This window comes from Conger conger, chromosome 18 (assembly GCF_963514075.1).
Source record: "Conger conger chromosome 18, fConCon1.1, whole genome shotgun sequence".
Classification (NCBI taxonomy): Eukaryota; Metazoa; Chordata; class Actinopteri; order Anguilliformes; family Congridae; genus Conger; species Conger conger.
The window spans coordinates 14,916,780-14,988,197 of record NC_083777.1 but is presented as its reverse complement, the minus strand read 5'-3'; the positions used below and the strand labels follow the sequence as shown (position 1 = coordinate 14,988,197).

Below are 71,418 nucleotides of genomic sequence, written 5' to 3'. Positions count from 1 at the left end.
ATGTCACTGCTGTTCAGTTTATCTATACTTTCTATGACTTACTTTTATTTTTCATTTGATGTCTATCATATAATTTCTATGATTTTGATTTGACTGATGCTCAGTACATCTGTGTACTCTTTTATGACTTTTTACTGATGAATATTGTTGTTAGAAATGCATAGGTGACCCACATGTAATCCAAAGTTAAGTGAAATGATTAATATGAGGTGGAAATCACCAAAACTGATCTATAGGTCGTAGAAAGTTCTGGAAAACACTATATAGTGAATAGCACCGTGTTTCATATGTTTTTCATGTTAAAGATTTAAGTTTATTAGATGACACAGCCTATAGCACAAAATGTATGGAAAATGATCTTTCTTTGTTTTGGGAATCAAGGGGAAAATTCGCCACAGTTGTTTCAGGACTGAAAAGTAAACATCTGCAACATAGCCAAGTCATATGATGGTTTTTAAGAAAGCTATTGGTTGTACTGAGATAAGGATTGTGCATAAAAAGAAGGTTTTGTCTATTATTCAAGGTTGGAAATCTGAGGATTTGAACTGGCTTTTGTGCACGTGTGCTACAATAAAATCAAATTTTCTGCAGACTTTGCTGTCGTGGGATCTTTTCACTTCCTGGACTTGTTTTACAACTGATTGGAGATTGGACCTTGAGAGCTTCTGTTTCCTAGCAACGACAGTAGCATAAACACTTAAACATCATCCATCCATCCATCCATTATCCAAACCCGCTTATCCTGAACAGGGTCGCAGGGGGCTGGAGCCTATCCCAGCATACATTGGGCGAAAGGCAGGAATACACCCTGGACAGGTCGCCAGTCCATCGCAGGGCACACACACCATTCACTCACACACTCATACCTATGGGCAATTTAGACTCTCCAATCAGCCTAACCTGCATGTCTTTGGACTGTGGGAGGAAACCGGAGTACCCGGAGGAAACCCACGCAGACATGGGGAGAACATGCAAACTCCGCACAGAGAGGCCCCGGCCGATGGGGATTCGAACCCAGGACCTCCTTGCCTTAAACATCATGCTGAATGAATTTGGTATGCATTTGATGAATCGTCCAGGAGGAGATTCAAAAACTATTATATAACCCTCACTTCCTGCTGCCAACTGGCGGCACTATGACAGTAAGCCTCTATTGCATGTGAATGTGATTACACTCCAACAATAAACATATGAGTAAAGTTTTCACCACATCAAACAGTACTGCCCACTTCCTGTTTGTGCAAGGTGTTATGTAAATGCAATGCCTTGCCATGACCACACCATTCAAGATGAAAAAAACTTTATTTCAACTTACTATCATGAATATTTGACATCATCCATCCATCCATCCATTATCTGAACCCGCTTATCCTGATCAGGGTCGCAGGGGGGCTGGAGCCTATCCCAGCATACATTGGGCGAAAGGCAGGAATACACCCTGGACAGGTCGCCAGTCCATCGCAGGGCACACACACCATTCACTCACACACTCATACCTATGGGCAATTTAGACTCTCCAATCAGCCTAACCTGCATGTCTTTGGACTGTGGGAGGAAACCAGAGTACCCGGAGGAAACCCATGCAGACATGGGGAGAACATGCAAACTCCACACAGAGAGGCCCCGGCCGACGGGGATTCGAACCCAGGACCTCCTTGCTGTGAGGCGGCAGTGCTACCCACTGCACCATCCGTGCCGCCCTATTTGACATCATGCTGTCCAAATTTGTTATAAATTTCATGCATCCTCTAGGAGAATCCATAAGACTATTATATAAGCCTCACTTCCTGTTGCCAGCTGGTGTTTTTTTCCACGTTTATTATGTTTATTATGTGTATTTCCATAGGACTTTAATGGGTAATGGCATTTTCTCAAATGAAGTCAAAGAGAAATCTGAGGTGGTCGGTACACATCCTCCCAGTAGGTGGTCGATAGCAGGTGCTCAATGGCTATGTTAACATGACATGTTCAGCAACGTTATCGTGTGCAGGTGGTCGAGAAATATATGTACTCCCCTCATTTCAATGTTTGAGACAAATGAACATAATGTCAAATAAAAGAGTCATGCTTTGTATTTGCTTGCATATCCTTTGCATGCCATGAGTTGATGATGTCTGTGACCTATCAACATCATCAGAGTATGGATATCTTAATTTTGGGTTGTCCTGCAAGCAATACAAAAACTCTTTTGTTTTTGTATTGAATGGATTTCTGTGGGAATTGGGGGGTGGTATTCAGATGTAAATTATGCTGATATAGTATGAAACACTGATCACAGACATCAGGAAGTCATGGCATGCGATAGATTTATCTGTAGTTTTGACATTGCATGGGAAGTCTCAGAAATAACTCTTCCTGGTTTTGGCTGTTGTAATGCAGCCTGGTGTCAGGTGTCAGGTGTGTGAGTCCTGAGAAATGTGAGCACGTGGTGACAAGCATTAGGTGGATGAATAATAATTTATAACTGTTCCAAGTTACCATATTCTTATCTCATATTGAACATAATTATTAGATTGGCCATTCATTCAAATCACTTTTACACATAAAACTCATTCATCATGCTTTGACTTTATTAAATAATGAATAATGAGAATATTTAACCCCGTAAGTATAACACAAGCTTGAAAATGACATACCCAAGATTTGTTTCTCACTGAAAATATTCTGTTTTTGAGTGGATACAGATTATTGTGGTGGTGCCTGGCACACTTTCAAACACAATGGAGCCGTAGTCAAAACATTGGACAAATCCTCTTTAAAATTTGATGACAATATCATAAAGAAATGTCTATACAGTTTTCCAAAAAGGACATTTGGAAATTAAATTATATTATGGGCCTTATGATGTGTAAAATACTCTATTTTTCCTCCTAAAGTATGCAACACTTTTTATTTATTTTGCACTTCCCCCACCAGTCACCCTCCCCCTACCTCTCCCTCTCCTTGTGCTCTCCTCAGATAGCAACAGGTCGAGAAGACTGTAAAAAAATAAGTACAATAATAATATACTACTGTATACTAATATATTCATTGAGGTCCATTGATCAATGTTTTTGTCAAATACCCAGCCCCCATCAACAATTCCATTCCACTATTTCACTTGCTATTTATTATTCAAAAGCAGGCTTGCTCCTTATTCATAAGCATACTGAATAATAATGGAATATTTTGAGAATGTCTTTAGATGATCTCTGATATAAAATGGAGTCACAATGATGGAAATACCGTCTTCTTCAGAAATATTCACTCGAGAATACTCGAGAGGCTCGAGAGACGAGAGATTCCTTGGATTTCGGACAAACAGCAGACGGGACAACAGTGATAATTCCTCCAGAGAAATCTAAGTCAATTTTATCAGTGTTTCTCGAAGTTAGCACATGCATTTGGTTTGCTGGACCCTTGTCATGAAAAGGACACTAGCATTACCTTATTTCGTGTAGTATATGGATTTCCAAAATGCAGAGAAGATGAGGTCCCCCCACACTTATTTTGCCACCCACATTTCACAAAATAAATGTAAAAAATATTGTTGCAAAAGCAATAGCATCTAAAACCAGTTAAATGTTTTATTTCATCTAATTGACATATTATTGAAACATCAGCAATAACATGGAAGTCGTAGTAGCATATATTGTCAGTAGTGTTCCAGGAAATGTGTCTGAATTCTGTTTGAGTAAATTGGCTGATACCCAACAGAATAATGTGGATAGTATTTCCCAGAGATAAGCTGAATGAGCTGTGGACTTATACCCGGGTCAGCTGAGTTGGTTTAGTTGGCACACAATCCGGTTTCACCATCAATATAGTATTGTGTTACAGTGGAAAAGTACAGAGAGGACGTTAAGAAGGAAGACGCTGTAATGTTATTCACAAAATGAATGACGGAATGATCACATTTGCCTTTGGCGATAACGTACAGCACTGGAAAGGTACTTTTTTGAAACCAGGGTTTTTTTTTCCCCTCTCAGCTACAACTTATCCACGGATCAAAATTCTGTTCATGACCCAAAACCAATTTAATTAATAGTGAAAGGCTCTTATTTTATTTGAACCTGTCTGCGGGGTTTGGTGAAAATGACTGGAGAGGCCAAACAGGGTATTGGGTGGGAACAGTCTACCCAAGAGAGCAACCTGGAGGAGAAAGGGGACTTGGTCGCTGAACGTGGCCAGTGGGAGAACAAGCTGGAGTTCTTGCTTGCTGTGGCAGGAACCTTGGTAGGACTGGGGAATCTATGGCGGTTCCCCTACCTGTGTTACAAAAACGGCGGCGGTGAGCATTACTTCATTGACATCAGCGGTTTGATTTCATTTTCAGTTTTATTCATATTTAGCATAGCTTATAGAATGCACTTCCAAGCACAATTGATTATTTCAGCGTGAAAATTATTATCTTGCACCAGTACTAGACCAGTGGTTTCTATTCTCACTCCTGGGAGCCCTTTGTGTATGCTTCTTTTCCTTCCAAACACATTTTAAATCCAAGAATATTAACAAGACAATATAAATAAGGTGCTTTTCATATTTAGAGGGCTCATTTCCCCTCTTAAACCACAGAAACATGCAATGTTCCATTAAATGAAATGACTAATTTTATGTGACATAATCTACAGTATATCCCCTTATTTTAATGCGATTACTCATAGGCCACATATACAGTGCCCTCCATAATGTTTTGGACAAAGGCTCATTATTTCTTAATTTGCCTCTGTACTGCAGGATTAATTTTTTTTTAATCAAGTGGTTAAAGTGCACATTTTCAGATTTTATAAAGGGCATTTCTATGGAGGAATTACAGCAGTGTTTATACATAGTCCCCCCATTTCAGGGCACCGTAATATTTGGGACACAGCAATGTTATGTAAGTCACAGGAATGTTATGTTTAGTATTTTGTTGCATATCCTTTGCATGTAATGTATCCTTTGCACTGCTTGAAGTCTGCGATTCATGGATATCACCAGTTGCTGGGTGTCTTCTCTGGTGATACTCTGCCAGGCCTGTATTGCAGCCATCTTAGCTCACGATTTCTTCTGCGACTTGTCGCCTTAATTTCTTCTCTTCAGCATATGAAAGGCATGCTTAATTAGGTTCAGATCAGGTGATTGACTTGGCCACTAAAGAATTGACCATTTTTTGCTTTGAAAAACTCCTTTGCTCCTTTAGCAGTATGTTTCAGATGTTTGTCTTGCTGTAGAATGAAGGCATTCACTTGAACTTGAGCATACGATGTGTCTATACACTTTCAAATTAATTTTGCAACTGCCAGTTATGAAATCGATGAAGATCAGTAAGCCGGTATCTTTGGCTGCCATACACGCCTAGGTCATAACATCCGCACCAATTAGATGGTATGCTTTGGATTTTGGGCAGTTCCTTCATACTTTGCCCTTGCCATTACTGATATAAGTTCATCTTTATCTAATTTATCCAGAAGACCGTTTCCCCGAACTGTGGTTGCTTTTTTAACTACTTCATCTTGTTTTTGCAGCTAACCAGTGGTTTGCATCTTGCAGTGTAGCCTCTTAATTTCTGTTAATGAAGTCTTCTGCGGAAAGTGGTCACTGACAAATCTAAACCTGACTCCGAAAGAGTGTTGGATCTGTCTGTTTTCTTTATAATGGAGAGGATTATTCTGTCAACAGCTGTGGAGGTCTTCCTTGGCCAGTCCCTTTGTGATTACTACGTTCAGCAATGTTCTCTTCTTATTATGTTCCAAAAAGTTGATTTTGGTAAGCCTACGATTTTGGCCAATGTTCGCAACCATTTTATTTTGTTTCTCCATCTCATAATAGCTACTTTGACTTTCATTGGCTCAACTTTGGTCCTCATGTTGATAAACAGCAATAATAGCTTCAAAGACTAGAGGAAAGACTAGCTGCTGAGACCTCTTTTATACCTGCATTAATGAGGCAATTAAACACACCTGAGCAATTACAAACACCTGTGTGTCCCAGCCATGGGCCCCAAACATTATGGTGCCCTAGGAGACTAGGTTTAAACACTGCTGTAATTCCTCATGGTGAAACAAAAATATAAAATAATATCCTTTAATAAAATCTGAGAATGTGCACTTTAACCACATGTTAATTGTGTGATTCCAAATCTAAAATTTTGGCAAATCAGAGGCAAATAAGACATAATAGTTATTTGTCCCAAACATTATGGAGGGCACTGTATACAGTGGCTTCACTTGTTGCACACTTTATTGTGACATAAAACAACAGCGAGTCTGAAATGTAAGGATGAGCTGAACCATTAAGAGCTTTGGAGACAAGTCAAGTATTTTACCATGCTGAAAGGTGGCTATGTTGAACTAATTCCAAGTTGTCCAATAGATTAAATTCCATAGCCTTGGAGTCAGCACGATTATTAATATAAATATTAATGTTCCCATTTAAAATGATTCGGTCATATGTAGCTTTATAGCCTTTCTGTCTGAGCAGTCTGTACCTCCCTGCCCATTACACTCTCTATCCTCCCTGCCCCCCAAAGTCCCTAGTTTAAAAAATCCTGTGCTACCCTAAGCATATGCTGACCCAGTGAAAAGGTTCCCCTTCTGTTCAAGTGCAGCCTGTCATACTTGTACAGCTCACTCCTGTCCCAAAAGGAGTTCCAATGCCCCATGAACCTGTACCCCTCTCTCTTACAAAAATGTCATAGCCACGTGTTAAACTGTGGAGGTTCTGCTCCTAGTCTTTTCTGCTAATTCCACAAATGTCCTGCAGAACCTCAAACCAGCCCTTACCTATTTCATTGGTCCCAACATGGACCATGACAACTGGATCCCTCCCTGCTCTGGCCAGGAGCTGGTCTGTGCATTCCAGGATATCTCCTACCTGGGCACCAGGCAGGCAACACACCGTGCGAGATTCCTTTTCACGAGCACAGACTATGCTGTCTACAACTCTAATAATTGAGTCCCCCACTATCACTAACTTTTCCTGGAGGATGTGGCCATCGGGGTGCCCTGAGGCTCATCAATCCTCCCACTCTCAGAGACAGGGGCTGGGTCCAATTCCTGCAAATCACCACCACCACCTCTGGAGATACCACCCCTGTGTAGTGTGCATGCCCTTTCCTTCGCTGTGCCCTACTGTCACCCAACTCACTCTGAATCAGAAACTTACCGCCCAAATGGAAACACAGAAAGCACAGCTTAAGAAAAGTGTGGGGTGGCTCCGAACAGCAGCAGCAGAAAACCGGAGAGATAAAAACAATTACTATATAACTATTAGCTTAGCTCGCTAACTTACTGTACTGCACAAAGAAAACTATCAGGTGCTAATGTTAAATCAACAATATAATCCAGTAATTTAGTGTTGCTGCTTGACCTTAGAAAGAAGAAAGAGAAAATAACCCTTGTAATGGGTAGCAAGCTAACTAGCTGGTATTTTATTTATCTCCAGACAGAAATACACCGGAATTATCCGGAATCTGTCTATACTTCACTACAGTTAACGGTAACCTTTATGCTGGAGGCAAATTAACTACCAACAGGATTTGCTTCCAAGAGAACGAAAGGAAAAAAAGCAAATTCCCTATCTGTCCCCTAATGGCAACAATGGTTTTCACCTTAAAAGAAAATCCAATTACCACGTTTATAATAGCAGTTTTTAAAACATAAAGTAATTTTAGCCTCCAAAAAAAACAAGTCCACTCAATCTCCTTCGTCCCATGCAAACACACTTGGTGGGCTCACCAACACCACAAACAGGAAGTGCGTAGGCACATAGGTGCATATCAGGCAGGAAACCAGCAGTGTATCAGAAAACCAACCAGAAGCCAGAAGACCAACCTGATATGTACTTAATGGACATATCAGAGCTGCTATTTTATTATGTGTTTACTTTGATTTATTTTCCTTTTATTTTGTTAAGGATGAGCTAGAAACTAACGTGACCAAACTCCTCAGGCCTGGTTTTATACATCAATAATCCTAATTATTTAGCAAAAGGTTAAGGATTGCCTGACTAATGCCTACCTTTATATTGAGAGTTTTAGCCATTAGCACATTCCAAATTATTTTGCAAGAGGCTAACTCTAGATTGCCTGATTAACACTTACCTTTATTGTGGTTTGTTTCGTTAGCCCATAGGGAGCCGTGCTCTCAGTGGATAGAATAGCCTATCAGTTCTAGATCAGGCTAGTGAGAGTGGATGCACCTGTGGTCTTTTACTGTATACCTGCAGCTATCTTTGATTGGGAAAGAAATCTAGGATGGGATTGTCTGTGTTTTTGTCTTTTGTCTTCACTGTGGGTTTATTGGTTGCACATTTTTTCTACTGCCTCTATGCTAGCCTATTCAATTCCAATCTAAAGAATGACTTCTGTACGCATTATGCTCTGGTGGTATGAGGAACAGTCAGCCAGACTAATCTCATGGAATGTTAAATCCGTGAATGGTCTTGTCAAACGCCCCAGGATTTTTACTCACCTTAAAAACTTTAATGCAGATATTATGTTCCTACAGGAAACCCATTTAAAAACAGCAGATCAGGTTAGACTACATAGACCTTGAATCAGTCAGGTGTTTTATTCTAAATTTGGCGCAAGAGCCAGAAGGGTAGCAATATTGGTAAACAAAAGGGTCCAGTTCAAACATTATTGCTGACCAAAGCAGCAGATATATATAAAAGTCCCCTTAAAAGGTATTGGAACAGCAAGGCCAATTCCTTTGTTTTTGCATTACACTGAATACATTTGGGGTTGAGATAAAGACAAGAGTTCAGAATTTCAGCTTTTATTTACACCTAGATGTGTTAAACTACTTAGAATATAGCACCTTTGGTATCAGACCACACAATGTTTAGTTGAACAAAAGTATTGGAACAGTGAGTATTTAAGTGAATGAAAGTAAATAACACTTAATATTTGGTAGCATATCCCTTAACTGCATCAAGATTGCAACCCATTGATATCACCAAACTGTTGCATTCTTCTTTTGTGATGCTTTTCCAGCATCTTGTTCCACTGCTTGTTCAATTGAGTAAATGTTTGGTGGTTGACTTGGCCAGTCTAAAACCTTTCACTTTTTGTCCTTTGTTGTGTTGGCAGTGTGTGTTGGGTCATGATGAAGTTCTTCCCAATTAGTTTGGATGCATTTCTCCATAAGTTGCCAGACAGAATGTTTTTGTAGACTTCTGGATTCATCCTGCTGCTACCATCATGAGTTACATCATAATAGAGATAAGTGAGCCCACTCCAGAAGCAGCCATGCAAGCCCAAGCCATGACACTTCCTCCACCGTGCTTCACAGATGAGCTTTTACGTTTTGTGGTACATGTGTATTGTGTTATGTAACAGGTGTGGTACATGTGTGTTGTGTAACAGATGCATTACCTGGTTGTTGTGTAGTATAACAGGTGTTGTACCTGTGTGTTCTGTAACAGGCGCATTCCTGATTCCATATGTGTTCTTCCTGCTTACCTGTGGGATCCCCATGTTCCTCCTGGAGACCGCAATGGGACAGTACACTGCACAAGGCTGCATCACCTGCTGGAGATACTTCTGCCCCCTTTTCGAAGGTCAGTGCCTCCATCGCTCCACCAGGTGCCTCTGATTGGCAGTCCAGCAGGCTCACAGAAGGTCAGGTATTTTATTATGTTTGTTTTTTCATTTACATGTTTACTGTTACATTGTTATGGCTGTGTGAATAGTATATGACAATTGTTATGAATCCCTGTGCTGGATGTATTGATCAAATTAAGCCTTTAAGGTGCTGGCCTGCCAAAAGGGTACGGAACACATCCACCTTTTCCACAGGTGACTCACCTCTGTTGGAAGACGGCCCTCTTTTTCTTGCCAGGGCCAGCCCAATCATCCTGCCTTCTGCAACAAGAACAGAAAAAGCGAGCAGAACTAAATCCTGGGGCGCGGATGATGACCGTGGGATCCTATGTGCAGACATCTTGCCTCTAAGTCGCTGATGATGTGCGGCAACAATAAAATGTTTCCCCCTAAGCAGTATCAAACTGTCTTCACCAAAACCAAGACTTTTGGATTTCGATGTTAAGCTGCTTTCCCAGGAGAGGAAATAAGCTGGTAGAATTTCCCAACAATATTAGCAGTAGTACTGTGCAGTGGGACCCAGCTATCATGGCCAGCCAGCTGATGCACATTTTTTAATTACTAATAACAGCTACGTACTGTTAACGCTGGCCAGCCACTTGCTTAATGCTTAGCCACCAAGGCTAATCTCTTGCAAACCCTAGCTGCCAATCCACACTCATCTTTTCTTGCCCTCCTCCTACTATTGGACCATAGAGCGTAAGGGTTCAGTGAATTGGATGCAAGAAATACAAATACACAGGTAGAGCACAGAAATAAAAAGGGTTCACACCCAGAACTGGTCCAAGAAGTTTTTATAATGCAAGTAGACAGCAAGGGATTGGGCAGAAACGAACACAGACACATGTTGCCAGCAATGAATGAACATGTTTTTTTTTTTATATATATATTTTCATTTATAAAGTGAAAATCCTGCATAGTATGCCTGTAAATCTGGGATCAGTTTCATTAGCTTAAAGGTCGGTATTGAATGTTGTGGCTGATAAGACCCTGTGTTGGCAGGGATTGGCTATGGAACTCAGGTGGTCATCATCTATGCTGCAGTGTCTTACATCATCATTCAGGCCTGGGCCTTCTTCTACCTCTACTTCTCCTTCTCCGCCGAGGTGCCGTGGGACAGCTGTGGAAACACCTGGAACACAGGTAACCCGCATCCTGCTGCAGTACGTCACACTGTTGAGTACCCTGATACCGCTTTCACACAACGCTTACACCTGACTGGCCCAGGCGTACACAGGGGAATCTCCTCAGTTTTACATTGACTTTATAATATAGGCATTTGATGAAGAGGCAATGTGTATTAACCACGGAACTCTTATATAGGTCTGTAGTATTGACAATTTTAGAGACAATGCCACAACAACACATCCATAAAAGGTAGATTTAACTTTGGCTACCATGAGCTACGAGATCATGAAACGATGGTACACTATAACAGAAGCGGAATTAGCGGGGGTGGCTTGTGTGCCCTGAGTACCCGAACATAGACACTATTGCTAAACTCCTGAAACACATTGTTGAATGAATGTTGACAAGTAACATTGTCTGTTTAGGCTATTGGTTATTTTAATTTGACTTGCTTTTTATCCTTTTTTTTATTGTGCGATAAAGTACAATACAAATGTTAGACAATACAAAACATGGTGTTAAAAGACAGATGACAGAGTCACAAAAGAATCAGACCTATTATAATATACAATCACCGAATACTTTATTAGGAGGATATTTTTTTCTTTATTTCACCTACTTATTCATGCGATTGTCTAATCAGCCTATTGTGTGGCAGCAGTGCAATGCAAACAATCATGTAGATACAGGTCAGGAGCTACAGTTAATGTTCACATCAACCATCGGAATGTGGAAAAATTATGATCTAAGTGACTTTGACTGTGGAATGATTGTTGGTGGCAAATAGAGTGTGTTATGTTTGCATGTGTAAAGACTGAACTAAAGTTACTGTAGATACATTAACTAATGAATAAACAGACACGGTTAATTCACAAGGGTAATTCATTCTTCATTTAATCTCTTCTCCAACTCTCACTCTTCTTCTGCACATTACATATTTTCTATGCATATTGCGTTCTCGCCACCTACTGGCGAGTATTCAAAACACAACAGAGTGGTTTGAGTATCTCAGAAACTACTTATCTCCTGGCATTTTCAGGCACACTACTCCTTTATCAACTGTTCCGGGTTTTCATCCTGAGATCGCTCTAGGAGGCCGGAGAAAACGAGCTTGTCTCTCATGCTGCGTGATTGTAGATGTATAGTTTCTTTCATTTCCTTATTTTCTTTAGCAATGGAGGCGAGCTGGGTTGTGATGAGGGTAACCGAGTGTTGGAGGGATTGGTTTTCTTTAGCTATTGTATTTAATTTTTCCTGGCTGAACTCTAGGCTTTGACATAGCTGCTGCAATTCCTTGTGAAACTCCCAGAGAGTTTATTGACGATGGAAAGTAAAATGTCACTGACCTCAGTACAGCATGATTTGTCCAGGGAGATGTGAATGGAGTTGGATTGTTGGCATCTCTTGCTGGTTGGTGTGAAGGCGAAGTTGTCCTTTTTGTCTCTGCCTTTTTTTGTGTCGCTCATGGTGCAGTCGGTTAAAACATTCATCAATGTAGTCCTCAAGGTCTGCCAGATCGAACAGTTATGCTATTCCAGATGATAAGGTAAAAGTAGTAATTGTGTTAGCAATCTAGCAGCTGGAGGCTGCCATCTTCCATCAGCCATCAGGATTGCTTAGAACAATGCTAAGATCCCCTGGGGCTCTCACGTCTAATACGGATCTGTCTTTTGACAGCCATGTGTTCAAGATCTCACCCTGAAATTCTCAGTGTTGTCAACTCAGCATAGAGAACAATTTCGATATTATAGTAATTAAAGTAATCATACAGTGGTGTGAAAAAGTGTTTGCCCCCTTCCTGATTTCTTATTTTTTTGCATGTTTGTCACACTTAAATGTTTCAGATCATCAAACAAATTTAAATATTATTCAAAGACAACACAAGTGAACACAAAATGCAGTTTTTAAATGAAGGTTTTTATTATTAAGGGAGAAAAAAATCCAAACCTACATGGCCCTGTGTGAAAAAGTGATTGCCCCCCCTGTTAAAACATAACTGTGGTTTATCAAACCTGAGTTCAATTTCTGTAGCCACACCCAGGCCTGATTACTGCCACACCTGTTCTCAATCAAGAAATCACTTAAATAGGACCTGCCTGACAAAGTGAAGTAGACCAAATGATCCTCAAAAGCTAGACATCATGCCGAGATCGAAAGAAATTCAGGAACAAATGAGAAAGAAAGTAATTGAGATCTATCAGTCTGGAAAAGGTTATAAAGCCATTTCTAAAGCTTTGGGCCTCCAGCGAACCACAGTGAGAGCCATTATCCACAAATGGCGAAAACATGGAACAGTGGTGAACCAGCCGACCAAAATTACCCCAAGAGCGCAGCGACGACTCATCCAAGAGGTCACAAAAGACCCCACAACAACATCCAAAGAACTGCAGGCCTCACTTGCCTCAGTTAAGGTCAGTGTTCATGACTCCACCATAAGAAAGAGGCTGGGCAAAAATGGCCTGCATGGCAGAGTTCCAAGACGAAAACCACTGCTGAGCAAAAAGAACATTAAGACTCGTCTCAATTTTGCCGGACACATCTTGATGATCCCCAAGACTTTTGGGAAAATACTCTGTGGTCTGACGAGACAAAAGTTGAACTTTTTGGAAGGTGTGTGTCCCATTACATCTGGCGTAAAAGTAACACCGCATTTCAGAAAAAGAACATCATACCAACAATAAAATATGGTGGTGGTAGTGTGGTGGTGTTGCTGCTTCAGGACCTGGAAGACTTGCTGTGATAAATGGAACCATGAATTCTGCTGTCTACCAAAAAATCCTGAAGGAGAATGTCCGGCCATCTGTTCGTGACCTCAAGCTGAAACGAACTTGGTTTCTGCAGCAGGACAATGATCCAAAACCCACCAGCAAGTCCACCTCTGAGTGGCCTAGTCAAAGTCCTGACCTGAATCCTATTGAGATGCTGTGGCATGACCTCAAAAAGGCGGTTCATGCTCGAAAACCCTCCAATGTGGCTGAATTACAACAATTCTGCAAAGATGAGTGGGCCAAAATTACTCCACAGCGCTGTAAGAGACTCATTGCAAGTTATCGCAAACGCTTGATTGCAGTTGTTGCTGCTAAGGGTGGCCCAACCAGTTATTATGTTCAGGGGGCAATCACTTTTTCACACAGGGCCATGTAGGTTTGGATTTTTTTTCTCCCTTAATAATAAAAACCTTAATTTAAAAACTGCATTTTGTGTTTACTTGTGTTGTCTTTGACTAATATTTAAATTAGTTTGATCTGAAACATTTAAGTGTGACAAACATGCAAAAAAAAAGGAAAGAAATCAGGAAGGGGGCAAACACTTTTTCACACCACTGTAGATTTATGACTGAACCTGACACTGGGTCTTCTCCAAAACCCCTCTGTAAAGTGAACGACATGGGTTTCCACTCCAGTTAAACTAACGCATCAAACGGTGCGTAAACTCCATTCAGGTGAGAGACCTAAATGGAGAAGGCCCAAAATTTTCTCCCATGGTGTACATTTTCACATACTTTTCTTCTCATGGTGTAGTAAATGAGGTCAGTTATTTTCCTGTTTCACAGATCTGTGTGTGGACTTTAATAAGCGAAACATCTCATCTAACTGGACAGTTCCTGAAAATGCCACAACTCCTGCTACTGAATTCTGGGAGTAAGTATGACAAAATTAACTTTTTATGGTTAGGAGAATGGGCCAAAAATGAAGGGGACTGCCAACTTCATTGCAGAACACTATGCAGAACTATGGGAAGATCTGAAAATAAATTCTGTGAATAGCTCGAAATGGGATTCTAATTTATTGTAATTGAAGTGTTTGTTTGTGTCCTCTAAGAAACAGACTACAAAGCTCTATTGTTTTTACCATTTTACTGTGCTTGAACCAGAGTTCAAGTTGTCTGGGCTCATTGAAGGGTGTGGGAAGAGCAGTTCCTAAGGCAATGGTATATGATTAGACTTGGTTAGTTAAGATTATTTAACATTTACTTATTTAAACATTGTATTCATTACCCCCATTCAGTACAGCTTCAGGAAGCCAACTTATTTTATGCTTATCAGCACAGCTTCAGAAAGCAAGCTTAATTCATCCTCATCAGCACAGCTTCAGAAAGCAAGCTTAATTCATCCTCATCAACACAGCTTCAGAAAGCAAGCTTAATTTATCCTCATCAGCACAGCTTCAGAAAGCAAGCTTAATTAATCCTCATCAGCCCAGATTTGCCACAAAATATTGAGACCCTTTTGAAACTCAAAACTCAAAAACTTTTTCCCAAACTCTGATCTTTTCTGTTAAATTGTTTGACGTGATCTACTGTTCATTAGATAATCTAAGGATTGTACTTTTGAGAAATGAGCCATTTTTCCATATCCTGAGCCAGCTTATCAAAATCAGACCTGATTAGAGATGTGTATTCTTACTTGAAGGAGGCGGGTGTTGAATATCTCCGGAGGGATTGAGCAGATCGGGGCTCTTCGATGGGAGCTGGTAGTGGGCCTAGTGCTGGCCTGGATCCTGTGCTACTTCTGTGTATGGAAGGGAGTAAAGAGCACTGGAAAGGTTTGCAACAGTCTGAAATGTATGATGTAATGCAAGCATTAAAAAGCCCTATTGTTATAATTTAATTACTAGAATCAAAGTGGTGATGTCGACATCCCTGACCCTGGAGAGCTTTGCTGACGTGAGGGCTCTCAACTGCAGATCAGATCAGTCATGAACAATACCTACAGTAACTCAATGTTCAAAGGGTGAATGATTTCTGAAGGCACTGTATGCAATGTGCAAAAAACCGGAAAGTAAGGACAAAAACCTTGCAGGAATCAAGAACAGTTTAGCTCAAACCTCTGATAATAATTGAAAAGGCTAAATATGTTATGACACATTGTATAGTATGCTTTGTTAAAACACAAAAATGTATCAGACCATTTACTATCTACAAATCATAACTGCCAGAAAATTATGATATGAAAACGGTGATATTGCATCATTGCATTTGGTTGCATCTGGGCCATCAATATCTAAGCAGTGCTGTGAAAAAGTATTTGCTACCTTCTTGAGTTCCTCTGTGAGTGCATATTTGTCACACTGAATGCTTTCTGATTTTGAAACAAATTGCCATCTTAGACAAGGGAACCTGAGTAAATACAAAATGCATTTTGCTTATTTAAAGAAAAAAGTTATCAAACACCCATATCACCCCCGTGAAAAAGTAATTACCCCCTTAAACTGGTGGTACCATTTTTAGGAAAAATAATTGCAACCAAATGCTTCCTATAATTTGATATCACTTTAATTTGACATTGGCAATTGTCTGTCTTCAAAAAGAAATCATGTTGAACTTTCCGCCCAGCAGATTAATTCATAAAATTAATTAATAATGATAAAACTAAATTAAACTAAACTACTTGTCACATGGGCGCACGTTGTTTGTTTTTTTCTTTTTTAATCATAAATGCAACAATATTGTCACACTATACAGTGTGAAATAGCTTCAGATGGTAGATTTTGAGTTTAATCTCCAACGTATTGTTTGTGTGATACAGCTATAATGCAATGTTGTACGCATGCACTCTGGTGATTTTACTACATCTGTAAATTCCACCGGTGGTGTACTTCCTCCCAGGTGGTGTACTTCACCGCGACTTTCCCCTACGTGATGCTGGTGGCACTGCTGGTCCGAGGGCTCACCCTGCCTGGAGCCATCAACGGCATCAGATTTTACCTGTACCCAGACCCGACCCGGCTCATTGACCCTCAGGTAACTCAACCTGCTCATTGACCCTCAGGTAACTCAACCTGCCCATTTACCCCAGACCCAACCAGGCTCACTGACCCTCAGCTAACTTTTTATTTTAGATTTATTTTCTGATTTTTCCCTTTTTCTCCTAATTTGGTAGCCAATTGTACCCCGTCTGATTCAATTAGAGCTAGCATTAGATACACCTCTCACACCTCGTCCCTCAGCGCCCCGAAGGAGAGCGACATGCCTTCTTCAAGCCGTCTTGTATCATGCTTGTGCCCATGATTCCGAGGTGCCCAAGGTGCTTTATTGTGCGACGATCTACTAACCCTGCTCCACATGAGCCGGCCAAACTTGGCTTTTGGCAGGACCGGCAATTGAACCCCAGTCCCCAATGCGCAACTGCAGCGAATTGCAACCGTAAGTCCGCTGCATCTTAGCCAGTTGCACCACTGCGGCCCTGACCCTCAGCTAACTTAACCTTCCCCATGTACCCCAGACCACCCCGGCTCACTGACCCTCAGGGAACTCATTACATTAATGGCATTTGGCAGACGCCAAATTTATCCAGAGCGACATACAACAAAGTGCATACCCATAACCAGGGATAAGTGCGCTGAAAGACCCTAGAGGGAAGAACAATTTCAACTGCTACCTGCACAAGAAAGATAAGATTTTAAAAAAAAAATTTTCAACAAACAAACAAACAAACAAACAAACAAACAAACAAACAAAGCAAAAGTATGACCAAACCCCTTAACTAGCCAAACACTGCTTACCTAGCCAAACTAAAAATACTGATACACAAAAATGTAAATCACAGAAAGACAACTAAGGTTCACAGGGAGGTAGGGAGGGACGGGGAGAGGTGCTGCTTGAAGAGGTGCGTCTTCAGTTTGCACTTAAAGGTGGGAAGAGATTCTACAGTTCTGACCTCAACGGGGAGTTTGTTCCACCACCATGGAGCCAGAACAGACAGTAGTCGTGAGCGTGAGGTGGAAGTTCGGAGAGGTGCCAAGCGGCCTGTGGAGGTTGAACGAAGAGGTTTGGCAGGGGTGTAGGGTTTGATGATTTTTTGTAGGTAAGCTGGGGAAGACCCCTTAACTGCTTGGAAGGCTAGCACCAATGTTTTGAATTTGATGCGAGCCATGACAGGCAGCCAGTGGAGGGAAGTAAGCAGGGGGGTGACATATGAGTATTTGGGAAGGTGGAAGACCAGACGAGCTGCTGCATTCTGGATAAGTTGGAGGGGTCTGATGGCGGACGCTGGGAGGCCAGCCAAGAGGGAATTACAGTAGTCCAGGCCGGACAGAATCATCGCTTAGACCAGGAGCTGGGTCGAGTAGGGGGTGAGAAAGGGGCGGATTCCCCTTATGTTGTATGGGAAGAACCGGGTCACCGCCGCAATGTTCTCGGAGAGGGACAGTCTGCAGTCCATCACCAGTCCGAGGTTCCTTGCACTGGGTGATGGCGTAAGTGTGGTATCCCCGAGGCAAATGGAGAGCTCCAGATGGGGAGAGGTAATGGCAGGAATGAATATCATTTCAGTCTTGCCTGGGTTGAGCTTTAGATGGTGGTTGTCCATCCAGCTCTGGATGTCACTCAGGCAAGCAGAGATACGGGCTGAAACCTGCGTATCAGATGGTGGAAATGAGATGAAGAGTTGGGTATTGTCCGCATAGCAGTGGTAGGATAGACCATGTGCAGTGATAACAGGGCCAAGGGAACGAGTGTAAAGAGAAAAAAGAAGCGGGCCTAGGACTGAGCCCTGGGGAACTCCTGTGGCAGGGCTGTGCCACAGATGCCCGTTGCTGACAGGGTGGACAGGAGAATGGAGTGATCCACAGTGTCAAAGCCAGCAGAGAGATCTAGAAGAATGAGGACAGAGGAGAGGGAGGCTGCTCGTGCGGCATGGAGTGATTCACTGACAGAGAGGAGCGCGGTCGTCTCTGTCGAGACTAATGGGGGTCTAGCAGGTACTAACTCAACCTTCCCCATTTACCCCAGACCACCCCGGCTCACTGATCCTTTGGTAGCTGAATGAATTACTATCGGGCGATGTATTTGTTTCCACCCCCTATAGGTGTGAGTGGATGTGTTTCTGTCCCCTTCAGGTTTGGATGGATGCAGGGGCACAGGTGTTGTTTTCCTTTGGCATCTGTCAGGGGACCCTGACTGCATTAGGCAGTTACAATCAATTCAAAAATGACTGCTACAGGTGAGTTGAGTTTCTCCCGAGAATTTATATTCGGTAAGAGGTAAGATTTTTGTGCCGAAGATATTTTGCCCCAAAGCAAATTTGGACACAACAGTGCCTGCTGTAGAAAATAATAAGTATAGCTGCAAGCAGCAATCCTGGGGACCAAGCAGCAACATTTGAGCTGCCTTCACGGGACCCCTTCAAAGCTTGGGGCTCCAAGCAATTGCCTGCCTTGCCTGTTCTGTAGTGCTGCCTCTGTTGACATCAGCTATTCATGCACTGTAGTTTGAATATCTCCATAGAGAGCATCTCTGTTTGAAACTTGTCGATAAATAAATGATTTTTTTATTGTAGAAATGCTTTCCTTGATGTGTTAACTTAAGATATTTTTACTGCAACATTGGAGCGAGATTCCGCTTTAAACAAACCGAAAAAACAAGTGACAGCTTGTACTTTATTTCTTTGATGGCTCAAGCATCTTATAAGTTCTCGTTCATGGATCTAGTCTCTTAATTTTTCTATTAAAGTCCAGCAGTTTGAAAAAGTTTCACATCACTTTGACTTTCATCCCCATGAAAATGTGTTTCATTTGTTTCCCTGCAGGGACACGTTCTTGCTCTGTCTGGTGAATGGTGCATCCAGTTTCATTGCTGGATTTGCCACATTCTCAGTGCTGGGCTTCATGTCATTTCAGCAGGGGCTGCCCATATCTGAAGTTGCTGCATCCGGTAAGAAATTCTGTTTTCATTCATAATGAAAAAAATAATACAGTCTTATAACCATTAAGGTTCGGAGGAGGACTATGGATCGAGCTCCATCCATTTGTCCCACTGTAGTATTATGTCTGCCACAAGCCATAATTTGCCTCGGTATGTGAAATGAACTGTGCAGTAAACTACAATCCTAGGTAGGCAGATGAGATGTTGCTTTTTTAGTGAGTGGACTGTCGCACCCAATATGCTGCAAGATGATGCTAGGTTCTGCAATCCTCTACGTGGCATTCATCAAGAGCAAATGCTGCTGTTCCACCTTTTCAGTACAGTGTCATGCAATTTCAGCAAACTACTTCAAATTAGTCTCCCATTTGTCCATTACAAGCATAGCTTCTTTACTATGAGCAACTTCAGGTCTCAAGCAATTGTCCCCCACCCAATGACATTAGAGGTGGTGACAATGGGGGTGGGGGACAACATGTTTAGCATTTACTCGTTTTGAATGGTGTGCTGTCATGAGGTATGCTGTTTGTATAAAAACAGGATAATCCAAGTGTAAGAGGTAAGTATGCTTAAAATTCCAAGTAACACACATGATTTAATTTAACTGTCACTAAAGCACATTAACTGAAGCTGAAGATTTAATGGCTTTCATCACATACCCTCGAACTGAAACTAAAGCACATAATTTAATGCAGGGCCTGGCCTGGCCTTCATCACATACCCTCGTGCTGTGGCCATGATGCCCCTCCCCCAGCTGTGGGCGGTCTGTTTCTTCATCATGGTCATCCTATTGGGTGCTGACACACAGGTAAGAGATCTACGCTCCACTTTCCCCGATTACCTCATCAAGACTTAATCCTGGTGTAGCTTATATATGAACATACACGTTCCCTCGTCGGTACTGGGTTCTAGGTGTTTGTTGGCAGTGTATAGAGAGGTGAAGAGGGACAGTGCCCTCGCCTGAAGTTCACTGACCTGTTTCTCCTCCTCAGTTTGTGTGTCTGGAGTGCCTGATGACCTCTGTGACTGACATGTTTCCTGATGTCTTCCGGCGGGGTCACCAGCGCGAGCTGCTGCTGCTGGGCATGTGTATTACCTGCTTCCTTTTGGGGCTCTTCATGGTCACTGAGGTGGGTGTGACTACTGCACAGAGTTATATGAGAACTGGAGAGGCTGGAGGAGTCAGAAACCAATATGGCGTCCAGTGCACAGCAGCTCTCAATTTACCAATATCATATAATGGAGAAAATCCTGCCCTTTTCTGCCAAACTTATTTGTGATTTTACTTGACACTGTTCGATAACGAACAGAATTGCAATGGATCGAGCTAACACAAAAGACTATGCAAAAGCTCCCCTTCTAAACTCTACTACCGGTCAGTGTTGAGCGCAGACCACCACGCTGTCGTGTTGGGAATGAGTGGAATGAGTGGACAGCTACACAAATTCTGTCGCAGTGTAAATTCATTCCAAAGGTGCTGAAAAGTACATTCAGAAAACAGTCTCCACAGTGGATGAATACAGCTACACATAAGAGTTTGCAAAAAAAGAATAAACTGTATAAGATATACACCCAGGTAGCACTTTATTAGGTATTTTCAAGACTTCTTTTTTTGACATATCAAGTGTTCTGCTGCTGTTGCCTATCCACTTAGAGGTTTGAACTGTTGTGTGTTCAGAGATGTTCTTCTGCATACCACTGTTGTAATGTGTGATTATTTGTATTGCTGTCACCTTCCTGTCAGCTTTGACCAGTCTGACCATTCTCCTCTGACCTCTCTCATTAACAACGCATTTCCGCCCGCAAAACTGCTGCTCACTGGATGTTTTTTGTTTTTGATACCATTCTCTGCAATGGCTAGAGACTGATGTGCATGAAAGTCCCAGGAGATCAGTTTTTTTTGATATACTCAAATCACCCTGTCTGGCACCAACAATCATCCCACGGTCAAACTAATTTAGATCACTTTTTTTTTCTCCCCCATTCAGATGGTTGATGTGAACATTACCTGAAGCTCCTGACCTGTATCTGCCTGATTTTAAACATTGCACTGCTTACCACGCAATTGGCTGATTAGATAATCGCATATCTAATTCCTAATAAAGTGCTCAGTGAGTGTATATTAAAGACAGCACTGAGATTAATAAAGCTGAATATTGTAATATGCGTGCTAAGGTTAAAAAAAACTAAGATTAGCCAAAAGGCTATTTGAAAGGCGAATTTCACAAGCTGCAAAATGCAATCCCAAGTGTTTCTTTCAGTACTGTAGTAGGAAAAAGAAAGTTAAGGAGGAGGTTATGTTGAGAGTTTTACCAGGCAGGAGGTTATTAATAGGCCGGAAGGTATACGCAATACCCAGAATGTCTTGGACAATATTGAGATTGAGAAATACTAGATAAATTACATAGACTAAAGACACATAAAGCAGCATATGGCATATTCCCAAAGTTCAGAGTTAAGTGAGATCATTTTTAAACCACTGGTAAGTATTGACAGTCTTTAGAAACCGGAGGAATACCGAATATATAAAATACAAATACACTCACCAATCACATTATTAGGAACATTCCAGTAATTAATGCTCTGAATAAGAAGAAAAAATATCACTGTCACATTCAATCTATGACATAGAAAATAATAGTCATAGAGGAATATCAATATCCATTTGTTTCAGTCAGTATATTTCTCCATATCTTCATTTGAAATATAGACATGTATTTCTAAATGTTAAACTGTTCAATTTAATCTTATCTTGAGTAACACATATGTAGGCTTTATTGATAAAGTGAAGTCGTTACTCTATCATTATGGGTACTCATTAAATAAGGTAAATTCATATTTCACCCCAAAATGAAAATGTCTCTGAAGCTGTTCTCTTATCTTGACAATTGCCTAATGGCTATCCATATCGCATAGTAGATTCTGTACTGATCTAAATATAAAAATCAATGGAAAAAATTTGAACCAGCTAATTTCAGCCGAAACGCTTTCCTATCTTTACCATGCATTTGTGATTAAGCAAGGTAATGTATGTACGAAAAAGATCCTTTTGAATGTGAATTCATTTTGCCGTTAGACTATTATCAAGATAAGAAATCAGCAGATAATTGTTTGGTCTACTATTGCTTTAAGGCTCGATCTTAAAAATATAAATGCTTGTGCAGTTCTGGGTGCATTTATTTCATAACCGATTTAGAGTATATGTGTTATGTTTATGTGAGCCCACACTAAATATTAATGTGGATTGCACTGCCAAATCATGCCATCCTCATATAATAATGTTAAAATGAAGATAGACATAACAATAATAATAATAATGATCAAGAAAATTGTATTTACAATTGTATAAAGCACTTTCCAAGAGGGGGGGGGGGGGGGGGGGGGGGGGGGGAGGACAATTACAATTACTATGGTGACTAACAAAACAATTCTGATTATTTTTATTTATTCTTTATTTACACAGGGAGGACTCATTGAGACGTGGCTATCCCGGGCCGCCCCTTGGCTCCGCCCCTGTTCACACTAGTTAACATTAGTGAATAAGGCAAATGTTCAATAGTAGATTTGATTAGACAATTCTCAGAGATGCCATTACACCAAACACATTGAGTTAAATTTCCATGCAACCCTGTCAGGATCGGCTCAGGGCTCGACTTGAAATAAACCCACTTGGTGAGGAGCTTGTACTGAAAGGCTACAAGTTGCGACCATAGTGATAGCCTAGCTACTGTACATAATTCTGTACATTCAAAAATAAACTAAAGTACAAGAGGGAGCCAGCTGGTACAAGAAGTACAGAACATACAATTGTAAGCACTTGCCGGGTTAAATAAAGGCGAAATAAGATGTGTGTAATTTTATGTTGGTAATTTGGTGTATTTCTGTGGGCAGGGAGGCCTGTATGTTCTACAGCTGTTTGACCACTATGTGTGCAGTGGCAGCAACCTCCTCCTCCTGGCAGTGTGTCAATCCATTGGGATGGGATGGATCTACAGTGAGCACTCCTTTCGCTTGCCTCTTCATTTGGGCTGGATGGTTTATAAATGCTGATGAGTTATTTAAGGCTCACTCTCATACTTACTATAGGTAAAGCTGCAGTACTCAGCTTTCTTAATTGCTACAATGGTCACAAGTCATAGAATCAGGTGCATTAGTGCTGGGCTACACCAAAAGCCCGCACCAACACCTGCCCTTTTCAGATGAGATTGGACAGCTGTAAGGCTTTTGAACTCCTTTGACAGTAACATTATTGTTAATGATGTAACCTGTTGAATGTTTCTCCTGTAGGTGCCGATCGCCTGTATGACAACATCGAGGACATGATTGGCTATCGGCCCCTGCCTCTGATTAAATACTGCTGGCTCTATGTGACCCCAGTGGTCTGCGCGGTGAGTGGCTGCTAACCACGGTGGTACATGCACATCAACACACTGCCTGTAAGGTATCCACACTGTAAAGGAGGCACGACTCGCCCCAACTACCACCAGTGCAGAAAGCACAGGATGAGCTAAATGCACTAAAGGTAAAGGAGGAACTTGCACTGGCAAGTTTTTAAATCCGATTGAATGATATTTTTGTCAAAGATTGCATATAAACATGCAAAAGTATGTTCTTCAACGACAGCAACAGCAACAACAATAACCTATTCATTGAGTCATATTTTTAATTGGAAGGGCATGTCAAGCTTAAAAGCTATAGGAATTTTACTGGACATAAATTTAAGTGGAAAGAAAATAAGAAGTTTGCAGTCAACAAATTGCTGACCTCACAGCAATGCTGTGAAAACACTCGGTGGCCTTAGCCACAGAGAGACACTCCCACCCCCTGCTGCTCCACATAATACCATCCCTCTGCTCCACACACTCCCACCCCCTGCTTTTTGTAGGCTTATGAATTCATCCATCACGAGTTACACCATCAATAAAGATTAGTGAGCCTCCTCCAGAAGCAGCCATAGAAGCCCAAGCCATGACACTTCCTCCACCGTGTTTCACAGATGAGCTTTTATGTTTTGGATCATGAGCAGATCCCTTCTTTCTCCACATGTTGGCCTTTCCATCACTTTGGTGAAGATTAATCTTGGTCTCATCAGACTTTGTTCCCGAACCTTTGCAGCTCATAGCTGTACTTCTTTGCTAATTGTAATCTTGCCTTCCGATTCTTACTACTGATGAGCGGTTTGCATCTTGTGGTATAGCCTCTATACTGCTGCTCTCTAAGTCGTCTTCAAATGGTTAATTGAGATACCTTCACCCCTGCCCTGTGGAGATTGTTTGTGATGTCACGGACTGATTTTTGGGGGGTTTTTTCACAGTGCTCACAATGTTTCTGTCATCAACGTGTTGTTTTCCTTGGTCGACCTGTTCAATGTCTGTTGCTCAGTACACCAGCGGTTTCTTTATTTTTCAGGACATTCAACAGGCTATCCCTAATGCTTGTGCAATGGCAATCGATTTCCCCTCTTCAAAATGGCTAGCTTTCCTCCCAAAGACAGCTCTCTGATCGTCAAACTTGAACTTTTCTAACACAAATGCCAATGTACCAACCTTCTGTATCCCAGTTTTGTACCTTAGCCACCAAATTTGAAAATGTCCAGCAGTGGTGATGTGGATTCCTTCTGTTTTTATTTCCCCACAGGGCACTTTTATCTTATCTTTGGTGAGATACCAACCCCTGAAATTCAACCTGACATACGTATACCCAGACTGGGCGTATGTGCTGGGATGGTCCCTGGGTCTCTTCTCCGTATTGCTGGTACCCTTTTGGATCATCTTTAAAATCGCTCAGTCCAAAGAGACTGTGTGGCAGGTATGTTGGAGCTTTTGACAAAGTGATTCTTACTCCAGGCACTAGAGAGTTGCAGGGTGCGATGAGGTCCCCACTCCTGGTCCTGGAGAGCTGCAGGGTGTGCTGTTTTTCTTTGGCACTTAATTGATAAATTCAAGCTGTTAATTAGTTAACTCACCTCCCCTGGTTTCTTGGATCTGAATTGGTTGGTGAATATGAAGGCAAAAACAAAAACCAGCACACCCTGTGGCTCTCCAGGACCAGAAGTGAGGACCACTGCTTTAATATATCTAGTGTACACTCAGTGAGCACTTTATTAGGTATTTATGACTTATTTTTTAGACTTATTGGTCTTCTGCTGCTGTAGCCTATCAACTTGCAGATTTGGCCCGTTGTGCACTCAGAGATGCTCTTCTACATACCAGTTGTAATGCTTGGCTATTTGCGTCGACCAGTCTAGCCCTTCTCCTCTGACCTCGCCAGCAGAATTGCTGCTCACCGGATATTTTTAGTTTTTCACTCGATTCTCTGCAAACTCTTGTGGGTGAAAATCCCAGGAGATCAGCAGTTTCTGAAATATTCAAGCCACCCTGTCTGGCACCAACAATCATTCCACTGTCAAAGTCACTTCGATCACATTTCTTCCCCATTCTGACATTTGATGAGAAGATGCAGAGCCACATATACAGAGAGTTCAGAAAGTATTAAGACCCTTTCACTTTTTGCACACTTTATTGTGTTGTAGGTTTAATTTAAAATAGATAGAATTGCCATTTTTGCCCTTAAATCTCCATTCAATAACCCATAATGACAAGGAGAAAACATGTTTTTAGAAATTTTGCTATTTCTCCTCAAGCCAAAAACTGAAATCTCTCATTTACATACTGTGCATCCGGAAAGTATTCACAGCGCTTCACTTTTCCCACATTTTGTTATGTCACAGCCTTATTTCAAAATGGAATGAATTCATTTTTTTCCTCAAATTTCTACACACAACACCCCATAATGACAACATGAAAGAATTTTTTTTTTGAAAGTTTTGCAAATTTATTAAAAATAAAAAACTGAGAAATCACATCAAAGTATTCACAGCCTTTGCTCAATACTTTGTTGATGCACCGTTGGCAGCAATTACAGCCTCAAGTCTTTTTGAATATGATGCCACAAGCTTGGCACACCTATCTTTGGGCACTTTCGCCCATTCCTCTTTGCAGCACCTCTCAAGCTCCATCAGGTTGGATGGGGAGCGTCGGTGCACAGCCATTTTCAGATCTCTCCAGAGATTTCCAATCGGATTCAAGTCTGGGCTCTGGCTGGGCCACTCTAGGACATTCACACAGTTGTCCTGAAGCCACTCCTTTGATATCTTGGCTGTGTGCTTAGGGTCGTTGTCCTGCTGAAAGATGAACCGTCACCCCAGTCTGAGGTCAAGAGCACTCTGGAGCAGGTTTTCATCCAGGATGTCTCTGTACATTGCTGCATTCATCTTTCCCTCAATCCTGACTAGTCTCCCAGTTCCTGCCGCTGAAAAACATCCCCACAGCATGATGCTGCCACCACCATGCTTCACTGTAGGGATGGTATTGGCCAGGTGATGAGCGGTGCCTGGTTTCCTCCAAACATGACGCCTAGCATTCACGCCAAAGAGTTCAATCTTTGTCTCATCAGACCAGAGAATTTTGTTTCTCATGGTCTGAGAGTCCTTCAGGTGCTTTTTGGCAAACAAGGCGGGCTGCCATGTGCCTTTTACTAAGGAGTGGCTTCCGTCTAACCACTCTACCATACAGGCCTGATTGGTGGATTGCTGCAGAGATTGTTGTCCTCCTGGAAGGTTCTCCTCTCTCCACAGAGGAATGCTGGAGCTCTGACAGAGTGACCATCGGGTTCTTGGTCACCTCCCTGACTAAGGCCCTTCTCCCCCGATTGCTCAGTTTAGACGGGCGGCCAGCTCTAGGAAGAGTCCTGGTGGTTCCGAACTTCTTCCATTTACGGATAATGGAGGCCACTGTGCTCATTGGGACCTTCAAAGCAGCAGAAATGTTTCTGTACCCTTCCCCTGATTTGTGCCTGGAGACAATCCTGTCTCGGCGGTCTACAGACAATTCCTTTGACTTCATGTTTGTGCTCCGACATGCACTGTCAACTGTGGGACCTTATATAGACAGGTGTGTGCCTTTCCAAATCATGTCCAATCAACTGAATTTACCACAGGCTGTAGAAACATCTCAAAGTTGATCAGTGGAAACAGGATGCACCTGAGCTCAATTTTGAGCTTCATGGCAAAGGCTGTGAATACTTATGTACATGTGATTTCTTAGTTTTTTATTTTTTTTAAATTTGCAAAAATCTAAAAAAACTTTTTTCACGTTGTCATTATGGGGTATTGTGTGTAGAATTTGGAGGAAAAAAAAGAATTTAATCAATTTTGTAATAAGGCTGTAACATAACAAAATGTGGAAAAAGTGAAGCTCTGTGAATACTTTCCGGATGCACTGTAAGTATTCAGACCAGCGGTGGCTGGTATAAATGGGCCCTCCCAATCTTTTGAAGATAAAAAACAGAAAATCAGTTTTAAAAAATGTTGTCTCATTTCATGTCAATAAATAAATTGAAGCGGTTTAGTTTGAATTATGGTGAACCCAAGAACAACAGCACCATCTAATGGTGATAAGAAAAACATAGGGTATGACTAAGGCTCATCATTTTCAGAGTATATTTTTCTGGAATTTTTCATGCAGAATTTTTTAAAACGGGGGAATATCGGATGGAAAACATGAAATGTTTTAAAAACTGGTGAAAATTGGATTATAATAATTAAAAGTTAAATCTTTTGCACACAAAGGGCCTAATTTATCAATATTTTTGGAAATCTGTGTGCAAATGTATGCATGATCGGAACCAAGCGAACAAATTCTGCCGGATTTATCAAACACGCGTAGACATAGCTTTTTTCGTATCCACGTGTATATATTGATAGATAAGGAGTAATCTTACATCAAAGGTGCATTCACAAAATTTGTGATTATCATAAATTGACGCACCTAAAATACCATATGGAATTTTGGCTATTTAAAGAGATAGCCAAAAAAAGAAAAAACTTCTCTGAAGCGAAGATTGAAGATTGAGATTGAAGTACAAGCCAAAAACATATTTTATTCTGTTGTGTAAGCAGTGAATTGTCAGAGCTGGCAAAGGCTAAATGCGGCAATATAACCTAGCTGTTGTACACTCTTTCGCAAGTAACACGCACTATGCAACGGGTAAATGGGACATCAAACGAGAGGTAAAAAGGGTGGCAACTGGCAGACGCTCTTTTCCAGAGTGACGTACAGTTGATTAGACTAAGCAGGAGACAATCCTCCCCTGGAGCAATGCAGGGTCAAGGGCCCAACGGCTGTGCGCATCTTATTAGAACCACCGACCTTGCGTGTACCAGTCATTTACCTTAACCACCATTTACCTTAACCTTACCTTAGGCCACCCCCTGTAGCCCACTGGAGGGTGATGGCAATAGCCTCCCTGACTTTGCAGAGCACCAAACAGAGGTGTCACAAGCCTCAAACAAAGTGGTTATGTAGTCATGCTTCAAATCTTCTAATACAGCAGTAAATGTAATGTAAAGAGAGGTCAGCCATAGCAATGAAGCCTAATGCTACGTTTACGTTATATCGGAATGACGGTAGTGAAGGTAGTAATGAAGTTACTACCTTCCGACTGGGAAAAAGAGCTCACCTCTGGCAAAAAACAAAACTCGTAAACAAATTAAGCACATCTGCCACATGCCATGTCACTTCTATGCTGTGATCTTTGCAGGTGTAAACTTGAACTTGCCATTATTGTTTGTTGTTTGAGGTCAGGATGATGCAAACAAGCTATCTGCTGGTGTGTAAATTATTCCTGAATTTGTTCTGCATTCCCTTTAGTGCCTCAGACAGTTGTGTCAGCCTGACAACCACCTGAATTTGAACCAGAAGCACACTGCTGAGGGACGCCCTTTGAACCCTGACCCCACTGGGACAACTTCCTCAAAGGAGTACGACAGACGTGGACCAGTTGAGCTCGAGTTGCAGGCATGAATGCAACTAAACAAAATACATACTTGTTTGTTACGCTAATCAAGACACACTATATTGGCCATCTCACATGTAATCTCAGCAGCATTATTTTATTAGCCCTGGTATAGCTGTTCATTATTTAATATTATTTACAGTTTAGATGTTGGTTAACACCATTTCTACATTAATTTGTCAAGATTTTGCATTTTCTATGCTGAAAACCAGTGATTTTTGCTTGAATAAAAATACATCTTTTGATATTCCAGTTTTTGGAACAGCTAGCTTATGTACCTCATACTTTTCTCAATTAATTATTTAAAATGGGGCTTAGGTGGTGAAGTTACTGGACGGCAACTGCAATTTGTCCAGCTTTACTGTCAGGGTCAATTAGACAATCCAAACTACTGGATCACCTTCCCAAGAAGACAACGAAATAGACCTGATAAACAAATAAACAAAATAAACCTGAACAGAGATGAATATAAAGGAATATTCACACATCCATCCATCCATCCATCCTCCTTGCTGTGAGGCGGCAGTGCTACCCACTGCACCATCCGTGCCGCCAATATTCACACAGTAAAAAATAAAATAAAATTGACAAAGCATCCCCGCCATGGACATGCCCATCTTTTGCTGCGTTCCTTTCAGAGTTGGAAGTCATAATTTCCCGGTTGAAATGTCCTCCAAACCTTCAAGGTACACGACGCCAAACGTGCTTCTCGGAGATGGTGGGTGTTTGTGGGGTGAGGCGGTTGAAATGTTATCGGGACGGTAAAGAAGAAGGTGGATCGGTGTTATAATTTGTCGGGGAAATAGGATAATGCTAAAGGAAGAATGTGGCATGAGGAGGGAGAGAGATTATTATTATTTTTCCAAAAAGAGAAACACTGTACATAATAATACAGAAGGTGACGATAATGCACTCTTGCAAGCTTGCAAACCGCAATAAAACACCAAAAGAAGATGAAGATGAAATTTGAAACTAACATGAAACTGGTGCCGATTGTTACCGATCAGAACAAGCTATCCAGCTTTTTCCCTTAAATTAAATGCAAACTTGCAGGTGGCAATTCAGGCTGTTGTACTAAAATTTGAAAGGAGGGACTCAAATCAGAATTCAAATCTGACTGCTTCCTGCAAGGCGGGGTGGTGCCGCCAGAGGCTTGGAGATAAACTTTCCCAGCTTTCGAGCCGCTTCAATGGATAGCTCCAAGTGGCGAGCTATTCAAACATGCTTTGCAGGGGCACACTACCGTCAGTCAAAATATGCATGGATTGCCCACAAGCGGGCGTTTGAGGGACACGGGTGCAGTGCCAGGTGGCTCAGCTGTGAACAATGTGTCTCCACCGTAACGGTAGAGACATACTGTTCACGCCTTCACCAGGCAGTAGCACCACCTTCATTCACTTTCAACAGGGGTCAATGTTTTGTTGTCATTGTCCAATTTTAATAAAATCAAAAAATCACAAAAATATAAGATTGTATTTTCTATATGGTTTGAGCTAGCTATATTATTATGTTTGTGTGTTCTGTGAGACAGTGGAAAGGGGTACTTTATGCATTTTTATATCAACTAGGTTCCATTCTTGCTTTTTTTCAATCATAGGGACACCACGTAGCATTGTTTTTATTATTGACTGTTAAAGAAGCTTGTGTCAACTGGTGCAGTGTAGCAACATTACCGTTCGTAGCCTATCGATCCGAACAGGTCATCCAGCCAGCTTTAGGGGTATCCTTACATGGAACAAGCAACTCTCTCTTGACTGGCCTTCCAGCATCTGCCATCAGACCCCTTCAACTTATGCAGAATGCAGCAGCTTGTCTGGTGCCTTCTCAGACACTCCCCTGCTCACATCTAGCTGCCTTTCATGGCTTGCATCAAATTCAAAACAAAATTCAAATCCTTCCAAGCAGTTAAGGTGTCAGCCCCAGCTGATCTCCAAAAGATCATCAGACCCTACACCCCTGCCTGATGTCTTTGTTCAGCCACCACAGGACGCGTGGTGCCTCCCCCTCTCCGCACTTCCACCTCCCGGTCACGACGACTGTCTGTTCTGGCTCCATGGTGGTGGAACGACCTCCCCGTAGAGGTCAGAACAGCAGAGACCACCTTCAAGCGCAGACCAAAGACACACCTCTCCTCCATGATAGACATGATCATGAGCACCAATACATACCAAGATATTTAAATAACAAAATAATGCACCCCCCCCGTCCCCTCCCAATGACCTTACAAGATTTTTATTTTAAAATTAAACTTTTGAATGTAATTCACTTATGATTATCTGCTCATATAAGTACACATATCATCACATATAGTTTAAAGCATTTTTAATCATGGTTTTAATGTTGTGACTGATCTGTGTATGCGTGTCGTTCTGCTCCAGCTGCCGGTGAGCGTTTGGATGGAAGGGGGCACTGTGCTCTGAGAAGGTCTCCGTGTGCAATGCCCAACACAGCCCCCATCCCCTCTGCGGCTGTGGGCCCACCTGCATTCCTCTCCCCCAGAGATACTCCTGCCAGTGTCCCCAGGGCATCGCCTGACAGTACTGGCAAGAAGGTCTGTACCCAGCCCCCCCTTCCTGTCTCTCACTCCCTCCATCTCCCTCCCTTTCCTCTCTGTGATGTTTTTTGCTAGCTTCGTCAGAGGGAGGAAATATTGAGTCATTGAGGGAGTAAAAATTCTCCCTCCACTCACTTAATTTAATTTAATGCACTCATTTGGGGCAGCCATCTTACATTTTGGGGATTCCCCGCAACAATCAATGAAGAAGCAAGCATTTTTACGGTTTGGAACAGGGCTTACTCTTCACACTCTCTGTCCAGCTGTCTGTTCTTCATATCCTAGTTGTGGAAATACACGGACTGCAAACATACATACTATAATACGCATTAAATACAGTCCACCTGTGTGGCTGTTTGACCATTAATGTTGGCAAATATTTCATGTGGAACCACACAGCTTCACTCTTTTATTGGTTGTTTGGGTAACCCTCCAGGGAATCTGTGAAATCTAGTTCCCTAGGCAGAGGAACATTGTAAGCCAAGAGGGTCAGAAGAAACAAGCATCAGTCCAAGCATGACCTTGCTGTTGGCTTTGGTGACATTTTAAAAAAGAGGCTTGGAAACACATCAAGAGGTCTGGCACCAGGTTTTTCAAAGGCAACTAAGTCTCAGTCTGCCTGGACAGCAGTTTTTTTCTTTTTAGTTTGAGAGGTCAAAAGCTGCCGGGCAGACATGGACAAGTGTGAATGGAGCAGATGGGCCCAAATGGTGCTTAGCTGTCATTCACCCGACCCCCCCGACCCCAAGCCTTAGTCAGCAGCCCTGCAGATCCCTCCCTCCCAGGGCCAGACGGTCACATTCCACGCCCACAGAGCTGACTGTGAATCAGCTGTACAGACACACAAACCACAGCTATGATTGGTGGAGTGCCTGACTGCATCCACCCACTGCCTGTGAATGTGACACTGCACAGTAGGACTCGGCCAGTACCAGGGTTCCCAGTTCTATCTGGGGGTTGTTATGTATAGCTCAGGGGTGCACTACAAGGGCCCGATCCATTTCAGGATTCTGTGCCAACCTCTGTTCATAATGACTTAATTAGCTCAATCATATCTTGATTTGACATTTGTAAAAGCACCAGCTACAGTCGCAGACTGCAAATTCATCCTAAAGATCCATACACGACGGAACCAGCGTAGTTTACAGTATAGAGCTGTCAGAAAACTAAGTTAACTAGTTGGAACGAATACCAGCATACAGACTAGCCCTCCAGGACCGGAGTTGTATACCCCTGGTATAGCTGTTCTGGGGGGGGGGGGGGGGTATTTGACAAAGCATGATTACAGAGTTAGTGGGATTACTGCACTGAAAGATGCCAGGAACCCTCACAAATCTTGAACACGGACTGACATAAAAGACCTGTTCCGGATTTTACTCAGGGCAGTCATCCAGTTAATTCAGTTTTCCTGCTTTGTGAACTACCCCCACTGGCCTCTGTTCAAGTCTCTGCATGTCAGCAAGACTTTTGACTGACAGCAACCTGCCAGGCTAGCAAAAAAACAAAAAACAAAAAAACACAGTGGAAGCATCTGGAACAAGTGTAGCCGTGCGAAGGTCTGCAAGAGCTAAAGATCCCCACTGCGTCTACATTGTCGCCATGGGGGGAATATTCAGTTTGAAAATATTTGTTGAATAAAAACCATCAGATAAAAAAGATCCCCACATAGTGCGTTTTGCTGCATAGCTATATACTGAGCCTGCACGTGCTACAAGCAAGTATGCATGCACTCAGAGTGTTATGATGAATTACATACCGACACTACATAATTACACACTGAAACGCTATGATATGAACAATGAAGCTACTGATACTCCATGTTTTCTGACTAATTACAGGGTCTTGGTCAATGTCACATCAATACCCTGCATGTTACAAGTACTTCTGTTCTAATACTGTTCATTAGACACTGGCACACTGAAGAATGCACCAGAGCAAAATTGATCTTGCAATCTGTTCTCATGACACATGAGTAGTATTAGTAGTAATAGTACTAGTAGTTGTACTAGTAGTCCTTGTTGTACATATGCTTGTGGGCAATTATTACAATCCTTGTAATAATGACATATTGATTCTACAGTTATAATGACCTTTTCAAACAGAAACAGAAACTGAAATATCCTCACTTTTTTTTCACTTCGAAAAACAAAACAAGAAACTAATCCTGAACAAAATCTGGTCGAAACGTAACAGTGGGGGATCTCCTGGCAAATGACCCAACCTCAGAACTGTGGTCCATCTTTACTCGCTACGTACTTCAGCTCTGGCCTTCAGCAGAAAGCGCTGGTTGTCCTTCAGCACTGTTGGGGGACAGAACAGACCTGCAGCTGCAGTTCCAGGCTCGGTCACCAGAGGGCATCACGTTCTACGCAGCGCAGCATCTCGGTGTTCGAGCAGGTGGGCTGGCTCTAAACCGGCTGCAGGGGCATAAAGATTCATGTGCGGGTAACAAGCGCTCCTTAATCAATTCCATATCAGCGCTACAATATCTTCCAGAAATGAACTTCGACAAGCCTAATCTAATTAGAACATGTTTTAAATAACATGGTCTGTATGTCAGCTAGCCAGGCAGCCCATGGGGCTAATTGCAGACATCTGTACTACTGTTGTGAGTGCTACTGTTCTGTAATACATCTGACAAGACAAGATTTTTTTACACGCAGCAGTTAAATGTCACTTCAAATGAAATTACTATTTTTACAGTGTACAACATTCCATATCATTTTAGAAGCCCTATTATATGTTTTGGCAGTTATTTCATTATTTTTATTACTTCATCAATTGGCAGAAAGAAAAAGAAAAAAAAAGGATTTTATTGTGCCGACTAAGGGGCATATCAGTAAGTAGGGTCTGTGAGCATCTTACCAGGAAGTCAGGTAATTCAGCATAATCCAATTAAAACTAGGCACAGATAGGCTGAGAAGGGACCTTCTCAACATTCCACCGGGTTGCCTTTCATTTTATTTTGTAATAATATAGCTTCAAATATGGTCATGTGCCCATGCATGTACCTAGCATCAAAATAAATGTACGAATGATTGTTTTTCATAAAAAAGTAAATGGAAATTTTGATGTTTGTTGTTTCAGCAATCAAAGTAATGAATGGTTTTATGATGATTAATCCTGCCTTTGGTACTGGTCATTTTGGGGGCATGTTTCTTTTGTAGCCTAATTAACATAGCATTTACTTTTTCTGATTAGAAGTTCCGTGAGATGGGAATAAGGGAAAACAAGCTCTCTTCTTTATAAGCGACTTGTCTTTTATCAAAAGGGCATATTTTCTTATTTGTGAACTTGGTAAGGTGTGACCACATGACACCTGGCTCAAAAGTCACTCAACAGTGATCCGTAACTTCAAGTCACCTGGCATGTACTCTACACTGCAATACGCGCAGATAGTCTTTGTGGATTCACGTTCACCTCAACTGCAGGGTGTTGGAGGTGATTCGCAGCCATCTTATTTTCAGATGTGAATGTTCAACGCTATTAAAGTAATTTCGGGTGGACACAGGGGGCCCATTCTACCTTACGGTCTTTCAGTAAACTGACTCACTGTGGTAATTGAAGATCCCATGACACTCATTGCACTCGAGTAGGGGGGTCTGGCTAAATTCCCAGCCTGGCTCTTTCAGCCTGCCACCTAATCATCCCTTGATTTAATCGACTATAATCTCCACCACAGGTGAGGTGTGGTGAGCTTTCTGGCACAAAATGGCTGCCGTTGAATCACCCAGGTGGGTGCAACACATTGGTGGTAGTGGAGGCAAGTCTCATTGAGATAAATATCTCATTTGCAAGAAAGACCTGAGAACAAACACATCTAAAAACTTTAAAAAAGTACAATTCAAACACACATTAACATTCATCAGTCAAACATAAAGATGTATTAAAACCTGTTACTGAAAGCAAGTACATAGAACATTAAGAAAATCGGTGTAGAATACTTAAAAATGTTAAAGGGACAAGCAATTATCATTTCAGCGTTCCTTTGCAATTTATTCCAAATAAGGGGCATCGTAGTTTCCCCTCATCAGTGTAAAGCACTTATAGTATGAGAAAAAGCACTATATAAATGCAAGGAATTATTATAAAGTATTTCCCTGGCCCCATTTGTGCTGACCCTGTCCTTCCTACTCTTTCCCAGGAGTCTGCTTCTGTGTGTCTCTGAGATCCAGCCTCGTCCTGCTGCGCTACAGCCTCTGGGACACAGTGGACGGCGTTTGTCCGGGCGGATACCAGCGGCGGGAAGTGGCATACGGTGCGGGCGGGCCGCTGCGGGAGCCGAGGCAACCTGACGCTGGATGCGGTGGTGGCCAAGGTGCGGGGGGAATGCCCGGGGGGCATGACCGCGCTCGATGCATCCATGGACGTTTTCGTTGGGGCGTCCCCTCCCTAACCGCTGTTCCCGGCTGCACGGTGGGGAGCACGGCTTCAGAGTTCAGCGGGCGTGTCCGAGAGGCAGTGCAGAACGGGCGACAGTTGGGGCTCCGGCAGACGCTCTTTTCCCAGCAGTGTTCAGTTTCTACAGGACTCGGAGGGTTTCAATGTTCACGCCGATGAAGTGTCATGAAGAAACATCTCTGTTGCTGACTGAGAAACTGAAATTATTCCACAAATATACATTTTTCCTTTTTAAAAATATATATTCATGCACTGCAATGAAAAATTACTTGTAGTCTCTGACTCTGGGTAATTACACCCATTTCTGGTCAGGTTCTAGCTCTACAGTGGGGAGAAAATGGTATCAATTAATGAATTAAATGGAATTAGCTAGTCCCAGATCCATACTAGCAAAGGAGTATTGTAGTGAGAATTATTTACACATTTATGCATGTAGAGTAACTTAAACCGCTTACTTTCCTGCCCCAAATCCAAATATACAGATTGTCAATACTCCAACAAAGACATGTTTTTCAACAAAATATTTGTTGCTGTGAAAAATTTAGCTTATGCAATAATCATTAAACATCCAATGTCCAAAAATAAATTTACATTGCATAGTCTTAATAGTATGTGTGTCTAACACATCATTTAGAGTTGAACGGATTCTAACTACACTGTGCATGTAGACATTGGATTTGACATTTTTTTTAAGAATTAAGTCATTTGCGTTAGTCAACAACCAGTTTAAGTAGGCTGAACACATTTGATTTGAATAAATGAATTGACACAGCAGTCCAATCGTATGGCCCAACCAACATATCGTCCGATTAAGCACCAATAACGTTCTTTGAAATTAAGAAAGAAAAACGCATTCATTGAAGGGTGAATATATTTTCACAGCACTGTCTGGTCCCATCAGTTATCACACTGAAGAAGTTTGTGTTGGCACAGTTGTATCATGTGCGACTGCACTGCAAACTTGAGTTGAATACAACAATCTCCTTTTACAATCTTTTCCCTTTCAACAAACTAGGAGTGCAAATATCAAATTTAAGTTTTTTAGTCATTGAAACACAGGTTGCATAGTGTAAAAATGGCAAACATTAGCGTCAAACCATTAACGCCTAGCGATACACCAGCAACCAAGTCACTAATGTTGTCAGCCGAGATGTCTCCGCGTATCAAGCAGCCAATGTGAAAGCATGAACATCAAGTTAATTTGTTTCATCAGGGCAGATGGAAGGTACATGCACAATATCTCCAATCTAGCTCAACTCAACTCAAAATGTAACCCGTGACCGTTTAAGTCATTGATGGCATACAGCATTTCTTTTTTTGCAATGTGTGTGAACTGGTCATTTGCCAACATACTTTTGTTCCAATACAACACATTTTGCATATTTTTCTTTAAAATCATTTAATCTCCAAGAGCATTTTTAATTCTCGTAAGGCAAGTTCTCTAAAAGAGGTTCATTTAGGATATTTTTAAATTTTATTTAATATCAGATTTTTAGATTTTATTTTAAAACAGTTTGTTTTATATATTTGTCACTTTGTGCCGTGACACTATTCATTTTGTTACTCTAATGATTAAAGTGGAAAATTATTACTGTGCTGACTATGTAGTGTCGTTTCCCTAAAACTATTGAAATATTTTAGCTTGGTTTTGGATAGGCACAATTTTCATATCAGTCTTGCCCTACTAAATAGTTTGGTTTGGTGCATATTTTCTTGAATTCAGAAGTTCACAGGATCCCACCCCCAGCCAAGTGGGTTACCTCTCGGCCTCAGTATCCAGAATTGTAATTAGAACTAATTGTTCTTGTCAACACACAATAAAAAGATTAGATTTATTATGAACTGTACATAAACACTGTGCAGACGGCACACTCTCTACTGTACATGACAGGCCAAAATGTACAGAGAATTTTTTTGAGTTGGGTAACATAAAAAGAAGTTAAAAAGGATATCCAGAGTCAACAAATAGCTGCTATAATGAGGGAACTACCCCCCTCAATTTTTCTGTTATATTAAAATGAAATTGCTCGACGAAATGTCTTCACTGCCTTTTGGTGTGGCATTTCTGAACAAATGCCTCAAATTCAGGTCCTCAAATGCAGTAGTAACAACATATGAAGATATTAAAATACAAACTAAAATGTGCAGCCAAAAAAGTACGGAAACTTCAGTTTTTATACAGTAAGAAAAAAAGAAATAAAATGGCTGCTTGCTGTTTGTTGAAGAAGTTAATGTTACTAAAACATTCGACTACTCTTGTGTACTTAATGATGGAAGAAAGGAAACTGGCACCAGATGGGGTCGGCTGGAGGTGGCAAGGATTAGGAACGTCTGTCTTTTGACCTTTCTTTGGAACGGTTCCTCCCCCTGTCGTAATCCGAGTCTCTCCTGTGTCTGTGTCTATCCCGGTGGCGGCTGCTGTGCTCGTCGCTATGGCGACTATCTTTCCGGGAGTGGTGTTCGCTGTGGTGACGGCTCCGGCTGTCGTGGCTCCGGCTGTCGTGGCTCCGGCTGTCGTGGCTGCGCCGGCGACTGCTCTTCCCTCGACTCCTTTCCCGGCTCCGACTCCGACTGTGACTCCTGCTTCTGCTCCTGCCTCGACTCCTGCTCCTGCTCCGACTCCTACTCCTGCTCCTGCTCCTGCTCCTGCTCCGGGTTCGAGTTCGAGTTCGAGTTCGACTGCGGCTCCGGCGGTGGTGCTTCCTGCGGTTTCGGTCGTGGTCTCGGTCCTTTTCACGGTGCCGGCTTTTCCTCTCCCGGTGCGACTCGCTGTGGCGTCTCTGTCTGTGGCGGTCACTGCTGCCCTCCCTCTTGTGGTCATCCTCGGAATGGCGAGGCTGCCTCTCCCAGGGGTCGCTGTACCGCCGGTCCGGTGCACTCTCCTCCTTGGCAGCCAGGGTCGGCGGTTTGGATGACTTGAGGAAGCAGGGGGCCTCGAACGGCACCGTTGATGGAGGGGTGAGGGGGGATGGCTGTGGGGAGGGGAAGCTCGCTAGCGGTGGGACGGGGCGAGACCACGTCATGGTGTGATTCTGAACATGGGGCTCCGCTTGGGGGAATACGAGAGGGGGGCTGCCAGGGTAGCCCAGGCTGGGTGGCACAGGCTGCCGCAGGGGCTTGAAAGGGGGTATAGCCGCGGTCTGCACTGGGAACCGGGGCGAGGGTGGTGCGTGGTAGATAAACGGGGGTGACCCCGTGCGGGGAGGGGGGAAGCCAGGCACCAGCGGTCTGAGACCCCCCTGAGGGACCACGGCAGGCGGGGTTGGGAAGAGCGGTGCGCTTGAGCGCACCAATCCACAGCGTTCGGTGTTGCTGAATGACGACACTGTGCTAATGCTCTGGATGTCTTCTATGGGCCGGTACTCCTGCTTGGGCATGGTGGGCGCCGGCTGGGGAACGCATGGCTTCTCCTCATTAGGCTCAGGGCAGCTAAAGGCCTGCGAGCGCTCCTGTACACCTAAAAGCACCTTCTCCGGCACCTTCTCTTCGTCCTGCCCCTGACTGTTATCAACAGAACCGCTATCTGCAGGACCACCCTGTTTTTCCTGTTTGTCTAACGGGGAGCTGTTTTTCAGCATTCCCCCTTCCGGTTGTCTAAGGTCCTTAGTGGGACTGGGGATGCTGACAGGGCCTGGGTGGCTGTCTTTAGGCGGGGTGGTGGGCGTTACCACTGTAGTTGTGTGGACGGGTGCCACTGGGCGCCATTTGGCTTTTTCGCACGCTGACCCCAGCAAGAGGGTGGGGGCATCTGCTGGGTCTTTAGCGGCCGGGGGTTGGGGAAGGTTGGCCAGGAAGGCCTCTGTGGAAACGTCCGATGGCTTGTCTTTCAGAGAGACCGCTGGGGTAGGGACCTCCTTCCCTGGGGATACAGTGGAAGTCGGCTTCTTTTCTGTACTGGACGTTTCCACATCCAGTGGTTTGACTTTCAGAGATACCGTTGTGGTAGGGACAGTGCCGGTCTCCTTCCGTGGGGATATGCTGGTATTCCACTTTTCATTTGTGCTGGATGTCTGCTCGTCTGGTGGCTTGACTTGCAGAGAGACCTTTGGGGTAGGGACACTCCCGAAGGTTGTGCCCTCGTTCCCAGAAGATACGCTGGAGGTCTGCTTCTCGTCTGTGCAGGACGACAGCACGTCCGTTGGCCTGTCTTTTAGAGTGACCGTTGGGGTAGGGACAGTCCCGGCCTCCTTCCGTGGGGATACGCCGGTGTTCTGCTTTTCGTTTGTGCTGAACGGCTGCACGCCTGGGGGCTTAAACGTCAGCGAGACCATTGGGTTCGGAACACGCCCAGAGGTTGTGCCCTCCTTCCCCGGGGATACGCTGGAGGTCTGCTTCTCGTCTGAGCCGGATGGCTGCTGCTCGGATTTTGGCGATTTCGGCTCCTTCTTCTTTATGACGAAGCGGTCGAGCCTGGGCCCGTTGGGGGCGGGGCTCTTGTTAGGAACGGGTTCATGGCCTGTGCCGTCGGAAGCAGCAGCAGTCACCCGCTTGTGTGCATCCTTCTCCGCGTCACTTGGCGGAACCTCGTTCGCCGCTGACGGAGGCTTGTCCGCCGCATCCTGAGAGGGTGCCGATTGGCCCTCTCCCCCAACCAGCACCCCGGGAAGAAAACGCAGCGGCTTTATCGGCTCCTGCAGGCTACCCTCTGTGGTCAAGGAGGACTCCTCTTCAATGGCCCCTTTTCCGGCCTCCTCCTGAGCAGACTGTGGCACGGCAGTTTCCCCCGGACGCTCCTCACTCCGAGAGTCTAACCTGTCACCCTCCCTGTCCTCAACAATTGCAGAAGTGGTATCCCCCTTGACCTTGTTCTCCGGAACTAGCTTTGGAACAGAAGTTTCTGGAACGTCCATGGGCAGAATGCAGCTGTAGTCCCTTCTGACCCTCTGCCGAATGATCAACCCCAAAAGCAGGTTGGAACGGTTGGCCTCTAATCCTGTGGAAATCACAGGAAGACAGAAGTTTAATATTCAAAAACTGAATTCTGAATGCCTTTCCCAAGCTTATCTGTACCTCATATAACAGGTCTCACCATCAATTTCTGAGTAAATAGAAGGTCAAAACTAGGCCCAAGGCAGACCAGAAGGATTAAGGATCATCTTTCAACTCCCAAGTGTTTCAGGTAGAATCTGGATTCTGGATCACAATCAGTTTCTAACACATTCACACCACATACGATTAATTTGACCAACCAATCTGAGCAACTTGGCGACTGAGCGACAGAAGCTGACAGAGAAAAGTTGTCTGTGGTTGTCCTCTAAGAGGACACAATGAGAAGCTCTTGCCCCTTATTCAACCAAATTGCTCAGTGTGTGAATGTGGGTTAAGGGAATACATTACATAATAATTGTCCATTAATAATTAGTAATAATAAAAAGTAATTTTGTCAATGTCATGTTACTTTTTTTTTCTTTTTTTTCTCAATCTGAAGAATTTCACGGGCCCACCTGCCCTCAGGACGATCACAGGTACAGTGGCTTCAGAAAGTATTCAGACCTCTTCACTTTTTGCACACTTCATTGTGTTCTACATTAAATTTTAAATGGATTAAATTTTAATTTTGCCAATAAATCTCCATAACACATAATGACAAAGTGAAAACAACTCAAGACATTTTTTTACATTTATTCAAAATCAAAAACTGAAATGTCTCATTGACACAAGTATTCAGGGCCTTTGCTGTGGCACTCCAAATTGTGGTCAGGAGTATCCAATTTGCTTTAATTATCATTGAGATGCATCTAGAATGTGATTGGAGCCCACCTGTAGCAAATTGAATAGATTGGACATAGTTTAGAAAGGAACACACCTCTGTCTCACAATTAAAAAATGGCAAATAACGTGTGCCAAAAAGTGAAGGAGTCTAAATACTGAAGCCACTGTATGTCCCTGTCCCAGGCTCAAAACTGGTTTCAAATGAGCAAAGTGCGGTCAGTGTGGTGGTTACCTGGGCCGTCAAAGGGAACCAGCTGATGAGGGATCTTTTCGGCAGCGCCCAAAGGAACGAGATAGGTGTCCTTCACCTGCTTGGTGTTGTTCGCCACGACACCGTATCGCCTGCGGCTGCTGAAATAGGCATACAGCAGGGTGTATGCAATCTCATCCTCCTCCGTCGCGGGGGAAAACCGAATCAAACACACCTCCTGAAAAAGTACAAATACAGGAACTTAGCAATGCAACTTTACGTCTAGTACTACTGAAGTGCATTTGGATGAACCTGATATTAAAATATTTTACAGCTGAAAAGACAGACTGGCTATGTGATTCAGAGACAGACTGGCTATGTGATTCAGAGACGGACTGGCTATGTGATTCAGAGACAGACTGGCTATGTGATTCAGGGACAGACTGGCTATGTGATTCAGAGACAGACTGGCTATGTGATTCAGAAACAGACTGGCTATGTGATTCAGAGTGAACATCTCACCTTGGTTCCTGAGGCACGGATCTTCTCCACATAATCCCAGACCGTCTGCGGAGAGATCCTCCCCCCGACTTGGATGCTGTCAGGCAGATCCTAGCGGAGGAAAAGCACATCAAGCCTCAGTCCATATCCAGCCATTAATCTCATTACATGTACATTAAAGGAGCACTGTCACGCTTTTTTAATTTGAGTGTATTTGGATTAAATTATGTGTGTAGGCATTTTTAAAATCACTGTCAGTATAGCAGTTTCCTAGATACGGGGCAAAACATCTAAAAACAAACAGGACACTGGACGTGTTTGGCTTGACTCTCCAGCCCATGTTACCTGGAAGGTAACAGGAAGTCAAACTTCACCCAAATGCAGAGACTGGTTTATAGACGGCCACCCATCCAGGTGATCACATGACAATCCCGGGAAAATATGGTAACATTAGTAAACAGCAACCTAACTTGCCTTGGTCGGCCTGAGCAATATGACAGACAGCTCTGACTTCACTGAGTTACGGCACGGCTCCACTACAGCCATCAATGTGAGCAATCACCATCAGCCATAATTTTAACATTCTACTATACTCTGGTTCAGTTGTAACCGGCTAATTTAGCTTCAGCTAGCTAAATTACAGATTGTGATGATCTAGCCGACGTGAATAGCCACCCACTTTATAATTTGTGTGGAGTTAAATAAGAAAAAACGAGCATAACATCTACATTTCTCATTAAAATCAATTCACTATATGGGAATGAACCTCTGCGATTCTCTAACTTTGATGCTACCATTGAACGTGACACAATGGCTACAGTAGAGGCACTGTCATTAATTACAATGGATTCGTTCCCTCAGCGTCCGATGTCTGACGGCGATTGCTGATGTGCCCTTACAGGACAAGCTTTTCGATTTTGACGAAGAAATAAAACCTTACAGTTTTGAGGCTTTGTGAGGATTGCCTCAATCTGGATCTCTTATTTATTGCACATTTAATAAATTAGTGACGGACTTGAAAGCAACAAATTAAAATGGTGAGCATTTGGGCCGCAAATAATGTACAATAACAGCAGTTTAAAATTCCTGAGCTGAGGTATAAACCATTTTCCATTCAATCGAACATGAGTTATAAAATGGATTCACACCATTTTGCAGATCTCAGCATCCCTTACCTCAGTGAGGTTGTCCAGGACACCTGAAACCGGATACACAGCTGTGACGAACTTGGCCACGGACGGCATGTTGACGAAGCCTTTCCACAGAGAGTCCAAACGGGCCAGGAACGCAGCCTCGTCCTGCCTGCCCTTGGGACTGTTGGACCTGGAACAGACCCGGCCCACTGGGCTTAGATCGGATGCCATGCAAAAGGACTAAAACACAGATTTCCCCCAGTAGCTGCCGACCAAAATCATTAAGCTTCTAATAGGACATGAAACAGGGCTGTATGGGTGAGAACCACAGGGGAACTACTGACCAACTATACTGTCAGTCTTGTAAGAGGAAATGTACACAAGACTTTTGACCCCTGTGAAACCCTGACAAGCCAATTAGAATATGTAGTGTATTCTAACATATGGTGAATGGTAGAAAGAGAAAAGCAGTTCTGGAGTGCAGTTTTTTTTTTTTTTAAAGGAAGGAGTAGCAACTCTTGTAGTTTAAACTTACACGTTGAACAGCTTCGACCATTTCCCTCTGGGGGCACTCTTTTGGATGTAAAAGGTAAATCCATTTTGACAAATTGATATAAAACTTTAAAGGAGACTCACGATCCATCTAACAAGGACAGGACGCTGGGGTTGGACAGACACGCCTCAAGGGTGGTGAGTGACAGCTCTTCCAGCTGGGTGGGGGGGACTTCGGGGCGGAGCTCGGCATCGATGCCCGACTGCCTGCGCACCACGGTGGTGGCCACTTTGACCACCTTAGTGCTGGCATCCTCCGCAGGCGGAGCCATCCGGCCTGTAGGGAGAGAAACGTCCTCTTGAATAACCTTTTCCTTCCTGTTCATGTAACCCATTCAGTTCCAAGAGTGCCATTTGGCACTCTCGACCTTCTCTCAACCAAAGCCAAAACCCCTTAGGATTTGGGTGGAGACACGTCATATCAGGCTTGGGACTGAAAGGGTTAAAGCAGAGTGTCCCATCCTATTCAGAAAGGGCCGGTGAGGGTACACATTTTTGTTCAGGCCCAGAGACTTGCTTCTACTTACCAAAGTCTAGATTGAAGACCACGTTCATCAGATGAAGTGGGCATTATAGCGTTGGGTGCGTGTTATTGGATAAAACTAACTAACACGCCTGAATCCAACAATCTCAAAACATGCAGCCAAACCACCTGCAACCTTTTGCCTTTGCGGTTACCTGTGCAGATCTTGCAGTTGAGGTCAAACAGGTGTGTTTTGTGCTGGCCAGTCGTGTCCTTGATGCCCTCCGACTCAGCCTCCTCAGGGACTTCCTTGGCCTTGGGCTCTTCCACTGATCTGGGAACAGCTTCCGTCTGAAAAAAAGGTAATTAGCAAGCAGTTAGCAAACCTGAACCCATTCGCAAAAAAGCACCGGATCTAGTTGCCATTAATGTAATGATGAATATTACAAACCAACAATATGGGTTTATTTAGGTCTGTTGTATCAGGATGAGCTGCGTTGGATATCTAAAACTTGGCAAATTTCAATGAAACCATCTGGATGTATAGACAGCACCCTGGATCACTGGAAATGCATCTCAATTTCATTTTTGAATGACCCCTTGAAAACAATGTTGAATTATAATTTTCTTTTTTAACAATGTTGACACTGCACCCCAGAATACTTTTCTTTTAAATTGGTCAATGCGCTAGTTTTCGTTCCAAACAATTACCTTTGTTTTAGTTTCATGACAGGCTCACTGCTGTACTTGAGCACAGAAAAATCGTTCTGATACACTTGCAGTCTGTGGATGTAGCTGTTGCTCATGAACAAATGTCAGATCGCGATATGATTGCGAGAATGAAATAATTAAGAGCAGTAGTAGGCACAAAATCCTGAAATTGATTTGCCCTTGTTGTGCAACCCTGGTTTACAAATACAGGTTTTTTAGCCTTGTAACTTTAACCAAATAAACTGAAGATGATGAGGCTGAGCTTCCTCTTACCACCACAGTGGTTTCCGACTGTTTGACGGGCTCCTGGCTCTCGATCTCGATTTCTCCTTTGTGGGTGATTTTGGTGATGGGGCGCCTCTCCACCTCCCTCTGCTCCTTCTCAATCATCTCAATTGTCTGCAGAGGGGAAAAAAGTATGTTGCTCAATTATTAATGTACATGGCATTCAACTCATCTGTCTAAAGCAGGGGCTTCCAATCTTGCCCAAAAAGCTACTGGTGCGGGAGCAGATTGTTTTAGCTTAGCGCAGTACCATGACACCTGATGTACACAAAGGTCTTGATTGAATTAATTAATTAGTTGGGTTGGTTGGTTGTTGCAGTGCAGGGCTAAAACAAACCCACACTGGGCCTTTATGGATAACATTGGACACCCCTAGTCTTGAATTATGCTTAAAGGAATAGTTGTCTGGGATTTTGATATAATTTCAGTTGTATTCTATGTTTGGTTGGCCCAGACAGTTTTTGTGCACAAGGAAGGATTTTGTCAGTACTTAGTGAAGTTTCTGACAACCTGCAGGCTTTCCTATGATAACAAACACTGACAGCCCTACACCTGCCATAAAGCTGTCATAAACATCCTTCACTGCACACTTAAAACTGTATGGGCCAATCGAGCACAGTTTTAAACTAAACTTAACTAGGCTTGCTGCGTGTCAGTCGTGTTTGGGCTGTGAAAGAGGAACTCACATGTCGATTCTCCCTCTGCCTCCAGGCTGCCAGCTCTTTTGAAGCTAACTCCTCTGGACTCATCCGGATCAGATGGTGTGGAGAAATCTCCCCTTTTAGAACACGCTTAAACAGCACCTGAAAAAGTGTGTTTCAAAGATCACAGATTCCTTTATTCAGTTTTTTATGTTTATCTTATTATTTCGGAGCTTCCGTACTTATGTGGCAGGCACGCACTTACGTTGTTTTTGGCATCGTTGAGGTTGAAGATCAGGCTTCGATATTTACTCTTGTATTTGCTGTCAGTGTCCCGGAAGAATGCAAACAGCTCCTTCTCCGTTTTCGACGCCACGCTCATCGCTCTCTCAGACGACACTTTCAAATCGGACTCCTTCAGTCTGAAAAGAAAGACATCCATCTGTGAGAGCGCAGCCTCAATCTTTGTGCAAGCAAATCCAAGTGAGGTTCTTCAAAATAAAAACTTGTATCGTCTCTACACCCACAGAATAGCAACAGATCATCTACTAAAACTCCCAGACCAGCTACAGCTATAACCACACTAAACACCAAGAGCAGCTACAGCCACAACCAAGTGAAAACTAACCAAACTTGTAACAGCACCACGGTAACAGAACCACTGTAACATCACCACGGTAACAAAACACTGAACACTGCAACAACACCCCTGGAACAGTACACTGTAACAGCACCCCTCTAACAGTACACTGTACCAGCACACTGTAAAAGAACACTAAGAAAACATTGTGACTCTGGAATGGCACCCTTGTAACAGAATATTGTAACAGCAGCTCTGTAACACTGTAAAATAATCTCTAACACCACACCAGGGTTTCAGTCATGCACAAACATAACCATGTGACGATTTCTTAAGGACCATAGATTTTTATGAATAAAAGAGCACTGTGAAGATAAAAGCGGTCGGTGAACGAGTTACCGTTTCACAAGGATATCCTTCAGAGTGTCGCGCACATTCCTCCGGATTTGCTCCACAGAAGGCTTCTTGGAGACAGTGGGCGAGGACTTGATCTTCTTCACCTCCTGCTTCTCATGTGCTCCTAAGGAAAGAGACCAAGAGTCTGTACTAGCCAACCCACACAAACTAGAGCCAGAACTACAACCATAACCACACTAAAACTCCCAGAGCTGATAGATCCATAACCACACTATAACACCCAGAGCTGATAGATCCATAACCACACTATAACACCCAGAGCTATTACAGCCATAACCACACTAAAACTCCCAGAGCTGTTACAGCCCTAACCACACTAAAACCCAGACCTGTTACAGCTATAACCACACTAACATCCAGACCTGTTACAGCTATAACCACACTAACATCCAGACCAGTTAGATCCATAACAACACTAAAACAACCAGACATGCTAAAGCTATCACCACACTAAAACTCCCAGACCTGTTACAGCCATAACCAGGCTAACACCCAGCCCTTTCACAGCCACAAATATCTGTACAGTAGAGGGACAACACAACTGATAGCTGCAAAAGCTTATGACTGCATTTGGATAATTTCATGGACACGAACAGCAATTCTAAAAATATGCACAGTACCTTTGCTAAAAAGAATGAAATTGGTCAGTTAATAATGGTTTATCATCTTTGTGGATTAACTCCCAGCAGTGGCTGGTCGGACGTCTGGAGCTCAGAGGAAGTAAATTTTGGGTACCAGTTTTCGGTGCCGAGTCCCCAGGTGCCTGCGAGACCTTTGCTGCCTGGCCGCCCTTCTGGTCCGAAACCAACGCCATCTTGCCCTCCATGTCACGAACTTCAGCCGATGGTTTTCTCTCCACAGAGTCCTGGATGAGAGCGTGATAGCCAATCAGCACAGCTTGCTTTCAGCCAAGTACAAGTACACGGGTGGAGGGGTGTTCTCACCCGAAAATTACTGAGATACAATGACACAGACACAAATGCAAAGTGGCGATTCCGCAAAATATCCACTATTTTCTGTTCATAACAGAATGGAGATGGACACAATAGCTGTGACTAATACAGAAATCCAGTTTTTAACATTACTCATGGAATTCATAAAGTTGAACAAACCTTCAGTAACATGGGGAATAAGCTACACATTGTCTTTAGCTCAGTCAGCCAAAAAGGAAAATGTACTGGCACAACCGATCTCTGTTACACAGAGGCACTATATTTCTAGATACATTTTAATTACAGGCAAATATCTCCAACTGAGAATCTTCTTCAGCAAAAGCTATGACAAAATATTCCCCCACAAGAAAAAGACAGATATCAAATTATAGCAGGGGCTCGGTTGCAACCAGTTATTAGGTTTGACATATAAAGCCAGTTTCCTCCACACACTCCCTGAATAGTTCAACAGAAGCCCGTAATGTTGAACAGAACCCTTTTCAAAGCCCAATATGAAGTGGCTCCACCACTGGCTTCAGTTGAGAAAACTGAAATTTAGAAGGGTTTTAATAAGTGCTCAAAGAATATTATATCAGTCATTTTGATTGGTTAAAAAAGGTATATGGCACTCTTGGGATTTTACAGTAGTTACACTTGAGTGCCAGGACTGAAAGGTTATAGGATATATGCAGTTATTCTTTCCTCCACACATTTATGAACACAACACTTCAACAACAGAAGCCCATAATGTAAAAATGGGCGAGGCGCAGTGACAGGTATAAAGCGACCAGACGGGGACGTTCACCTTTTTGATGAGCCGCACTCCCGCCGTCGCCGGGGTCGAAGGCTCCTTTCGGTCGTTTCCGACCGGCTTGCAGATGGCGGCGTGTCCCGGCCTGGGGGGCGCGCCCTCGGTCCTGGGGGGGCCCTCGACGGGGGCCGCGCCCTTGCGGTCCTCCTCGGCGCAGCACTTCAGACACACGTACTCCTGGTCCTCCTGCTCCATCTGCTGGGCCTTGGCCAGGTCCAGCCCCACACAGTCCCCGTGAAACCAGTCATCACAGCGGCCACAGCCCACCATCAACCTGCGCACCGTTTCACTGGAGTGAGCATCCTTCTTTCCCTCTTACAACCACGCTATGAGCCTTTTACTTTCTTTACAGATCAAATTGAGAAAAGTAAATGTAGCTACAAGACTCTAGAAGTCGCTTTCAGGTACGCTGCGACTGAGGTATGTATGCACCTACAGTCGGGAGTGCTTTAAAATGGCAGCGGGGTACGTGAGCGCCGTTCCCCCGGGGGGAGGGCACAGGTGCACTGCTCACACACTGCCGTTAGCTGTGCATTTAAGGAGCCGGAGAGCAGGTGGTGTTAAGCCGGGGGAGAGGGGACAAGTCGCTATGGAAACAGCTTTCGAGTGAGGGCGCCGTCAATAAGGGCAGGCATGCATTATACGACTTTCTCAGGGTTACAACGTTCGGAGTCGTCACGCTTTGCAATACCAGACTGTGACAACTGATCGGATGATCGCAGACTATACGGGCACCTGACCAGAGCTGAAAAACGGAACCACCTCCTGATTGGTCCACGGGAATAGAAACACAGGACCAGCTAGCGAGACCTCTCGCACCTGACAAGTTCAAACAAAATTTTTTGGACAAAACAATCGGGAGCTCGTAAGCCAGTCGGATTGGCTTGGAATGGTATCTCACGCCTAGCAAGTAGCGACGTTAAGACCTAATGTTTTTCTTACGATTTACTCCTGATCTGAAAAGAACAATCGGGATCATGCAAGTCACATAGTGTACGCCTGCATTACATGAAGAGCAACCAGAAAGGACAGCATTGAATTTTAAGTGCATTTCCAAGAACATCTGAAACTTAAATGCTCAAGTGCTCACAAAGCTTAAGATATTTTTTCTGAGGCATATCACAACCTGAAGGCCATGCTGGCATGAAAAGGCCCACAATAGTACCCCTGGAGCAGTAGCCCTGTGTGTGGAGATCTTTCTCCAGCAGGAACACTAAGCATCGGGACCAGGGAGCTGTCCTACCTGTTGGTGTGGGGTTTCTTGCAGAAGCCGCAGTGCTTGCTGGGGTCCCAGGACGCCTCGCTCTCGGGCACCTCCTCCTCCGGCGCCGCCTCCTTGGCTGGGGGAGGAGGAGCGTTGTCGGGGATGAAGAGCTCCGGCTCGTCCAGGGAGAGGCTGCGGGAGCTCCTGCTCCGGTTCTTCTGGGCTCCCTTGTCACCCTTCCTGTGTCCCGCCTTCTCCGCCCGGTGCTTCTCCTGCTCCGAGTCCTCAGAGGCCTCCTTCTGATGGGGCCCTGGCTTCAGGGCCTGGACGGTGGGGTGGGGCGCACAGGGCCCGGGGGAGGGTTTGGGGGCAGCTGGTGGTGGCCCACGGGGCTCGCCGAGACCAGAGGTGATGGGTGGCAGGGGCCTTTTGGCAACTGCGTCCCTTTCCTTGGGTGCCGGCAGTTTGGTAGTCCTGCTGGGCGTGGCCCCTGCACCTCCGAGTGTCCTCTCAGGGGGCTTGTGTGTTTTAGCAGGCGGGTGGGTCTGCAGGCGCTCTCCTCGCCTCTTCAGGGCTCGCTTCCCGTCAGGGGCCGGCAGGTTTCGGACAGCATCGTCTCTCCCGGTCTTCCCGGGCCGGGGATGTCTGGGCCACTCCGCCCCGGCTGGCACCATCCGCTTCCGCCCGCCAGGGAAGCCTGCGGGCCCCGATTTGAGCCGCCGCTTCACCCGAGGACCTCGCTCCTCTTTAGCCACACTGGGGGCCACTTCCCCGCCACCAACTCGGTCCCCTCCGGTATCAGGCTCTCCACCCCCACCCGGGGGGACTTTCACATCCCCCATTTCCCCGTTGGCTTTGGCTTCTGTGGGGATTTTCTCAGTCGACACCTCGTTGCCCGGCAGCGACCCGTTGCCTTGTTGGACCTCGTTGGGGTTGACGAACGGTCCCAGCTGCTCGGTAGAGTCCCCGACAGCCGCACGCGGGGGTTGAGATGTCACACCCGGTTCGCTGCTGAACTCCACCTCCCCTGTGCTGGCTGAGCTCTCCGGAAAACAGGGGGGCTCCGCTGCGTCCCCTTCAGCCTCTGCAGTGGCCTGGGAAGGTCCTGGGAGCAGCTCGATCTTGTAGCCCCCCACGGTGACGGTGAGCCGCCTCAGCACCACCACGGGGTTCATGTACCACGGCAGGTTCTTGCCGCTGAAGGCTCCCCTCCCCAGAGAGAGCCCCTGCCTCCACCCCCCCCTCGCTCGTTTCCCTGGCACCGCTCTGTTTGCCCCTCGCCTACCGCGGTTGCCACGGGTGCCGGGGGTTCTGTCAACTTCTGGCATCGAATGGGCGGCCTTTACCCACGCTGCAAAGAGGGAAATCAGCTATCAGGAAAAAATGTGCTTTTAGTGCTTAAACGTTAAACCCTTAACAATTATAAAACTGCAGGGGAAATATGAGCAAAATAGCTGCTGTATACAAAAGGAGCACAACACAATTAAAGCTTAATAATAAAAAGTTTCAGGTTTGACCCTGTCAGTCCCAAGAGCTCCACAAGCGTAACTACCCTAAAATCTCAAACAGGCCAAATGGTAAATCTCAACCAATCAAAATAACTTATTAAAACTGTATTAAATTCTCTCAACTTTCTCAACCAAACCAAAACCCCTTGGGATTTGGGTGGAACCACTTCATATTGGGCTTGGGACTAAAATGGTAAAATGACAACCAGCATTTGAGGTTTAAGACACTGGTCTGCCCCAACACACCTGTTTTCAATTTTACAGTTTATTACGGTGAAGAAATCCAGAAGGTAGCTGGAAGTCTGGCACTGACCTCGCGCGGTTAGTGGAGATGCACTTCGGGCCCTTCCTCTTCCTCTTCCCCTTCCCCTTCCCCGTCCCCGTCCTCGTCCTCGTCCTCGTCCTCGCCCTCCTCCTCCCCTTCCCCTGGCCACTCCCTGCCCTCTGCCCGTTCCACGCCCCCTGCTCCCACCTCTTCCTCTCCGACCGACAGGAAGCCGGCCGCCCTGGCCCCGCCTCATGACTGCCAAACCCAAAATAAATCACACGTTTCACAGGTCAGCATAGATAAGCAACATTCAGGCCCAACATAAAAACACATTCATATAGTGCTAAAGTTTGAGCACCCCTGATCCAAACAAGCAAAGCATGTTCAGTTTTCTGATTTTGTTGCGAAAATAAATAACTAAAAATAACTAAAATAAAATAAAAATAAATAAATAACAGCAGAGAACAAACTAAACGCAAGATATTTATCAACATACTAGTAGACAATGGGCCTCATGCAAGAACATTTTCGTATTCTTATCCAAAACTTTTTTGTAAGGAGGGCTCTTAAGATTGAGTCACATTCTATTCAACAAACGCTTCAGAAAACTGTCCATCATAACTAGGAAAACATGTTAAATTCCGCTGTTTGTAAATCAGCGCACGTTCATGATAATTATGAATTCTCACATTTGACAACCAAAAATGCCATACAAGGCTAGGTGTGAGTCATACCATTTGGAAGATTTATTCAGAACATTATCAGAAAATAAGAAAAATAACTATGAGTTTGGAGATGAAGTTGTAGCGACAATAGGACTACAAGTCCGCAGAACGCAGAACGCAACTACAATACCTGTGACTTAGGACTTTCTGTTGTACTGTAATTCAACACTGTGGGAGGGGCATAGCTGGCAATACGATTATTAAAGGGTGAAACATTTTCTAATCTCTCTCTTTTTCAAACTCTCTTCGAACACGCGTCTTCAAACCATCCACAAACTCTCTGTCCAGAATCAACTTTCTCTTGACCTGCATCTCTTGTGAAGCACTGGGAAGGCCACAAGCATTCATTTATTTATTTTGTAACTGAAACATGCATTCAAGGCTGTAAGAATCAGTAGCCAGTCAGGACTTGAGTCCAAGTTTTTTGTAGAGTGCTAAAACTTTTATATTATTTTACTTTCATTTCATTACTTGTGTTGCTATTGAACACATTTCAAGACTGTACATTGTTGTCAGATTCTTTGTAAGACTCTTGTGGTAAATGGTTGGCATTTATATAGCGCCTTTATCCAAAGCACTGAGGTGGTTAAAATCTAAGTACATACATACATATATATTCATGAACAATGCCATTTAAATCTTTTCTCATATATTCTTGTTGAATGGCTTAGCATAATGTAATAGGCCATGAGAAGTCCGTTGTTTAGAGCTCAGAGATGGGCAAAGTCAACAAAGTGGGTACCAGGCTTACATTTGTTGGTGTGGGCGGCATGACCTGGGCATGGACAGGCTGTCATGTTGACAGGGCATAGTCTGAAGACCGGAGATGATGGTGTGATTGTAGCTACAATATGACCCATTAAGCACACTGAAATACTGTAAATATTACGACATTCGGTCCCCTTTAAATAAGGTGTAAAACAAACAGTATTTTCTTTTAAAGACCCTAGAAATTACTAAAATGTTTTTGTTTTTTTCCTTTCTTCCTCGGAAAGTGACACCCTGTGCTCGAACAAAGATCAGAACAGGTTTCAACCACCCAATGCATACAGGTATCTAAGACGCAAAACCACCAGGAAGCAAAAGACAAGGTAGCCTACCTGCAGCTTGGCAGTTGGCATTGTCGTTGTCCAAGTCATGATACTGGGCACTGGCGGATCCAAACATGGGGTCCTTGTCACTGAGCATGTTCCTTAATGAGTCTTCCAGGTGGCCGTGACCTGTCCCCGCCTCATTACTGGCTTCTCTCTCCAAACCCTGCCTGGGCAACAAGGCCTCGTCCAACTGGTCAGTGGGAATTAAGTGGTTAAAGGTGTCGACTTTATCCATGAACTCCGTCTCCTCTCCGTCAACTCTCCTGAAATAAAGCAACGCAGGTTACCATCATTCTACAAACACCTTCCGTAAAGCTCTTCCGCAAAGAGTTCTTCTGAAACACTGTCTGAAGCCTGCAAGCAGCAGGAATCCACATAAATACATGAGTTGCCTTTCAGTTTTGAGTTGAACATTGACTGAGTTGAACCACGTTCCATGAAGGAAGAAAAACTTTCAATCACACTTCCACATCCCCAGGTCACTGGGCATATCATAGACCATAACCAATAAGCTGACGAACACCTGCATAAAATGTACACCTGTGCACCTCCTCTCTCTCACCATATCACAAAAAAAGCATTTTACAGTAATCTTTGGCTTATGTTCCCAAACATATGCCAAACTTATGTGAGGGACGCTTGGGCAGAAAAGACATACGAGGTGGTATCATATCAACTGGAATGAGAAAAAACCTTGTGAGGCTGATAACTAAGTTCTGGGTGTTCATATGAATCAGCCTGCAATTCAATGTGCACGCACGCATGCACACACAGAATTCATATTTTAATCAGGAGCACAAAACAGCACTGGCAGTACTTTCTACTCCACCAAGCATAAGCATTTTGAATATTTTGCAAGCACACAACACTTCAACATGTATGTGAGATATATATCTCAATAAAGTCAATATAAATCAAATTAATGATTAAATGACTAATACACAGTCTTTATATTACACCTGCAAATGAGTGCGGACAGCGGGCAAATAAATCGCATTTCACAAAATATATAATTTAAGATTTTGTGTAAACATACCTAAGGTAATAGGGACAGCTAGATTTAAAAGTAGCGGTCAGTAGTAAAGACTTTTGTGACCACAGGGCAACCGTGGTTCCTTGAATATAATTACCATGGTGTAATTCAGGGCGTGCCCATTCGCGAGTTGAAATAAAATGTAGTTGAACGGATAATCACATTTCATGTACAGCTGTGGTGATTGCAACAGATCAATAGATGCAACAAGTGTGTGTTCACGTTAGGCAAGCAAATACATTTATCTTTCCAGGCAATACATTTTTACAACAAAGTTAAGAAAACGTTGGCTCCTGTTTGGGTGCCAAACAACGAGGAGTGATCAAAGTCACTCAAACTACCTGTTTATTTACACCACAAAAAGACAGTTTAGCGAACGGTTTTTTATTTTCTACGGATGCAACGCGGAAATGGGCGCGTTTGGGATTTTGTTCATTCATTGATATTCCTGATTGGACCTTATCCTCCCGATCTTCTTCACCTGCAGTTGTGGTCAAGCCGCCAAAACACAACCTCGTGTTAGTCTCAACCCAACATTAACTAGCTAACTAGAGTTAGCTCAGTGAAATAACCATCATAGGTGTATTGACATGTAACTTTATAGCAATGGCCTATATCCATTTATTCTGCCATTTGCCATATTGTAGTGTACAAATATCTATGCATCGTTTATATTATATTCAGCAATGCTCATCTCCGATATCATCTCCGAGTCAGTCTTGATATAAACTAACGTTAGCTATGCAACTTCATGTATAGCTAACGCTTAGTTTTAGCAACATATTTTTGATGCATAAACTTTTGGTGTTTTACTTGCGCGAGTGAATCGACACATGGCTAACACTGATTACTAGTTGAAATGTTATTTTTTTAAACTAGTCGTGTAAATAGCTTGTTAAGACACTTCCCTGTAAAATACTAGCTTACGTTAGCTGTACAAATGGCTAAGAATTCCACACAGCCAACTAGGCAACATTTGCTAGCTAGACAGTGTTGCTGCTACTGAGGCCTCTTAAACTTACTTGATAGTAATGGCAAACGAACTCAACGTTAAAAACACGAAAGCAATGAAAAAGAAGGTGTTTGCATATTTAAGGAATCGGTTTAAAGAAAATGACACGAGCAAACCGTTGTTGCTAAGCTATGCAACAACGAAGAGCTTACGTTGGTCATTTAAAACCAACCATGTGATGGTTCGCTTACATTAGCTAGGTAGCTATGTAGGCTAGATTGGGCAGGCCTCACAACAGTTTTAGCTTTAGCTAGCCAGTCAAAATTGCATCACAGCCCCTGCCTACAATTCACTATTCAATGCACAAAGCAATATTTAACAAATTCACAGAGAAACGAATATCATGGGAGTAACCCAAACACATAAAGCCCATAAGATAGGAAAGCCTGTAATTAGCGTTAGCTACCGAGGTAGGCCTTGAGTTTGTTTGCACCAACAGAAACACGCACAGCCATGATCACGCCCCCTTGCACTTAGCTACCCACAAGTATATCAGGGGAACGTAACCCCAATTCTTTACACATTGCACATTTAACTTATTTTACACGCTTCTTTTACCTTCCTCGTCTCGTGCCGAAGTCACCAAACTACTTGTACGCACATTAAGTTGCCCTGGTTTCACATTGTCCCAGAACAATTCAGTTTCCCTACGCCACCATTCGGAGCAACTGCAGCCATTCGGTTTCAGCAGCAGCGCCTCGCATCACGTGACCGGTGTTTACCGCTTGGGTCCAAGCAGGGGCAAAGTGAACTGAGGCGGTCCCATTACAGTTCATTGCACGTCTCATTTGCTGACCAAAAGTCCTCTACTGCTCTCATAAACTGGCAAGTGCAAGCACTATTTTGCCACGATCCGGTAAGCACATAGCATGAATGGCATTTGGTAGCGAGACGTCCTGATTTACGTTTCGTTAGTTTTGTGCGTTGTGAAACATATTTTTGACACACATCAAAGTGTATTTTTATTTGTGGATTTTCGTCGATTCAATCGTTGTAATGTCACACACGTAATGAAAAATAAACGCTTGAACTCTGAGGGTGTCGAGCGTGCTACATGGCCTGCCGCCTTGCACGCTCTACGATCCCAGCACCCTGCTGGCCTTTTTCGTCCAGCATATGTGTGCACTGTAGATCCCGACTGACTTCAATCACCCTCTGGACGACATCTTTTTAAAAAATTAAACACGTTCCGATTGTGTTCCTCTCAGAAATTAATACCGGTCTTAAATCTTGTTTTCCTTATGCAGGGCTTTACAGGTCAGGTTTCCACCTGCATTTGATTTGTATCGTCTTAGTTATTCTTGCAGGACTGCTATGTTGCTAGCAACCAGTGTCACAACAGAAGAAGCAACACTCCTGCCAAATTTAGTGAGAATTAAGGTGGCTACATAAAGCTGCACTCATTTGGGTTACTGCTGTTGTCCCTAGGTGGAGGCTATCCTCTTTGTGACTCCAGATTATTGGGTCCTTGGAAATTTGAGCCAGGGAGGAGTTGGGACACAGCAGTCGTAGCCGTGCTTTATTGTCCATTGACACGGGAGGCAATGGAAGACTGCCTCTCTAAACTGTCACTCAATTTCATTCATTGGTGTCGCTTTTGCGAGATCCTTACCTAAACTCTTACCTGCACACACATTCTGGCCTTCTTGTGTTATTCTTTGTTTTCCACAGCTGATACAACACAAAATGTTCACAGACGTAAAGTTGTTTCAACAACTCTTTGTAATTCAGCATTTTCTCAGCATATTTTACTACAGAAAACCAATAATTTCAGGTAATCGGGGTTTAAAGGTTATAACAACGCCCGTCAGTTGTTTCTACCTGATCGCTCAAAAGTTTGACTATTCTTGGATATGCTATTGGTCTAGTTCAACATGTCACAACACTGCTTAAAACTATAGGAATGTATTTAGCTTCGTGGATTTCTACATTTTATTAATTCGCGAGGTTGAGTTTGAGCTTTTTCCCTGTCATTGAATCCTACTTGACCCAAATCCTTCAGTAAATATTATCCCAGCGGTGAGTGTTGCTGATAATGAAATTGTAAACTAATGAGGCTTAAATGTAGCAAATATAGGCAAGCTAGTTCTGGAAGATGGTCAACTGTGTTAAGATTGCATGAAAAGGTATGAACATGTATGCATTTATTGTTTAGTGAACTGGAGAATAGTAATACGAGGACAAATTCAGCAGATGCATTTTTTAAATCACATTTTGTCCAATAGCCATGGAAAGCCATCTCATGTGCCAACAGAAGTTCCACTTTTGAACTCTGTAATATCCCAGGGGTTTCCAGTCTTATCTCAAAAGGGCTAGTATGGATGCAGGTTTTTGTTTTAGCTCAGCACTATACCTGGTTCAACTACTTCATTAATCATCAATAAAAACCTTTATCATTATAATCAAGTGGCTGAGCTAAAACAAAAAACTGCTTTTCGGAAAAGTTTGAACACCCCTAATATTCTAGTCTGGGAAGCATCTTTTCTTTTTCTTTTCCTAAAGCATTAATAAGTGATGTTAAATTATTGATGTATAATTATCGTCATCATCAACATGAGGGCTTACAGGACCTGATTCCATTTTGACCGATTTAAATAAAACTTGTGGCTTTATTGACTGTAATATCACCATGTAATAATGAATTACAATTATCCAGCAAGTAGTACAGATTTTATGAAAAACAAGCAAATCTGCTTCGGAGGAATGGAGACAGGTCAAATTACTTGGGGGAAATGGCAGTGTCAGTAATAGTAAATAAATATTCATAATTACATGTACTAATACCAATGCGTCCACATCAATGTCCTCAATTACACAAATGTATCACTTTTCCTTTCCTATTTCTTAAGGTTCTGTTCCACTGAAATCTAATGTTGAGTCAAATTGACCTTTTTCCGTTTACTTCTGCATATCATCCCTCAACTATTCGACTTTAACGATAATATCACCTTTTGAATGATTAAGCCACGTGTATGGTGAAATGACTGATTTTGGATGATATTACAGGACATTTGTCTTAGTGCAGTCATCCTATCATGAAACTCTGCAAACTTTTACTCCATATTCAGGAGTGTTTTTTTTTCTTATTCTAAGCTTTAGGGGCAGGTACAGCATCACAAATCTCATTGTTTGATCCTGAAATTTCATAATTTATCCTTATGAAAAATCTGAAATTACTAAAAAAATTACTATTGGTGATAAAAGAAAATGGCTCAAAATAGTCTTCAAACATGTCTTATTTAGAATCTGAAAGAATTATTATTATTATAATTATAACAATATTTTACTTGGTTCAGATTATAGATGGCTACAAAAATGTTTGAATTTGTAATTTCCACCATCTTGAATAAAGTGGCATATTAGTTAGGTATTTTGTCAGAATTTATCTTTTCAAGTCTATACCTTATGATAATTTAAGTATGTATCTCTGAAATGAACGGGAAGACCAAAGATGTGTTTTCGGTGGAACAACCTTAAAGGGTGATCAGTCTCCCAACCACTGTATATATTACTAGACCATTCAAGAGTCACAAATTCAAGAAAATATATGCATTTCAGTGTTTATTTCCACATACAAGCTCTCTCACAAGCTAGTAAACACTGGCCAGATACTTCTCCCACAGAACTACAGCACACGTTCCCATTTTACAGTATAAATAGTTGATCTAACATTAACACATCACTGTTTCAAATACATAAATTATCAAGTATCCAAGTATTAAGTTATGCAGATCAAATAAAAAGGCAATACAAAATATTGCAGACATTGATGTCCAGTTTGAAGCCAACAGAAGAAATCACATTTTTAGACAAAGCAGTAGTTGGTAAACAAAGTTGATACACACATTTGAATGAGAAAAAAAACTTTTCAAGATTAGACGTTCATTTCATTAACTACAATAAAGCATCTGTATACTGTATTAAAAATAGTTACTGAAGGGCTCATGTCCTGCAAGACAAAGGCAACGTGTTTATCCAAATCGTATGAAACACCCCCACCAAGTTCATGACCTGGCTTCAATGCAGTGGAGGGCCTCGTTCCTCTTACAAACTGTAAGGCTTTTTAAAATGAGACCGACTGAAGGACATCATGTGCTTCTACAGTTTAAAATAAAATGGGAGATTTAGGATCAGAATTTAGATGTTATACCAAAGTCATAAAATAATTGGTAAATACGTGCAAAAAAGAAAATTGCCCTCCGTTTAAAAAAGAAAAACAAATAAAAGGAGGAAAGAGAAGCACTATATACACTGAGTACCCATTTTCTCCAACATTTCCTTCAAGACAGACATTGAAAAAAAGAGAAATTGATCAAACTGGTCTCCATGTCACTAATCTTATGATGGCATGTACTGTATGTTCGTACAAAATGAAGTAAAACAAGTTTGGCACCCAACGACAGTGATAAAATCTATTCTGAGCTGTAATTGCCAGACCAGCTTGAACTTCCTTCTTACCACAGTATCCTACATGGTTTTAAATACTGGTCTTAAAAATTGTTCAGAGTATTTATAGTCACACACGATCGCTGCCATGCATGAAGTAATGTGTTGTGGTGACATGTTGGCTCAAACGCTGCTTTCTTTTATTGCGGGGGGTTCACATACATGCTTATCGGCAGGTGCCTGATTGAATGCAGTTTCAGTCCTTGTTGTAGAACACTACAATTGAGAAAAATGCCAACCCACGGTTCAGAGAAAATAGGGCAACGGTAGAGAAGGCTATTGTTCACACTGCTACAAGTTCTGTTCATTCTCAGACAGGGGGAAGTTACCATAAAAAGAGCGTCTATGTACGTCAATTAATGCCAAGTGGCAGCGAGACGCTGCACAGTGCTCACACCGCGGCTGGCTGTCGCCAAGTCCAGAAGATACCGTCTAAGACACCGTTCACACAGGTCCATGATGACTTTCCTCAATGCCCATGATGTGAATGCCAACATGCCCATTTATAAAGAAGACATTTTAGAAGGACTCCTTAAAGACATTTAAATCCAACTTTTTTTTTTTTTTCAGATTACAGTCGTTGCCAGGTAACTCATGTTAGCACTTCAACTGCATCCATTTTTTTTTTTTTTTGCGGGGGTTTGGTGGAATGAGAATGACCCCTTAATCTCTCACACAAATATTCCCCATAATCCATAAAAACAATAGATTAGCATTATATTCTTTTAAGGAAAGACATTATTTCTGACTTAAAAAAGTTACATTTAACCATTAAACATCAAAGCTCGCTTCAAACAGACCTGTGGCCTATGCCTCCAGAATGGAAAATGGCTGTTGCCCTCACGGATATGCGCAGTCATGAATCATACATGCAGCAGTGAGGAAATTTTGAAGTGACATGAAAAAATGGCCACTTTCAGTTTTTGGCTTGCACAACGTGTAAAAACAGGAAGGCAATGCAGCACCACAGAAATTAATTGGGATTTTCTCCTGATGGGGACTACTTTTGATAGGCTGCAAACAATAGGAACATAACTGCATTGTGGGTACTAAAGGCAAATGGCACTGTTGCTTATTTTCACATGGCGTTTCATTGTAGCCAATTTGATTGTAGAATTTTGGTGTTTTACTGCACATGTAAAGGAGTTTTTCTTAGGAATTTGGTTTTAAAAGCAAACATTGGACATCAATAGTGATACAGCTGGCACAAAAAATAAAAAAAAAATAAAAAAAAAGTATATGTAATTTCAGTTTGTAGCAAATCATTTATTTTAGGTCAATATTTTTTCTAAAATAATAAACTTGGATGCTGAATTTATCCAATGGGAGGCTCAAAACAGCTGAATAGGCAACAAAAGCCCTGCACATGTGTTCTCTGCAAACCTCAATAAAGTATATTAAAATTCTAAAATGAAGCAACCCGAAACAGTCGCTTCGAACAGTAACTGTAGCCGGAATACAGCGTTTTGAACTTTTTTTTCTTTCTTTTTTTTTCAGACCAACTTTTAAAACAGTGGAGGGCACTTTTGACAAAATGGACATCGTTCGAGGTGATGCCGGTCGGTCATGGTTTCCTATGGATACATCTACATACTAATGAATGATTATTGGTTAGGGGGACAGGGCTAGTAACTGTAACGTGTGGCCTCACAACACAAACATTCTCTGTTTTCTGTAGCGGGAGCTGGCGAGTGCTGGAGCAGGGCCTCCGCCCTACTGGATGCAGCAGTTGTTGCGATGGCCGTTGGAGTCTTTGAATCGCAGGCGCATCTTTGGACGATATTTTTCCAGGTAGAGGAGCTGCTTGCTGTTGAACGCGCCACGGCGCCTCCTGCAGGATGGGGGGGGGGGGGGGGGGGGGAACGTACAGTTAAGAAAACGTACACAAAATTTCTGGTTAAAATGAACATTGCCACAATTCCATATGGCCACAGTGACTAAAGATCATGTTGCTTTTACAGATCAACTTAATATAATGTGCTTGTTAGCTTTGTCTTTTTATCATCTTATTTTTACATATTTACATTTCGGCATCCTGCCTTCATCAGTGTAGCAGTGCCTTTACGTTTGTGACAGTATAAACATAACGTACTGTCTAATGAACTGGACAGCGTCTTCATACTTCATCCCACATTCAATCATGGCGAGGGCAACCAGGACCGGGGCTCTGAAACAAGGGAAAAAAAAACTCATTTCATTTCACTGTCCTGCCAACAGTACTGCACGTGCAACTAGTGTTTGGATATAGCCGTATACACCTGCACCTAAACCCAAGGGCCTCGCGCCACAGCCCAACCATGGAAAATATAAAACCTGATGAACCAGAATGATAAATGTTGATTTTAATCAACTGAACACTGTATACCACCACCCTCTCCAAATGTAATCTTACTTAAGTGTAGGCAGAAAATACAGCAAAGCATTATTAAGAGTTTATCCCCTCTTGTGAAAAATCTATGAAGGTCATGGAATTCAATACATGAAAACAAACCAGAATATTTTACAATGAAAACAAAATGAGGAGGTTTCAAATAGATACCCCATTTTTTTACTTCTTTTATTTCTTACACAAAGCGTACCAAATAATTATCAGGCAGGGAACCAGGATATATAACTCAAGTCAGTTCTGGGAGCAGCCGGCCACCTGACATTTCACTGACCTACTTCCCTGCACTTCTATTGCAGCCATGTTCTGGACTATAGGGCCCCTTCACATGTTAATTCAATCAATTCTGTTAAACACAGCGCAACTGGTGGGATCCCTCGTGTTCTGCGATTCTTATTTTGCAAACAAAAGCTTATTAGGTTTACTCAAGTGAAGCATGCTTTCAATGCAGTACTTGACCTGTTCAGTGGCTTTTTCAGCCATAGCAACGGTATGCGATCTACATCAAGCCCAGTCAGAATGATGGCATTACCGTACATTACAAACATTTTTTTTGTGCCGTGGCAAACATTACCCATCAAGGTCCAGGCTTGTTCTACAGTTTCTAGCAGCAAGCTAGCCAGCCGGCATGCAAAAAATGGCCAATTTTAACAAGACTCAAGACATACGCAAGCAAACATTAGCATACATGCCAGCACTGTTTAACAAAAGCAAACTTTGCCATCATGCTGCTGAAAATTGAGCCGTCTAGTAACTAGAGGGAGAAGAGATATCCTGTTTGAGCTGTGGTCTTTGTACTCATGTGCAAGTCTCATCTACTCCTACACTGTGTGTTCAACAGGTGGTGGCACAAATAGTGAAAGAATGCCTTCTGCCTGAGATTTTTCAACAAGAATAGCATAGCAGTAAGAATACCGCAAAATGCTAATAAATGAATAAAGGGAAGACAAACCTTTGGTACCATTTAATACATTTGAAGTTCTACAGATACCCAGCCATAAATCAAAGTTTTAATGAGGTGCACATCGGTTTGTCAGTCAGGACATGGCAGAGTGCACAAGTGACAATGTTACAGAACAGAGGTTCGGGAGTGAGTAATGCCTTAATCGTGTGCAGCGGTCACATCCTCTCGGTGGCTGAGGTTCATGGGGTGGAGGGGTGAATTAGGATGTGGCTGAGGTTCATGGGGTGGAGGAGTGAATTAGGATGCGGTTAGGGACACATCCTCTCAGTGGCTGAGGTTAATGGGGTGGAGGGGTGAATTAGGATGTGGCTGAGGTTCATGGGGTGGAGGAGTGAATTAGGATGCGGTTAGGGACACATCCTCTCAGTGGCTGAGGTTCATGGGGTGGAGGGGTGAATTAGGATGCGGTTAGGGACACATATCCTCTCAGTGGCTGAGGTTCATGGGGCGGAGGAGTGAATTAGGATGCGGTTAGGGACACATCCTCTCAGTGGCTGAGGTTCATGGGGTGGAGGGGTGAATTAGGATGCGGTTAGGGACACGTATCCTCTCAGTGGCTGAGGTTCATGGGGTGGTGGGGAGATGAAACGGGACGCAGTTTAGGTGCGTACCTCCCCAGCCCTGCCACGCAGTGGACTGCAACGCAGCAGCCGGGCTCCTCACGGAACTTGGCCCTCAGGAGGTTCAGCCAATCATCAACAATCTGGTTGGAGGGAGGAGCTCCGTCATCAAAGGGCCAATCCTGAAAAAAAGGCGGGAGATGGCACTGTGGAATTAGGATACTAGCATACTGTGCGAGACTGACATGTAAGGTAATGTGCAAGATTGACTTGTATCTGTAATATTCTACAAAAATGTGAGTTTCACAATTAAGTCCCCTTAGTCCAGAAAAGAAAATATAAAATTTGTGTTTGTCATACGTACATTTGTATATTTATTGACAGAACCAGAACACTTCCTAATGAATGACAAATAAATTAATTTTAAACTTATAACTTGTTAAGCAATACAATACTAATTTATGTCTTGGTAGTATTAATATCCAAGCATGTGTAAACATGGTACATTAATTACGTTAATTCTTACTTCTGTATACAAAACGTTTCCCATTTTTGATTGAGTATATCAATATTTGCTGCATATTGACACTCACCAAAACCTGAATCCCTTCTTTTTCCACCTGAGCGGCATCATAGGTGGCTTCACACACTCTGACAACGGTGGTCACTCCATACTTCTTCAGTTCCTGTAAACACAGGGTATTTAGCATGGACACAGTAACCCGCTGCGCCCCAGAAATGACCGACGCGGTCCGATCCCATTCCCCCCGTGTGAACTATACCTCACCTCGATGAATTTGTTCAGGGTGGCGTTGGTGGGGTTGTGGGTGATGAGGAACCTCATTTTCTTGTAGGTGATCTCCACGGGAGCGGGTCGGTTCATGCGAGCCATTGCGACAAGTTATCGTACGCAAATCCAATCACAAAAAAAAGAAAATAACCACGACAACTTTTTTGTGTGTTTTTTTTTTTTTTTTCTTATAAACAAATGGCAATAAAAGGGGACCGAACAGGTGACAGGAACCTGTTCAGAAATTCCACATAAAAAGGTTGGGAGGGAAAAAGATGTGGCTTCTTGCCCGTGTAAAGTGGCTGGACTGGGATGAGGAACGAGGGTGGGCGGGCGGGATGGATGGATACGGGAGGTGGGGGGGGCACGATGGGACCTCTCCAAACAAAAGCCCGGGATCTTCTGGATTCTGGTTGAGGCTGGAGCCGGCGAGGGCGATGAGCTCGAAGGTTACCCCATTCAGGTGCTTCCTCCCTGGGGTGAGACGAGTCAGACGCTCTGCCGTTTCCCAGGAGGCTGGCGCCGGCCTCTCGACTCCTTACGGGGGCTTCCTTGTGGAGTGATATCGGACCTCGACAGTTCACTCGTCTGCATAGACGTCGTGCTGAGCCTGGCAGTAATCCCCACTGCCCTTCAGAAACTCCATAAATGTGTGACCGAGAACACCACGGAACTGCTGCAAGAGAGAGGACAGGAGAGAGCAGGGGAGTCAGTGGCAGCACTGCGAAGGCCTCGCTATTCCGTTCGTTTTTACGCATTTTATTTCTTCATGTTCGTTTTACATTTGTAAAGCACTTTGTAGAAAAATATAGAAGACCCGCACACTGGCATAAAAGAAATCCAAAAGTGGCTTGAGCAAAAATACAAATGTATTGCAGACAAATGCTCGAAATTCACTTTGTAGGTGTTGGTCTTGAATTTTGAGCAGTGTCTTCATAATACCTCCACTTTTGCTAAAGCCTTTTTTTCTACTTCCATTTTTATGCCAGTGTGCAGGTCTTTTATATTTTTATACTTTGCTGTTCATACTGGACCAACACACCTGGTCTCATTTTTCAGATAAAAGATCCAGATAAAAAAAAATCCAGAAAAGTTGCAAACGTTTTTCAGTTTTTTTCCCAAAGCACTTTGTAAACATTTCATAACTTTATTTATAAAGCACTTATTAAAGCTATTACTGAACACCAACATCAATGTAGTGTTAAAACACAAGCCCTCTGCCCTACTGACCACTCAGTAGCCAAGGTCCCTTTCAGCAAAATCAAGCCCGACAGTAATCTGAACTCTACTGGAACACGTTGACATCATACTTAAAGCATGCAACCAGGAACTTGGATAACTGGAAGCTGCTCATGTTGTTAGTGCTACAGTATGCTACTGCACAGATAAGCCCCACAGGTCCATATTTCACACAGAAACACCTGGCATTTGATCAGAAAATGGGGAGTATAACATTTGGCTTGGACTTCTCAGTTTTGTGGTTTTGCATAGAACTATCCATTATTGAGAAGGGGAAAGTGCATCTGATATGGAACATGAATGTGAGAGTTAATAGGTCTATCAAAAAAATGTTGAGTGGAAGATACTATGGTGCCAATATTGATCAAGCCCTTCGTCAGTACCTTGTAATGATCTACAAATATAACCAGTGGCATGTTGTTGCTATACTCTGTGCTTATGCTCTTGAAAAGTTATTCAAGATCTATACATAGTTTAGGTCGAGTGTATCTGCATTCAAGGGGCTTTGAATTAGCAGCTATGAGCCATGGTCATGAGACAACTTAAGAGGCTGTCCCACTGCAGGACACAATATTAAAAAATACATTATAGAACTGCCAAGAATTTCAAGTAGGCTTTCAAATAGGCTACTGAAGTAGCAACGCTTCACACAGTAAGAGAGGTTCATCATATACGTTTCCGATTATGACCATATGAACGTCACCAAAAAACAGCATGGTTAATCATCAGATAAAGATATACACATAAGGTTTTGTCCTACTGATAACACACGACCCGAACATTTACCGCCGCGTTAGAGACTGTATAGCGTAGACTTGGGCGGGTCACGCACACTACAGTCCGTCTAAATTATAACCGACCACGCCTTGTGCGACTAAAACCGCGACCGTCTCTGTAGATTACTCGTTGACAAAATGAGAAATTAACAATTTGCCTTTGACTACCTGAGCAGTTGAATTTCCACGAAATACGGCATTTCGACTGGACCGTCTTTCGAGTCCAGACAACCACCGCGATGCGACGCTTGCAAGAACGAATGCATCTTTAAGGGTCTCCCTGAGCTCGCTCTTGAGTTTTTAATTCATGGAAAGAGGAGTGACTTTTCCCACCATAAGCTCCTTACAAAAGGATTAACGTAAAAAGCAAGAAGCCCAACAAGCGTCGGCCATATAACTGGAGTCTCGGAAAGACATGAGCGCAGCCGGGAGAGGCCATTACTGCATCGCTTGTTAGTCATCTCTGCTGTGCCGTTTTAGTTGGCTGTGTAGCTAATGGTTGCACACAATTTACACAGCAGGCATCTTGTGTCTTGGCAACGGTGAGAATGCCATGAAACAAATTACTTCGAACACGGATTTTAGCATTTGCTGGTCGCCTAACGTTAGTTCTCCAGTAAAACGGTCCCAGACTAGCGAAAACGGAGCCATATCCGTGCCCTACTTCAAGCCAGCAACTGGATTGAGCAGGTTTCAGGCGCATTAACTTACTGATACGGCTGGCTACAACCAGAGCCCGTGTAAACCTTCCACCCCAAATCATCATGTAATCTATGACACAATGTAATCCATTTCAGGACACGCATTTCCCCCCCCCCCCCCCCCATTTTAAATGTCTAAATGTTCAATGGTCATATTCAATTACACGACAAACTTGAACGAAGCACGCACTCTTGCTAGCAGAACAATGTGGCAGCTCAGTTAGCTAGCTAGCACATTAGCATGTGGCACTTGAGTCAGACCCTGAAATATCCACGGTACATGCCTGCCTGACTGTTTTCGCAATATTAACAAACTTGTAAAAAACCGCATCCGAATGAGGCAGAGATAATCAGGGGGATGACCCACGAAGCTAGCGTTAAGTTGTCACTTCTCGTGGAGAAAGGAGCGACAAGAGGCCTGTTAACTTAGCTCACGTCAACCACCTAGCCCGCTGCATACGACGCTCTATTGAGGACACGATAACACCGTCAGTGTTCACCAGTCTCATAATTGCAACAATACGATAAACAAAGATAGACAAACTTTATTTTTCACAAAGGCACAAGGGATGGCCGTAATATCTTCAATGCAGAGAAAGCGGCGTAATTGTCGTTGCTACAGGTAACTTACACTATCGAACCGTGTCTTGATCGAATCAAGCTAGCTAGCAATTTAGCTAGCAACAAGATTTTATAAAAATAACATGTTTGGTTAGTTGTTAGCTAGCCGAGTACATAGCAAGCTTCTTGATAACGACAGAACAAAACAACCAGTTAGCTTGTTCGCTGTCCTTAGTTAAACGAAGACAAAGAGGCCGTTTTTCGGCGACGAAGTGAAATGGCAACGTCAACATAGCCAGCCAATTCTCCGACGAGACACACAAAGAGGTAGCTAACGCTATCGAGATAAACAAGTTTCAGAAATACTTACAGGGATATGCTTACTCATTGAAGATTGTAGCTTAATCATAAAGCCGGTCCCTAAGAAGAAGAGAAAACTGATCACGCTTGCGGTCTTGTTACCATACAGCTACCGTGCTGGGTCGGCGTCCGCTTTAATGTTGCTCCAGCGCTAAGCAGCCGCTGAAATCGCCCTAAACTCCACCCACTCAAAACATCGTGACGTGCTCTCCTCTCGGAACTGTGCGTCACTGTTTAACTGAAATAGAAACGCCCCCTCTGAAATTTCACTTCAGATACGAGAAATGACCAGGACATTTCAGTATTGGCCTACTTCTCGCCATGTGACTCGCCATGGCTATATAATATTTAATCATATTTTTCATAACAAAATATAATTGGCTTTGGATTTCTATATTCAAAAATGGTTGTCTAGAGATAAATAAATTACCAAAAAGGTTGGGTATCTTGACTATCTTCACTTTTAAGGTTTCACCTAAATTCAGGAAAGCGCAGACAAGTATGCAAGACATTTACTCTCCAGTAAATAATAAATAGTAAATGTGATGCCAGCCACTATAATTCTCTACAAATATTAATAGTTTCAGTAGTTCAGTTAAAACTTGTACAGACATACATTACTCAGATGCTATTATAAAATACATGCAAGCAGAGATTTGTGTTAACAGTTCTTGTGTCATATCTGTCTTTTCCTGTGGAGATGTCATGCAGGGCAAAACATGATTTATTGCCTGTCCGGGTCTGATGAAGAGCCATAGGGAAAATAGACATTGTGCCTTTTTTATTATATTGATTTAGTTTTATTACAAGTAGGCTTAGAATTCACAAAAAATATTTCACAAATTCGAAAAACCTTTGCTTTCAGGGGAGCTCATGTCTCATATAGGGGAGCTAAGTAAATGGAAAAACCTTTTTTAAAAGATGAAGGTCACCAAAACATTGACTTAATTATATATTGTTTGTCAGCTGCAGCTACTTGAAACAAAAAACGTTTAATGATATTAAACATAACAATAATGAATGTTGTATTCATTCATGGTAATGCAAGATTCAATCAATGATTGTTTCCACTTGTTTTGCCAAGGTCCAATGCATCATATTCACATTCATGTTCAATTTAAATCAATTCAGTGGCAATGGGAAAACAGCACAATTCATTAGTGGGGAACATTGGTTCATAGACACACTCAATTGATTACAAATATGCAGTGTTTCCTCCCTTAAGAACATCCATCCATCCATTATCTGAACCCGCTTATCCTGATCAGGGTCGCAGGGGGGCTGGAGCCTATCCCAGCATACATTGGGCGAAAGGCAGGAATACACCCTGGACAGGTCGCCAGTCCATCACAGGGCACACACACCATTCACTCACACACTCATACCTACGGGCAATTTAGACTCTCCAATCAGCCTAACCTGCATGTCTTTGGACTGTGGGAGGAAACCGGAGGAAACCCACGCAGACACGGGGAGAACATGCAAACTCCACACAGAGAGGCCCCGGCCGACGGGGATTCGAACCCAGGACCTCCTTGCTGTGAGGCGGCAGTGCTACCCACTGCACCATCCGTGCCGCCCCTTAAGAGCATATAACAATAAAAAATACTGGCCATAAACAAGAAATACTATACCTAAGCTCAGGACAATGAATATATTCAAAAAATCTGTGGTGGACAAGACAGATTTCATGTTAATCTTATGAAGTCATTGCGTAACAGCCTTACAGAATGGGGTCAGACCTGGTCATCAATACATATTCCTTACATATAATTCCTAATTCCTAGTTTCATGGACGTCTAAATAAAAAATCTAATCAAATAATATATTGTATCTTATAGTATTTTCCGCATAATGAATCTCTGAATTAATTTAACTACTTGCTGCCAACCTTTTATGCTGTAGCAGAACCACACAAATCATTATAACATCAGTATTTTGTAGAAAAACATCATAATGTGCATGAAATTGTGGCTAAATACTGTGGCATAAATATGCATACATCTTGATTAGTCTGAGAATCTGCTAATTGTAGATTGTAGAATGTGGCAGGGATGGTCAGGTGTGGTACAATGATAAAATATCTGTGCCATTTTCAGAAATACACTTTGTAGAATTTCGAAGCTGATTCTAACCTGCGCAGCTGTCATTGAAAATTGCATTTTAGAAAATAAAATATATTTTGCCAAAAAGACACAAAGCTGGAAATTCTGACTGAAATAAACACCCACCTGAATGATTGCCCATATCCTGTGGACATGCAGCTGGGTAGCTCTGTTGCTGTCTCTCATTCTCCCAATTCATTTACTCTTGTAGCTGCGCTGTGTTTATTTCATTCATCTCCACTATTCTTATTCAGCAGTCTTACTGTTGAACAAAATGTCTGACCGATTCGGGCACAATGGCTGCCCGTGACAGTGATGTACTGTGGATGAGAGCATATAAAAAAGTTAATCAAGTAACTGCAAGCAATTTGCTTACTGGGGTGGCCAAGGTGTCTCCGGCATAACATTGACTGGTTCTACGAAATGGAGTCAGGGCACTGCATCACCTTTGGAAAATGGCAAGTGAAAAGATTGAACAGTAAATGTTTCATGGTTGATGAAAAATAAATAACTGATCCCTGACTCACACTGTCCACTGGATCACACCTGTCTGTATATCACTGATATTTTAACGGTTCACACTGACTAACATCAATAAGTAGGTAACCTCACTGT

The 71,418-nt window shown here is 43.0% G+C and overlaps 3 protein-coding genes across 8 annotated transcripts; 1 reads left to right on the top strand and 2 right to left on the bottom strand.

Moving 5' to 3' along the window:
- Window positions 1–3,739: 3,739 nt before the first annotated feature.
- On the top strand, window positions 3,740–36,408 carry LOC133118100 (sodium- and chloride-dependent GABA transporter 2-like). Of its 5 annotated transcripts, none has more exons than XM_061227830.1 (17): window positions 3,740–4,270; window positions 9,388–9,522; window positions 10,568–10,708; window positions 14,247–14,334; window positions 15,105–15,237; window positions 16,301–16,435; window positions 18,532–18,635; window positions 19,221–19,345; window positions 20,029–20,141; window positions 20,326–20,463; window positions 23,225–23,327; window positions 23,621–23,721; window positions 24,971–25,141; window positions 29,044–29,190; window positions 31,567–31,739; window positions 33,936–34,139; window positions 35,887–36,408. In XM_061227830.1, the coding sequence occupies exons 1-15, from the start codon at window positions 4,075–4,077 to the stop codon at window positions 31,606–31,608; spliced, it is 1,872 nt and encodes a 623-aa protein (XP_061083814.1). In that variant the 5' UTR covers window positions 3,740–4,074; the 3' UTR covers window positions 31,609–31,739; window positions 33,936–34,139; window positions 35,887–36,408. The 5 variants fall into 5 exon arrangements, with proteins under 5 accessions (XP_061083814.1, XP_061083812.1, XP_061083813.1 ...); XM_061227828.1 differs by having other exon boundaries at window positions 33,898–34,139; XM_061227829.1 differs by having other exon boundaries at window positions 33,898–34,187.
- Window positions 36,409–37,961: 1,553 nt separating this feature from the next.
- On the bottom strand, window positions 37,962–56,677 carry LOC133118098 (PHD finger protein 3-like). Of its 2 annotated transcripts, none has more exons than XM_061227825.1 (16): window positions 56,474–56,677; window positions 53,877–54,133; window positions 52,097–52,306; window positions 50,315–51,626; window positions 49,066–49,345; window positions 48,064–48,193; window positions 47,311–47,431; window positions 46,597–46,753; window positions 46,377–46,493; window positions 45,679–45,804; window positions 44,910–45,045; window positions 44,316–44,508; window positions 43,722–43,869; window positions 42,568–42,657; window positions 42,088–42,283; window positions 37,962–41,076 (listed from the first exon to the last, which is right to left on the bottom strand). In XM_061227825.1, exons 2-16 carry the CDS (start codon window positions 54,103–54,105, stop codon window positions 38,465–38,467), a joined length of 6,057 nt encoding a protein of 2,018 aa, XP_061083809.1. In that variant the 5' UTR covers window positions 54,106–54,133; window positions 56,474–56,677; the 3' UTR covers window positions 37,962–38,464. The 2 variants fall into 2 exon arrangements, with proteins under 2 accessions (XP_061083809.1, XP_061083810.1); XM_061227826.1 differs by lacking the exon at window positions 56,474–56,677 and adding an exon at window positions 56,322–56,376.
- A 2,782-nt stretch (window positions 56,678–59,459) lies between these two features.
- ptp4a1 (protein tyrosine phosphatase 4A1) lies at window positions 59,460–65,197 on the bottom strand. The gene is made up of 5 exons (XM_061227727.1): window positions 65,059–65,197; window positions 64,865–64,957; window positions 64,323–64,453; window positions 62,454–62,528; window positions 59,460–62,192 (listed from the first exon to the last, which is right to left on the bottom strand). The coding sequence occupies exons 1-5, from the start codon at window positions 65,161–65,163 to the stop codon at window positions 62,075–62,077; spliced, it is 522 nt and encodes a 173-aa protein (XP_061083711.1). The 5' UTR covers window positions 65,164–65,197; the 3' UTR covers window positions 59,460–62,074.
- Between the last annotated feature and the right edge of the window lie 6,221 nt (window positions 65,198–71,418).

What these genes read in the sequence shown, in the direction of transcription:
- ptp4a1 (XM_061227727.1), bottom strand. Translation starts at nt 65,163, where the DNA reads ATGGCTCGCATGAACCGACCCGCTCCCGTGGAGATCACCTACAAGAAA. An exon ending in CCCTGAACAAATTCATCGAG is followed by an intron (nt 64,958 to 65,058) that starts GTGAGGTATAGT and finishes CTGTGTTTACAG; the next exon opens with GAACTGAAGAAGTATGGAGT. An exon ending in GCTGTCCAGTTCATTAGACA is followed by an intron (nt 62,193 to 62,453) that starts GTACGTTATGTT and finishes CCCATCCTGCAG; the next exon opens with GAGGCGCCGTGGCGCGTTCA.
- LOC133118100 (XM_061227827.1), top strand. Translation starts at nt 4,075, where the DNA reads ATGACTGGAGAGGCCAAACAGGGTATTGGGTGGGAACAGTCTACCCAA. An exon ending in GAGTAAAGAGCACTGGAAAG is followed by an intron (nt 15,238 to 16,300) that starts GTTTGCAACAGT and finishes ACTTCCTCCCAG; the next exon opens with GTGGTGTACTTCACCGCGAC. An exon ending in TATTGGGTGCTGACACACAG is followed by an intron (nt 20,142 to 20,325) that starts GTAAGAGATCTA and finishes TCTCCTCCTCAG; the next exon opens with TTTGTGTGTCTGGAGTGCCT.
- LOC133118098 (XM_061227825.1), bottom strand. Translation starts at nt 54,105, where the DNA reads ATGGATAAAGTCGACACCTTTAACCACTTAATTCCCACTGACCAGTTG. An exon ending in GAGTGCGGCTCATCAAAAAG is followed by an intron (nt 48,194 to 49,065) that starts GTGAACGTCCCC and finishes GCTCTCATCCAG; the next exon opens with GACTCTGTGGAGAGAAAACC. An exon ending in TCCTGGACAACCTCACTGAG is followed by an intron (nt 42,658 to 43,721) that starts GTAAGGGATGCT and finishes TTCCTCCGCTAG; the next exon opens with GATCTGCCTGACAGCATCCA.